The sequence below is a fragment of the Lactuca virosa genome, chromosome 4 (assembly GCF_052849685.1).
Source record: "Lactuca virosa cultivar CGN04683 chromosome 4, Lactuca_virosa_CGN04683_v6, whole genome shotgun sequence".
Taxonomy (NCBI): Eukaryota; Viridiplantae; Streptophyta; class Magnoliopsida; order Asterales; family Asteraceae; genus Lactuca; species Lactuca virosa.
In genome coordinates, this window is record NC_136429.1 from 513119315 (window position 1) to 513191403 (window position 72089).

Here is a 72089-nt window from a genome sequence, read left to right on the forward strand (position 1 = left end):
ACATTATTTTTATCCTGACTTCATTTTATGGATGTTTCACATTTTTAGCAGGTTATTCTTTGAAGAATCTTAGTGTATTATGATTCGAGAACTCGAGATGTTTTTCAGACTTTTTGAAGCCGAAGTGTTTCTTTTATTGGATCTTCTACTTGCTCAAGGTGACCTTCTTCTTCCAGTGATTATGACTGGTTTGAAGATTTGGATCTTATTTTTCTGCTTCATTTGTTGTGCTTTGAAGCCGAAGACCTTCATTGTTTAGAGATTCATGGCCAGTTTTAGACTTCACAGACACTTCATAGTTTCAAAGACATTTCATCATTTGGATCTCATTATGTTTCATTTTATTACCACACTTGCTAGTCGGATTACTGTATTATAGCCTTGTATCACTTGTTGTATCTCTCATCATTTGTAATCATTTAGGGAGAGAATGTTGGAGCATGGAAATGCTCTACAAATAATAAGTATAGTTAGGTTGTATTTTTCCCTTTATTGTATTGTTGGTGTATTGTCTCTCCCTCATATATAAAGGGAGAGATGGTCAGTTCTTAATGCACCTTTTCTCACAATGTAATTCTAGAGAGAGAAAGTAGTGGGATTTCTCCCATCCAGGGAGAGTTTCTCTCTCCCACCAATGTTCTTCATGAAATATATTTTATCTCTCTTTCTTTCTATTCTTCTAAGAATGCTCATCATGTTCTTCATATTTTTATATTTTGATACACAATAAATCTCAAGATACTATTCTTCCGCATCCAATGTTCATATAAAATTGGGTCTCAACAGATCCTACTGCTATAATTCTTTGACTTGGTTTAACTAAATCATTTACTATGGTTGAAATCAAATTCCCACATTTGGTGCATGTCTTGAGTACTTGACGCTCTATGGAAAACTATACTACCTATTGAATTCATGGTCGCCATCTGTGGGGATAATCCTACATCCTCGAAGGCACGAACCTATACAGTTCTCTTTGCTATTTGAGTCGCACCTGAAAATTTGGCGATTTCCAAAATCCTATCAGACGTTTGGAATGAAAGAGTAACATTTCTTAGCGAATCAAGAAACTTATAACCTATAGATATTCTAGCAAAAGGATTCCTTCTTCTGTTACTCGAAAACAAAACTATATATCTTCTCCTATTCGTGTTGCTATTCTCCTGGACCTTGATGTCGAAATTGAAAGTGGAATCGCCCTTCGCATTCTCTACTTAGGGGTCGATTATCTCACACTTGGGTTTGACCCATCATCTACTGCTACTCATCATTGATCGAAGTTCAAGTTAGCTCTGCCTATGCTATTTGTAGTTTCCTTTGACTTTGAAGAAACTCATGTTTGTCATATCCAATGACCTTCGACATTCTTTGTAACACTCGAAAAATCAGGAACAAATTTAAAAATTTTAAAAACAACCATTAACCATCATTGTTTACAAAAAGAGTCATTGCGTCAAAAGTTAATTCATATCAGAGTGTCCCAAAAATCCATCTCACGAAAAAAAGAAGATGTGCATGATCAGGCCTTCGATTTCCAACGATACTCAGAAGTACCTGAAACAATAAACTAAAACTGTAAGCCAAATCTTAGTGAGTTCCCCCATTATACCATCACACAACATAACAAACAAAGCATGCAAAATCAGCCTTCAGCCTGACTGGACTGCCCCGCAATATATATATGGACCACTCTACGGGCCTTCGGCCTAACTAGACCGCCTCGTAGGGTCTACAGCCTATCCAGACCACCACGAGTATCTTGGCCCAAATCACAAAGTAGGAACACCTCAACCCATACACAATATGTCAACATATGTAACAAACAAACATAAACATAGAATCAGAAAATACAGATAATCGTACCGACCTAATAAAAAATATCATACCAGCATATCCCAATCCTACAACCAGGATACATAACCTAGTAGCCCAGCATTGGTGCCTTCGACCCACGCTTATAGTGAGGAAAAATCACCTCTCAGTCTGAACACAAGCTGAATAAATCTCTGCTCTAAAAACCGGCTCTACCCGACACTTATTATCCAAAATATTTCCCAACTTAGATTAATACCAAATTACCCAAAATACCCATTGGTCAGGAATGGTCAAACCTTACAAACCAAGCCGAGTTAACCTAGCCGGTTGGACCCAACCTCGTACACGGGGCGTACTCTGTTTAACCGAGGAGTCAGGATGAAGATCGCATACATGCAGTGTACCCTTCGATATATTTAGCGTATGCACCTGGTCAGCGATCCCTTCTTAAAAGGGATTAATACCTTAATAATTTTCGTCTGAACCAGATCCAAGTCCAAAATGTTGTCCTTGACCATAAAGTTTCCAACTTTATGGTCTTGCATGGCTAATAAGTGTTGAACACTAAAAATCCCAACATCTTAAGCTATTAAGACCACCAAAATCATGCATGGAGAAGACATAAGTGTCAAGATCATATTTTTATCACTCCAACTACCCTAAAATGTCCAAAAGGACAACTCATTGGGTCTAGGGTAGCTCATACTCAAAAGGATCAAGAATATGGGCCTAAAAATCATAAACTTTAAACGTAAGCAAGATCTAATGATAGGATCATCAAGTTCAGAACTTTATACCTCAAAATAAAGCTTGGACGTGAGGTGTTCCTGGATCTATAAAGGTCTTGGTCTTCTAAGTTGATTCTTTTCTCTTCACCTTGCTTCAAAGGCACCAAAAATACACACTTTTCAGCTCAAAGGAACACATAAAAGGGATTAGGGTTGCAATGGACGAAATGAAGGTTGGAGGTTGGTGAGGGAGTGAGCACTTGATAGTTAATAATGTTTATATAGGGTCCAAACCCTAAAAATTAGGTTTTGTGGATCAGGCACATACGCCCCATGTACACTATGTACGTCCAGCGTACGTGATCGCGTCCCAAAATTACAAAAATGCCACTATGGGCCATTTTGCAAGCTTTCTCATACACAAGGTCTAAAATGCAATAACTCTTCATACTTAGGGATAAAATTGAAAATACATCATCAAAGGAATGTTACAATTCTCCCCCACTTGAACTAGACTTCGTCCAAGAAGTCCCTTGCTGCTAGTAACTTTGGAAAATGCTCACGCATCTCTGACTCGGGTTCCCATGTCCATTCGGAACCCTTCTAATGCTACTACTGAACTTTGCCTAACGATACCACCTTGTTGTGCAAGGTCTTCTTCTTCCTGTCCAGGATTGCCACTGGTCTCTCCACATAATTCAGGCGATCATCAACCTAAATATCCCCTAAGGGAACAACTGCCTAATCATCCTCCACACACTTCCGAGGCTGCATAACATGGAATGTGTTGAGGATCTGGCTAAGCTCATCAGGAAAATCCAATCTACATGCTACCTTGCTAACCTTGGCTACCACCCAAAACAACCCAATATATCGGGGCCCCAACTTGCCCATCTTCCTGAAGAGTATTACACTATTCCAGGGTGATACCTTCAGTAGCACCGTGTCCCCGACCTGGAACTCCAACTCAGGTTGACGCTTGTCGGCATAACTCTTCTTCCGACTCTAAGTTGTCTGAAGTCTCTGCCTAATATACTAGATGAGCTTTGTCATCTGAAGGACTACCTCAGTCCTTCCCATGACCCTATGACCAAACTCTCCCCAACACATTAGGGTGCGACACTTCCTCCCATTGTGGAGCTCGAAAGGCGGTGCACCGATACTAGAGTGGTAGTTGTTGTTTTACGAAAAACTCAGCTAGAGGAAGTTAGTAGTCCCAACTCCCACCAAAATCAATAACACAAGCTCTCAACATGTCCTCAAGTTTCTGAATGGTCCGCTCACTCTGATCGCCCGTCTGCGGATGATAATCAATGCTAAGATTCAATCTAGTAACCAGTTCCTAATGGAACTTCTGCTAGAAACAATATGTGAACCTAACATCTCGATCAAATACAATGGAGACTGGAATACCATGTCGAGCAACGATCTCACGCACGTACAAGTCGGCCAGTTTATCGGCCGATGAGCTCTCGCGGATATCTAAGAAATGGGCACTCTTGGTCAACTGATCTACTATCACTCAAATTGCATCGTGCCCCTTAGCCGTCCGAACTTGGTGATGAAATCTATAGTAATATGTTCCCACTTCCACATGGGAACCTCCAGTGGCTGTAACTTGCCATGCAATCTCTGGTTTTTGGCCTTGATCATCCGATAGGTCAAGCACCTCTCAACATACCATGTTATCTCCCTCTTCATGCACGGACACTAGTAGCTAAGTTTCAAATCCTGTTACATCTTGGTGGCTCCATAGTATATTGAAAACCCGAACTTATGTTCCTCCTCCAATACAGTCTGTCTGATCCCTCCAAATTCTGGCACCCAAACACATCCATACTGGGTTAATAATCCATGAGTTTTAGTAGCAAACCTATCAATCTCACCCCTAACCCTATCCTGCTTCCAATTTTCCTCCTTGACTCCCTCTGTCTGGGCCTCCCTGATCAAATCCAATAATGACGAATCAATCGAAATCCTCATACACAAACCTCCAGTAGCAAGTGCTAGATCTTGCGTTGGTCCCGCAATGAGCAAGGGACAGTTGGCCTTAATATAGCCAACTTTCTCACAGTGATAACAGATCCCGGTGCTTGGTACAAGGACCTGCTGCCGACAATCCTTGGCATAATGCCCTTCTTTTCCACATTTGTGGCACCCAAAATTAGATCAACAAGAACCACCATGAACCTTGCTGCACTTGCCACAAGTGCGGCCCCTCATACCCCCAGATCTCACATCAGCGGCCTTGAACCGCTTTGCTGCAGCCTGTGTCTACACTGGAGCCTGCCTCCGCTCCCTCGCCAGGAGCTCCATCTCAATCTCCCGCCTCCTCGTGGCCTTCTATAGCTCCATAAGTGTACCATAACACTGAGTGGACACAAACTAGCGGATGTCCGTCTTGAGCATGCTCAAGTACCAGGTCATCTGAGCTTACTCAGAAGCAGCAAACTCAGGACAAAACAGAGCCCTCTCAGTAAACATCTTGGTGATCACAGTCATTGACTCAGTCCCCTACCTCATATCCAAATAATTATGGTCTAGCCTCTCTCTTTCTACCAATGGAACATATCTAATGTGAAACATCTCAGAGAACTGCTCCCATGTCACAACAGCCCTCTGCTCAGGAGTGTACGAGCCAATCACCAATCACCACCATCCTTCGCCCCTGACCAAAGAAAGTTCATGGCGCACATGACCTTCTAGTCAGCAAGGCATGAGCATGTAAAGAAACACCACTCAACATCGGATAACCACCTTATCGCAATGATCGGATCCTGAACTCCATTGAGCACTGGAGGCTTTGTATTATCGAAATCACAGTACTGGAAGGCTATCTGTCCATGAACCCAAGTGGCTGCAACAACCGTGGTCGCTACAGCAACAACAGGCTCAGAAAGTGCAGCATAATGATTGTCGAAAAGCTCAATCATATAGGTCTTGATAGACCCAAACAACTTCGGAATTGGTCCCCGGAAAGCAGTAACCACCTCAGCAGTAATCAACTCCCTAATCTGATCTTCAGTCAACCCTGGCCTATCTTGGTTGTAACGCCCACATATCCGGGCTAGTCAATTTAGAGACGATGAGGATCAAAAATGAGTTTTTGACGGAGGATTATTTAGAAGGATTAATCTTAGCCAAGTTGTAGTATATGTTACAAGGGTTCCGTACATATAAAGAACGCCGAAATCCGAGTTATAACGAAGAAGTTATGGTCCGTCGACGTTTTATGGAAAAACCGGCACGGCACCGGGAGACGTAAATAGTGAATTTACGGTAGAAGACTTTTTAGCCTTAGTGATCTAAAAAAAATTTGTAGTATACGTTAAACCGAGAACATACAAAAAAAGAACGCCCAAATCTGACTTCATATGAGGAAGTTATGAATTTTCTAAGATTTGGCACACCAGTGCACGGCCCGAAACTCAAATTTTCGTTCGAGCGGTTTTTGGCCTACGCGACCTAAATGAGAGTTGAATATCTCATTAATAGGAACTCAACAGTAAAAAGAAAGACGAAAACGGAGTCTGTATGTAGAAGTTATGAATTTTACGCGGACATTTAACAGTATAATCTCCTCCTACTGTTAAATTTAAGATCGATCGAGAATTAGCTGACGGAGTCTAAATGAAAGTTTTAGATCTTGTTTTTACCTATGCGTGGATATAAAGAATGTCGAGATTAGAGCTCGTATGTTAAAGATATGGACGAAACTTGGTCCCTACTCTTTGAGCGCGATAAATTCGATACAGTTTTGTAAATCTGAGATAAAATGAGAATTAGCTGACGGCGTCTAAATGAAAGTTGTAGTACTCATAAATACCAACGCGTGGATATAAAGAACGTCAAAAATGGAGTTTGTATGAACGAGTTACAAATTACAATAGCATATTTACGCATTAAAATAAAGTATAAATCATATATACGTACACATATATATACAAATGTATATATCATTACAAAGGTATCGACGATGTGGTTATTATAAGACTAGTGTTGAGTACTTTCGACATTAGTTTAGTACAAATATCGTTAAATCTATTTAAAATAGTATTATGAAGGAGTGTTTAGTCGTTTATATAACTATAAGGTCATTAAGTAATTATTGAGGGTAGTTTTTGTAAATTCAATTACTATAAATAAGAGGCTTACGCTCTCATATTTCTTGCACCATTCTCTTGATTCAAGATTCTTTCTCTTCTTATCCACTGAGAATTTCGGTCCCTCGTTATTCGACTTCTCTTTCTGTAGTATTAGTATAGTAAGGTGAGCGCTGAAGCGCTGCACGAATCTTTCTTAGAAAGATTCAGCGACGAAGTTCTGCCCCTGCAGAGCCCGACTCCTAGCTAAAACCCCCTTGTAAGTAATTTATGCTTACCTATTTTAATATAGCTTATATTTAAAATTAGTATTGTTATGATGAACTTATAATAATTATTTAAGCTATTATTATGACTTATATATGTGTCGTTATAATATCTTTTTAACTACTCGCGATACAGGGAATTTGGTTTAAAGGGCCGCATAGGGTTGTTGGATTTCAGAAGTGCTATATGCCAAAATGGTCCTGCCCTCCGGTGTTTTATGTCTGGCCCCTATCTGTACATAGTGGTTGGAAAGTATTGTTTAAACGCTTATATAATAATAATAATAATAATAATAATAATAATAATAATAATAATAATAATAATAATAATAATAATAAGACTAATAATTAGTCACGGTAAAAATTAGACTAAAATCTAGTGGTAATAATATTAGGTTTTGTCGAAGAAAATTATTTTAACGTAAACGAAGCGTTGTCCGAGTACCGAGTCACCACCTTATCAAGTGAGTGCATAGTTACTTTCATCTTACACATAGATATGAAATATTTTATATAAATTACGTGCTATGTGTGCATATTATCTGTATACTTGTTATCTATGCTGGATGAACGATTTTATACATGTTTTAAATGATTTAAACTGTATATGTAATTTATATCTACAAAATATTTTGGGTAAAACATGGGTAGATGAATGATGAGGGATGAAAGCTAATATAGAGGAACATTGGCAGTATGGACATAGTGCCCTATAGGTGAACATTGGCAGCAATGGACATAGTACCCTATAGATGAGCATTGGCAGTTGCGCCACAATCTGTAAATGTTTTTGATCTACTCTAAACATCCTAGCAGCTGCGCTCTAAGGATAGTATCGGCAGCTGCGCGTAATAGAGAGCATCATACCCCTGGCAGTTGCGCCTAAACGATATATTGGCAGCTGTGCTTAATAGATAATATTGACAGCTGTGTCATTGGCAACGATGGACTTCGTGCCTATTCCTTATGATAATCTTTAGGAATGAATGAACGAGGAATAGCTGATTCTTTGGGTAAATCCTTAAGAGTAAAAAAGATAATGGGAATGGTTAATTGGGTTAATTGTTTGATGATTAAACATAATAATTATATTATTGTGGGTTGAAAACCCTATGTACTCACCAGGTTTCCCAACCTGACCCACTCATTTTATTTGTATCACAGGTGTCGATATGAGGTTACATTACACTGAGGGATTAAGGAGATATAAATCACTAGTGATAATGAATGTAAATTCTGTTTATGCTTATGTTTCTGTATTGACGATGACATCCCAATATTTTAAAATGAATAAAAATACATTTCTTCGGAAATGTCTGTAGTCTAATCAGACCGCCCCAGGTATCTTGGCCTACAACATAAAGCATAACTGCCTCAACCCAACCACAATATGTCGACACATGTAAAAAACCAACATAAACATAAAATCAAAAAATACAGATAACCGTACATACCTACTAAATAATACCATACTAGCATGTCCCTATCCTACAACCAGGAGACATTACCTCGTAAGCCGATATTGGTGCCTTCGACCCACGATTATAGTGAGGAAAACTCACCTCTCAGTCTGAACACCAGCTGAATAAATCTCTGCTCCAAAAACCGGCTCTACCCGACACCTGTTATTCAAAATATTACCCAAACTAGATTAATACCAAATTACCCAAAATACCCTTTGGTCAATATTGGTCAAACCTACTAAACCAGCCGAGTCAACCCAACCTAGTCAACCCAGTCGAGTTGACCCAACCTCGTATGTGGGTGCACACTCTATTTAACCGAGGAGTCGAGGTAAAGACCACGTATGTCCAGCGTACGCACCTCGTCAGCAATCCCTTCTCACAAGGGCTTAATACCTTAAGACTTTTCATCCAAAACCGGATCCAAGTCCAAAATGTTGTCCTTGACCATAAAGTTTCCAACTTTATGGTCTTGCATGGCCAATAAGTGCTTAACACTGAAAATCCCAACATCTTAAGCCATTAAGACCACCAAACTCATGCATTGGGAAGAACTAAGAGCCAAGATTATATTTTTATCAATCCAACTACCCTAAAACGTCTAAAAGGACAACTCATTGGGCCTAGGGTAGCTCATACCCAAAAGGACCAAGAATATGGGGCTAAAAAGCATAAACTTTGCACGTAAGCAAGATCTAATGATAGGATCATCAAGTTCAAAACTTTATACTTCAAAATGAAGCTTGGAGGTGAGGTGTTCCTGGATCTATAAGGTCTTGGTCTTCCAAGTTGATGCTTCTCTCTTCACCTTGCTTCAAAGGCACCACAAATACACACTTTTGATCTCAAAGGAACACACACAAGGGATTATGGTTGCAATGGACGAAATGAGGGTTGGAGGTTGGTGAGGGAGTGAGCACTTGAGAGTTAATGATGTTTATATAGGGTCTAAACCCTAAAAATTTGGGTTTTTGCATCAGGCATGTACGCCCCGCGTACGCTATGTACGCCCAACGTACGTGAGCTCGTCCCAAAATTACAAAAATGCCACTATAGGCAATTTTGCATGCTTCCACATGTACAAGGCATAATATACAATAAATCTTCATACTTAGGGTTAAATTTGAAAATACCTTATCATCGTAATGTTACATTCTTATTGTAGTACTACTACTTGTATTCACGGCAAGTGGTATCTTCGCATTATATACCATATAGTTTGAAGTCTATCCAAGCATAATGTCATCAAGAAACGCATTGGCGCATATATATAACTACAGATATAGGAAGACATGACTATCCTAGGGGAAATACTAACAACAACGAAGGTTGTTGAAGCCAATACCCTCCTGTTGCTTTCCGGAACAATCGACTTGTCGTCTTCTTATTGACCCTTTTGTAATGGTCCTTCCTTCATGTTCTAATATGGTACAATTACCTTATTGTAGGTAGCATCTTTATCTGCTACTCAACCTTGATGAAGGATGTAATTTCTTCTGTCGATCCCCTTGATCATCTTAAACTAAAGTTGGGATCATCTCGGACGAGGTTCTTAGAACCTAATTTACTTACTTAAATCAGACTCGATCTTATACGGCCAATTGGGCCCAAACTTACAGTCGCTCTTCTAGACATTACCTTACAATAGGTAATCATGGAAATGAAACGAATTCATAGTGTTAGCCACATTATCTTCTTAACTACCAGTGCCTTAGCAACTTTGTCATTCTTCCTGATCCAAGTGTGACTCCTGTTTTTTGAGTAGTATAGGCTTCTACTACCTTTCATACCTATTCATAGTAGTCCCAAAAATTGTCTTGTAGTTTCCAATTTACTTCCGAAACTACCCAAAATAACCACTTAACCATATATATGTATGTATCCCATGAACACATATAACATATTTTCCTAAACTCCATTTAGAACTTTGCATCTTTACCGATTCCCTACCTTACAGATATATGCCCTATCAAGCATGTATTAAAATTTCTAGACTATCCTTCTAGGATTCCTTTCCACTTCTCTCTACTATTAGATGAGGAAGAACTTCTACCAATATTAATTAATTATCGGACGAACACGATTACATGTTGCTAAAATCAAACAGTCTGTCGACTGAAAGATCTGACACTACAACGGTTAGCCTCATACGAGGGCTACAAAATAGTGCCAAATAAACCAATCTAAAACTATTCAAATTTTGGGAGCATGAAACCTAACGTACTTTTCGAATAACTAATTAATATCAATATAAGTTCTAAGCACCAAATAACATGCAATTCTCTAAATTACATGCTAGCATGCATACCTAACATTTCACATATCAGCAAACATAACAATATGGATATTTTGGGAATCACTTTCCTGTCTAATCTTTGGCTAACTGTACACATCACATTCTTTTTGTGTTATTTTTTTATGAAAAGATTAATTAAGATATTCAGTTTCTCGGTTTGAGTCTGGAATTACACAAGTGTTCGTCTAGTTCGCTCAAACCAGGGCTCTAATACCAAACTGTAACGTCCCATTTTTCAACCCAAATTTTTATTTTTCATATATTAATATATTCAATTACATCAAAGTATAATGCGGAAACATGATTGTGAATGTGTGTGTGTATGTATAGTCGAACCCTAGCCTTCTCACGAACCAATGGAGTGCCTGAAAAACATGAGTAACTACTAGGTAAGCACAAGGCTTAGTGAGTTCCCCAAAATACCGTATATCACAATACATATACATACATATATCGAGTATCTAGGCTCACAATTGCTTAAATTGCTATTGGCATTTTCTAGACTCACAATCGCTTAATTTGCATTTGCCATCACCTCATCTTTTGAGTATCTAGGCTCACAATCGCTTAAAATGTTATTGCCCTTTTCTAAGCGCACAATCGCTTAAGTTGCTATTGTCATCAACTCACCCCTTTTACCTTCATCATAAAGCTAGTCTGCTACCTCAACTCTCCACATAACATATCAATACATATATAGCAAACAGACAAACATTCCACAAGCAGGCAACTACCTAAACTAATCTAATTACCTAATATCATACTACAAACACCTCCAACTAACTTAAGCATAATATCATTAGGCCTAAAGATACTATACTACCAGCCTATCCTAGTGGTTCTTATATCCTAACTTACATGGATATATGTGTGTATATATATATATATATATATATATATATATATATATATATATATATTGTAGTACACAGTATAGTGAGGCAACTCACCTGGACAATTACTCAGAAGATTGACAGCTATATGGGTAATTATACTAGCGACTCAACTGGCGGATAGCGCAGAACAAGTATTAACCTATAGTACTTTTTGCTATTAATTTGCATGAGGATCTGGTAATGGAAACTAGATCCATCACTGATCCCACTAAATACCAAAAGTTTTATCAAATAAGGATCAGCTAGGCCGGACAGTCGGGAGGCAAGATCATTTCGACATATAGCCTTCCTGAAATCCAACAACCAAGCCAACGTAACCATTCTAGACACCTCTCCCGTAAGTAGATCAATCAGCATTATAACTGGAATTACTGATAAATCTTATTTATATATTTATAAAAACGACTATGAATATAAATATTAGTTACACTTAAGGCATAATAAGTATAGCCCAAATTACAGAGAGTTTATAATGAAACTGGAAGATTGCACTGCCAAAACCTTGATACAAAACACTTTTATCTGCCAGGCTCACTACCTTTAAGCTTCGTTAATGCAGTCGAGAATTTATAGAGAAAAGGCCAAGAGACACGAAGGAGTTCCAAAGTGGTTCTGGAGGAAAGGGATAAAGAAAATAAATGTAAATCGTCGCCTATAGTTGATTTTAGGGTGCACCATGTGCATATAGTCGGTTGCATGTTGTTCAATTGGTTGGTGGTGCTGACGTGGCTCCATGAAGAAAGTGACACATGTCGCGACTTGGGTGGTGTGTCAGTGCACGTCGTGCATCTAGTCTGTACGCGCAACTACGCGTGAAGAATTCAAATTTCTTAAAAAAGCCATATCTTCTCCGTAGGAACTCCGTTTTCGACGGCTTTTATATCAACGCGTAGCTATCGACGAGATCTAAAATTTTCGTTTAGACTCCGTCGTCTAATTTTGACTGTATTTTTAAATCTATATTTATAGTAGGCTTAGACTATTAATGCCCGTATAAAAATTATAACTCTCTCATATGAATTCTGTTCTCAACTGTCTTTACACCGATGGAATCATATGGACGAGATCTACAACTCTCAATTAGGTTGTTTTTCCTAACAATCGACCCATCTCTATCTTGGTTTTTGTGTCATACACTGTTATACTGAATCTTCTAAAAATCATAACTTCCTCTTATCAAGTCAAATTTGGATGTTGTCTATACACACGCTCTCAGTTTTGAAATTACTACGACTTTCGTCAAGAGTACTTATCCTAAATAATCCTCTATCAAAACCATTTATTTACATGATTGGTCGATCATGTAGTAAAGAAAAAAGTGGGGTGTTACAAAAATTATTTCGAGTATGGAATTGAATAACATACCATAGCATGAGTCTAAAAACACTCTCGGAATTCCCACCTGAGCTGTGCAAGTGCCTCAACAGATCGAAACGGTTTATGCACTTCAAACAAAATCAGTATTTTAGTGGTTTGGGTTCTTATAACGGTCGTATCTTTTGCATATGAACCCCGTTTTGAACGTTCTTTATATTTTTGGACTCAGGTGAGCATGTAGTATGAGACTAGAGTGTTTGCTTCACTCACAAATGCTTAATACGAAATTTCAGTTTTTCAGACGTATTAACTAGGGTTACAGTTCGTGCTTTATGATTCATTGAGATTTTCCACAATTGGAAGTAAGATACCATATGATATATTATTGTAATTGTAATGACACTATTTATTTTTCAAAATAAGCATTAAAGCTCAATAGGTCAGGTTCCAAAATGTTTGTGGTAACTTGATTGTCTATAGTTTTAGACTTAAATTCTGAGATGTCATAGTTTCGTACAGAAACCAGATTGATCCTTCGCATTCAGATCGGATATCCAAGAGCAGATCTCTAATCCACCCTACCTCTTCTTCTACTACTACTAAGGCAATTAGCTTAGCTTACATCGTTGAATGAGCTATGCACGTCTGTTTCTTGCTCGCTCAAGAAATAACACCACCAGCTAGAGTATAAATCCAACCACTTGTGGATTTTGAATCACTAGTGTGATCTATCCAGCTAGCATTGAAATAACATTCGCGTATTCCAGGAGATGTTAAATAGGTCAACTCAATAGTACATGTCCTTTTCAGGTATCTTTGTAATCTACCAACTACCTTACAATGCTTCGTCCCTAGGTTATTAGCATATTCCCTAGGTTATTAGTATATTGACTCAGTTTGCTTACATGTCAATATTTTAAATGGATAAAAATAAAAGGTAATTGAATATTTGATTTCTCTACTTCAATTTATTTTATATTTTATCAACTACAATGATTAACTTAGAAATAATAACAATAAATTAATTGGCTAAAACATAGATAAGGTTAGTGAAGATTAATCACTATTTTTGTTAAAGTAAATGGAGTCTTGAATTTAAAGCCTTATTATTAGCCATTTGATATCATAACGTAAACGAAACTAATCATTTCATCGGTGGAATTATATTAATTTGATGCTCTATCTTTCGTTTTGAAAATGTTATACAAAATAATCTTGTCAATTATATTGACCACTATATATATAATCATAATGCTAACTTTTTTGGACAACAACGATTTCATTAGACAAAGTGGCTAACGAAGCACTAGAAATTTTAAGAGTATTCATACAATCAACTCTAGGATTACTTTTTTTTTTCGAACGGTAATCAACTCTAGGATTACTAAGATTTTAAGATCATGTATTTCCCAAACCGAAATATTTTACGGTCTTTGAGAATTATGTTTTCAAAAATATAAAATTCATATACAAGAATGTATATTTCTTTTCATAAAGCATTTAACAAATTATTGAAAACGTGCAACACAACTACACAATACGAATTTCTATTTTCTAATATATAATAACTATACAAATTTTGAGAACCTAAGTAACATTTAAGATGTTTTTTTGGCGTAATGTTTTTAACTATAGGTATTACAAAAATTTATAAAATTGAGAATATGCACATATGTCAGTTAACTAGTTATATATGTTTGGCAAAAATTATAGATATTTCGTAAGATGAAAATTGGAATTGACAACCGTAATTTTATTTTTGTATAAGTGTTCCAAATAAATAGTTATATAAAATAGCATCTGAATTTGAGATACATGATTTTTTATGGATAGCATAATAATTTTTTTATAATAGGTAAAAACTTTTCTTTAAATGATATTTAAAATAGTTTTTGAATTATGTGAATTTTGTTCTAAATAATAGCTTTAAGTTCTTATATTAAAAAAAAAAAAAAAAAAAAAAAAAAACCTTTTTTTTTTTCAAAAGGCTATGATCAACCGCTCAGTTACCCTCACAATGAGAATTTAGTGGCTGATACGAAAATTTTAACATTGGAGTCTAGTTGAAATGCTAACATGTCCATATATTTGTATTACTTCGCGATTAATGTTTCATGTGAGCCGTTCGTTTATTATTTTACAAAACCGTCTTACCAAATATGCCTTGGTATTTGTTTCAAAAATTATCATAAAAACATTTTAGATCGTATTTAGTTTCAAAGCAGAATCTTTTATTATGATGTAACTACAAATAAATTATAATTTTTTGTTCTATCTTTTGTTGTTTATCGGTCAATGATAACTTTGCTGCTATTTCTCATTACTTTATACCATAATCATGAGCACGATTGCCCCTCAAAAACAAAAAGAATCATGAGCATAATAATGTGGTCTTTTTACTCAAAACTTTGAATGATTGTACATGACCGTCTTGATAAAAGGTCCATTCATGCATTTTATGTAAATCTTTAAAAAAAAAAAATTGGTATATCCCTTATTTGATGTAACTAGTTTCATACATCAACAAAAATAACATGTGAAAACTTTAAAATATTGTTTTTTTAGAACGGTGAAATAATATATTAAAACTAGTCAGACGCTAGAAAAACAAAATCCAACAACTACATAACAATCCGTAAAGGATTTTGCAACCAACCATCCCAACTAAAAGAACACTTACACCTATTATGACACCAAGAGTACTCTTCAGTGACAATACTATCAAAAAGAATATAATTTTAGGAGGAACCTTATCAAAAAATACTTTGTCCCTAAAATTTCCAATTTGTCACCAAATAATAAAAAAGACCCCACAAAACAGTCATTTGCCACCTTGCATAAACAAATATTACTAAACCATATCTACATGCTAAAAAAAAAATAAGAGCAACTCAACCCCTACCAAACCATCACTTTTCCAATAGCGTCAAAGTTGTCAGATATGCAGATATGAGAAAAATAAGTGACCAACAGTTTACACACCATTATATCAAATCGAACAACTCAAAAGAGATAATCCAATGATAACAATCAGCTTGAGGTTTTTCTTTGCACTCCACGCTTAGATGAAAGGGATGTTCAGTCAGAGCCATTTGAAGATAAGGTGAAAAATCATTAACGATATAAAAGATATTACCTAACTATCTTAAAGATATGTATAGATTATTTTTTATTTCAAATTGTACTTATCTTATCTGTAACTTGAGTGTATAAAGTATCAATGAAATCTCTCTCCACAAATTGTGTTGAGAGTTCCAATTCTTATATGGTATCAGTCATCTAAATCGATCCCCTTTCCCGTTCTTTTAACCTCTGCCGCCATCATCTTCCTTCCTTGATCTCTATGGCCGGCGGTGATACAGAATCTTCCCTCCTCTATCTACCCTATTTCACCTTCTTACCATTAAACTTTCCTCCTCCAATTACCTATTATGGAGACATCAAATTGAGCCTCTCCTATCCTTTCAGAAGCTTTTCGGTCATGTTGACGGAACTACTTCACAACCAGCGGACACCATTACCACCACAGATACTACTACTTCCACTACTCTGTCTGCTGCAAATCATGAATTCGTTCGCTGGAAAGAGGATGATCACAAAGTTTTGCTTCTCCTTCAGTCCTCTCTCACCGAAGAGGCCATGGCGGAGGTTCTGGGATTAAAAACGGCTCGTGATGTATGGACAGCTCTTGAAAACACATACAGTCACGACTTCATAAGGCGTATGAAAACTCTACGCGATTCTCTACGTCAACTCAAGAAAGGTACTTCTTTTGTTGCTAAGTATGGACTTAAATTCAAAGCTATTTGTGACCAATTAGTTGCTATTGTATATCATGTTGATGATTATGACAAAAGTCATTGGTTCTTATGTAGCCTTGGAAACCCAATTGAGCACTTCTCTATCTCCCAACGTGCATTAAACCTCGACCCTCTTTTAAATACCTAATATCCCAAGCTGAAGGACATGAGTTATTTATCCAAACTCTAAACCACACATCGATCCCACAGGCTTCGTTCATATCCACTCAAACTCATGGAGGTTCTTCAAATGGACGAGGTCGTGGCAACTCCAATGGAGGCAGAAACCGAGGAGGTTTCAATGGAGGTTAGGGCATAGGTCGTCGATCTCCTCATTGCCAACTTTGCAGGAAAGATGGCGACTATGAAAATAAGTGTCCAGATCTCCAAACGTTTGCTACACATCCTCTCACTCATGATGCTAATATTGCATCAGCTTTTCAGTCTTCCTACGCTGACTCTTCTCTAGATTGGTATGTTGATTTAGGTGCCACTTCTCATATGACATCTTCTACCTCATCTCTTCAAGGAGCAAAACCCTACATTGGGGCTGATCACGTCGCCTTTGGTAATGGTAACACTTTGCCTATCACTCATATTGGACACTCTACTCTTCATCTAAATATTCCATTACTAGATGTCCTTGTAGTTCCACATCTCACAAAAAAATTGATTTCAATTAGTAAACTCACAAATGACCTTCCTATTGACATCTTAATTTAAAAATCATTTTTTTTCTTCAGCATCGCCTAACCAAGGACATTCTTGCTCGAGCAAGGGTTGATCAAGGTCTTTACATTCTTGAACAAGGTCAAAAGGCATTTTTTCCAAGTTGTCAAAGTCTCGCCTCCAAGCTTCTTTTGAAATTTGGCACAAACGTTTGGGTTATGTTGCCTTTAATGTCATTACTTCTTTATCTAGATTAGGTCATTTATTTGTTACTTCTTTATTACCAAAACCAAGTATTTGTCCATCCTCTCAACTCTCTAAGAGTAAACATTTACCATTTGAAGTTAATCCTAAACGCTCTTTACATGTTCTTGATATTGTTCATTATGATTTATAGGGACCTGCTCCTATTGCATCTACAAATGGATATCTTTATTACATACTCTTTGTTGATGACTATTCTCGTTTTACTTGGTTCTATCTGCTCAAATTGAAATATGATGTTTTTGATATTATTAAAGCCTTTCTAAGATTTGTTCAAACACAATTTTCAACAAAACTCAAAGTCTTTCAATGTGATGCTGGCACGAAATTTTTAAATCATCGGGTCCGAAATCTTTTTGTTGCCAATGGTACCCATCATCGTGTTTCATGTACCTATACTCCACAGCAAAATAGACGTGTTGAACGCAAACATCGCCATGTCATTGAAACCAGACTTTCCATGTTGTTTAATGCTCATACACCTGCTTCCTTTCGGGTTGATGCACTTCAATCTGCCACATAAATTATAAATCGATTACCCACCAAGGTACTCCACAAGAAAACTTCTTTTGAGCTCCTTTTTGGTTATGCACCCACTTATGATATGTTTCGGGTTTTTGGATGTCGGGTATACCCATATTTACGAGACTATGCTGGTCACAAGCTTTCTCCAAGAAGTGTTGCATGTATTTTTCTTGGATATGACTCTCAGTACAAGGAATATCGTTGCCTTGATCCGGTTACTTCCCGTACTTACACAACTAGACATGCGCAGTTTGATGAGACAAGCTTCCTTTTTTCCGGCCATGTTAAGAAGGTTGATCTTGCATCCTTATTTTTTCGAGTTATACAGATGGTCCTTTGAGAGTTGCATCATCTTTTGTTCCTCACAATTCTTCTCGGCTTATCAACACACAACAAGTTGCTTCATCTCACTTTGGCCCATCTAGCAGCCTTTCGGCCAGTTCTCATAGTCCGCTGTGTAACGACCTACCGCCACCTGTTGATGTGCTTGATCAACCAGCTGCTGAGTCTGGTCCAACCGTCTCTATCAGCTCGGTTTCCGCTGCTCCAACCCCTGTCATACATGGTTCGCCTCCGACAGTCTCTACCTAACTGATGGTTACTCGCTCTAAAAATGGGATTTTTAGGTCCATACATGTTTCTGATATTGCAACACTTCAACACAAGCCTCTACACATTGCTTTATTTGCAAACAAGGAACCTCGTGATTTCAAAACTGCCATCAAAGATCCAAATTGGTTTTCTGCTATGCGAGAAGAAATGGAGGCATTGAGCTCGAACAACACATGGGTCTTGGTCCCATGACCCATTGGGGTCAAATATTGTTGGTTCTAAGTGGGTTTTTCACACTAAATATCTTGCAGATGGTTCTCTTGATCGTTACAAGGCCTAATTGGTTGTACAAATGTTCACTCAAGTTCCCGATCTTAATTACTCTCTTACCTTTAGTCTGGTAGTTACAACATCTACTGTTTGTATTGTGCTTTCCCTGGCCATTTTGAACAAATGGTCACTACATCAATTAGATGTTAAAAATGCCTTTTTAAATGGTCATCTCACAGAAACAGTATTTATGGAGCAGCCTCCTGGTTTTCTTGATCCACATTTCCTAATCATGTATGCAGGTTACAAAAAGCTCTTTATGGCCTCAAGCAGGTTCCGTGTGCTTGGTTTCAACGACTTAGCACATTTTTAGTCACTCTTGGCTTTATTTGTAGTTGTGCTGATACATCTCTTTTGTTTATAAAAAGGGACCATCCGTTCTCTACTTGCTTGTTTATGTTGATGATCTCATCTTGACAGGAAATCAACCAACTCTTATTCAATCTTGCATTACTCGTCTACATTGAGAATTTGCTATTAAGGATCTTGGACCTTTGAGCCATTTTTTAGGTCTTGAAGTCACCTACAACAACGATGGTTTATTTCTTAGTCAGGCCAAATATGCACATGAAGTTCTCACTCGAGCCGACTTACTCAACGTAAAATCAGTTGACACGCCTCTTTCTACATGCGACTACTTAACAAGTTCGGGTGCTCCTTTTAATGATCCAACTACTTATTGTTCGCTAGTTGGTGCTTTGCAGTATCTCACCATTACTCGGCCAGATTTATCTTATGCGGTGAACCAAGTTAGTCAGTTTTTGCACGCTCCTGCTCTTGATCATTTTCAGGCCGTCAAAAGAATTTTACGATATGTTAAGGGTACTATCTCTCATGGGTTGATTTTTTGGCATTCTTCAACTCCCTCCATTCTAGGTTACTCTGATGCCGATTGGGCCCGTTGTATTGAAACTAGACGATCTACACATGGATATTCAATTTTTCTTGGAGGTAACCTTGTTTCATGGAGTGCCAAGAAACAACCCACGGTGTCACGATCTAGCTCTGAGTCAGAATATCGAGCTATGGCAAATGCTACAGCTGAGATTGTTTGGGTCACTCATTTGCTTCGAGAACTTCATGTGTTACCTCCTGATCGCCCTACACTTCTTTGTGACAATAGCAGGGCTATCTTCCTCAGTCAAAATCCAGTCTCACATAAACGAGCTAAGCATATTGATATTGATTATCATTTTGTTCGAGAAATAGTGACTTTGGGCAAACTATACACTCGCTATGTTCCTACACATTTTTAGTTAGCTGATATATTTACCAAAAGTCTTCCAAAGCCTTTGTTTGAGCAATTTCGTTCCAAGCTCTATGTTGGTCTACCACCAGTTCGCTTGAGGGGGGTATTAACGATATAAAAGATATTACCTAACTATCTTAGAGATATGTATAGATTATTGTTTATTTCAAATTGTACTTATCTTATCTATAACTTGAGTGTATAAAGTATCAATGAAATCCCTCTCCACAAATTGTGTCAAGACTTTCAATTCTTATAACAATGAAAGCATATATGATCAAGATCATCAACATAGAATAACTCATGTACAGGTTCTCTGATGAAAAGATGTTGAACGCAAACAATATCTGATGGAAGAGTATTGTTGATGTATACAGTCTCGTAGGGACGTACGAATCTTGAGTGCTTGGACTTTCTTCTAGATCTGGCAAAGAATAGAGCAACATGCATAGAGGATACATCAGGGAGAAGAACCAAACTGAGATTCCTAATTTTGTTGATCATTAAGATAATGGCAAGCTTTAATTCCTATGCATAAACACCCTTATGATTTTTTAAAAATACCTGGATTTCTAACCATTCTGACTATTTGTATTTAACAAGATGGGATACTATAATTTTGTTAGGATATTCGCATCTATCATCTGTAACATCCCAAAAATCAGAACCAAAAGTTTTTGTTTTTTATAGTAAATAAACCATCGACCAAAGACGTTTGTCAAACCATAAAATATTTAGAGTAAACCAAATAACATCCCAAAAGTTCATCAAAGTCAATAAGCGAAAAATCATGGTCCTTGCGATGCGATCATCCAGAGCTCTTCCCTTTCGATATGGAAGTACCTGAAATATAAACTGAAAGCCGTAAGCACAAATTTTAGTGAGTTCCCCAAAATACTGCAGACCATACATATAGGTCAGTTCAAGGCTGTGTCGGGTCTATTTCACCCCCGGATCTATTTCAAATCATGCACCGCCCCCAATCCGTACCAGGTCTATTTCACCCCAAGTCTATTTCAACTCATATGTCAACACAAGGCTATACCCAGTGTATTACACCCTCGGGTCTATTTCTCCCCACATATAGATAGCAAACAGACACAAAGGCATACAACAAAAGTCCCAAAGACTACAAGAACATAACATATCCTAGTGTCCTACAATACAGTGAGCAAACTCACCTCAGTCTGCTGTCAGATTGAGCTGCTGAACCGGAAAATCCCAGCGCTAACCAATCAAATAAAACCCCAATTAATAATTAGGCCATAAACAATAACCGGGAATCTAATTCATTTGTCTAACACCCAGGGTAAAAGATGATTTTACCATTTCCTCAGTTGACCCAACAACCGAGGCCCAAACTGAATGGCACTAAAAGCCTAATAATGGCCTAATTCCTAAAGGGCACCCAAAGCCCAATATGGGCCCACGTCCAAGAATTCCCAAAGCCTAACAATGGCCCAAAGTCAGACTAGTGGCCCAACAAACCCAAAACCCTAATAGTCCAAATATGGCCCAAGCCACAAAATCCCATGACCACGCCTAGTACGCTACACATACCAGAAGTACGTATGACGTACTGGGTGGCTTCCTTTATCGGGGACTCGAATGCATACACCCAGTGTACGTAAGATTAAGCACTTTTTCCGTTAAGCACTTAATGCTTACAGCCAGACGTCCAAACTTCAAATTCAAGCCTTGGGGAACGTCTTAATCCATAAAGTTACTAACTTAGAGCCTTTTCATGGCTCAAATGAATTCAAAACCTAGATTTGGCATCCTACTTTCACCAAATGGACATATACACATGCATGGTTGATCCTCAACCATCAAGATGCTAACTTTATGGACTAGGGACCTCAAAAACATCAAGAGAAGCAACTTCTAACTTCTGGAGTGGAAGAATCCCACTAGATCTCATTCATGGGGCTAAAAAGTGAACAAAACTCCATAGTAACTAGATCTAAGCATACAATCAACAAGTTCCAAGCTTTATACCTCAATGAAGTTGGAAATGATGAGTGGAATCTGGATCTACAAGCTCTCCTTTGATCAAAGCTCTTTCTTCAAGCTTCTTCGATCTCAAGGTTCACCAACACATACTAAAACACACACAAAGAGGTCAAATGTTCTCTAGATGGGTTAGGGTTTCGAAGTAAGGCTCAAAGGGTAATAGAGGCTGAGAAAGGAGGGGATCATGGGTCATAATGATGCTTAAATAGGGTCCAAACCCTAAAAATTAGGGTTTTTCCTTGGACGTTGTACTCCAGCGTACTAGAAGTACACCCTACGTACTCACCTCCCCCTTAAAGTTTCACTTTACACCCCTTAGGACCAAATTTGCAAGTTAATTAAATATCAACGGTCAAAAATGTGAAATACCTTGGAACCATGTGTTACACTTCTTCCCCACTTTAATTAGACTTCGTCCTTCAAGTCTGCTACCGCAAATAACTCTGGGTAATGCTCCTCATCTCGTCATCAGGCTCCCATGTCCATTCAGAACCCTTTCGGTGCTGCTACTGCACCTTCACCAAATCCACCACCTTGTTCTGAAGAGTATTCCTCCTCTTTTCAAGGATCGACATTGGTCTCTCTATATAATTCAAGTGACCATCCATCTGAATGTCCTCCAATGGAACCACTGCGGAATCATCAATCAAAAACTTTCGTAGCCGAGAGACGTGAAAAATGCTATGAAACTGACCGAGTTCCTCAGGAAGATCCAAATAATAGGAAACCTTGACTACCCAGGCTAAAACCCTGATAGGACTAATATACATGGGGCCCAGTTTACCACGCTTCCTAAAATGGATGCCACATTTCCAAGGTGACACCTTCAGGAGTACCATATCTCAAACCTGAAATTTAAAGTCTGACCGACGTCTGTCTGCGTAGCTCTTCTATTGACCCTATGTTGTTTGAAGTCTACCGCGGACCTGCTGAATATATTTTGTCGTCTTGAGTACCACCTCGGTACTCCCCATGACCCTCTGATTGACCTGTCCCCAACATATTGGGGTCCTACACTTTGTCCCGTAGAACATCTCAAAAGGAGGTCGATCAATATTGGCGTGATAACTATTGTTATATGAAAATTCCACCAAAGGAAGATAGATATCCCAACTACCGCCAAAATCTTGAACACATGCCCACAATATATCTTCCAAAGTCTGGATAATCCGCTCACACTGACCATCAGTCTGTGGGTGAAAAGTCTTTCTGAAATGCATACGAATGCCCAACTCCTCATAGAATCTATTCCAGAACATGGAAGTAAACCAAACATCTCTACCAGAGACCATAGAAACTGGCACCCCATGTGGTACCACCAACTCTCGAATGTATACATCGGCCAACTTCTCCGCCAAAAACTCTCCAGAATCGGAATGAAATGTGCGCTATTGGTCTATCAATCCATGATGACCCGTATTGAATTCACTTCACGCACCGTTCGTGTAACATCCGGATACCCAGGTATCTTATTTTAAGTATTTTGTTAGTAGGCGCTCAGACTCGTCGAGTGGAATCGCGCTTCTGCCAGCCTGGATTTAATGAAGGGACTCGGCGAGTCCATGCGTGGACTCGGCGAGTCCGCACTGTTTATTGAAGCCCTAATTTTCGAGGCTTGTGCCCTATTTAAAGGCCCTTATGGTCGTCATTTGAGGCCACCTTGTTCTAGAGAAACCCTAGAGAGAGTGAGGAAGGCTTGAGTGCAAGAAAGGGCTTATAATCTTCATTTTGGGGTGATTTTTGCTAGAGAAAGAAGAGAGGATCTATCTAGAACGTGAAGGGAGCTTGGATTGGAGCTAATCATCTTGAGATATTGTCTCTGGAGGTATAATCCCTTCTATTTCGTGCTGATATGATAGATTTCATGATTTTAGGGGTTTTACCTCCCTTTTTTTATAAGATCTAGTGAGTATGAGGTCCCCTTTTTGTTGATGATATCAGATCTGGACCTTGAGAGGTCCATAGAGTCACTACCTTCTAGCTTTTTGCAAGCAAATAAGCACTTGGAGACTAGGTTGCCATTTCTAGTGATATTTCTCCATTTGAGGCTTGATATGGGTTGCATGCACGTAAAGGTTGCACCTTTACGTGACTTTTGAATGTTAGAAGGATGGATCTACTGTTTGGTGAAGCAGATTTGACCTCAAGAGATCTTTTGAGAGTTTCCATGGGAGGAACTCGCCGAGTCCATAAGGGACTCGACGAGTCGAGTCGGGTTGCCCCGTGACTCGCGATCTGTAACGACCCGGGGAGTATAGGGTTGACTCAGTGAGTCAAATGAGGACCAGGGACGAGGAGGCAGGCATGTACTCGCCGAGTCACTCTAGTGCACTCGGCGAGTCTGGTCAATGTTGACTGTTGACTTCTGTTGACTTTTAGGGATTAGTCAGTGTTTGAACTTATGAGCCATTAGAGGGGCAGAATGGTCTTTTACCCTTCTTAGAGAACTTATAGAGAGGAGTTGGCCTAGCCTTTAGAAGTTGTATTAATTAGAGAATTTATTTATGTGATTAGGTGAAGGCTAGTGCAGTATTTCAGAGTTCGAGGTTTACCGAGTTACTCGAGGTGAGTCTTCTCACTATACTTTACCTAGGGTGGTAATTAGAGTTATGTGACAGAGTATTTTGTATGCTTTTGCATGATGTGATTTCTATGTGATTTATGCTATGTATGTATAGAGTTTACAGAGTTAGGACCGGAAGGTCCACAGAGTTAGGGCCAGAGGGCCCACAGAGTTATGGGACTGGAGGGTCCCACTGAGACACATTGACCAGAGGGTCAAACAGAGTTATAGCCTCGAGTGGCTAATATGTGTTGTGTGTGGTATTTTGGGGAACTCACTAAGCATTTATGCTTATAATGTTTTGTGTTATGTGTTTCAGATACTAGTGAGGATCGCGGGAAGGCGCCGGCATGATCAGTACACACTATTGGAGTTTTATACGTTATGATCTTGGGATGTGTTTTTATGGATTTGATATGTGATACATTGGAATTTGAGAATATTTATGAATGAAATTATATTTTAAAAAGTGAAAAATTGTTTTGAAATTTACGGTGTTACAAGTTGGTATCAGAGCCTTGGTTTGAGGGATTCGGGTGCATCTTCGGATGAATCTGAACTCAAACTGAGGAATTTAGAAAGTTTTCATAAAATAAACAAATTTTCTAAAAGAGTAAAAAGATTTTGAAAGGACCAGAGCAGAGCAGTGTGTACGATCAGCTAGCGCCTAAACGGTGATTTCCCAAAATACCCTTACATTATGTGTTATAAGATGTGTTATGATATGATATGCATGCTAGAGTAGGCTAGGTATTACTATTAGGACTAGAGTGGCCTGATCTGTGATGTCTTAGCCTAGGAGTTACTGCTACTATGAGATGCTTCGAGAGTAAGTAGGTAGCAGCGAGGAACTTATGAGTGGTTTACTAGAGAGTAACCTAAGTTTAGTGAGATATGGAGTACTGGTGACCTGGGATCCAAGGAGGAGGACTTAGGGTGAATACTGATGCGGTGTGGACGGTAGTATAGGGCCCGTACTACTGAAGACACCGGAGCAGTGCGCACTCTAAGAATCCTTTGGGTACTAAGAGAGCAAGTAGGGTCGAGTATCGAGTGCGAATATACTCGAGCGAGTCTCTGATTCCTTTTGTGTTGTATTTTAGAGACATCATGGTTGGGACGTGCCATCACCCAGGGGGCAGTGGCACCAGTGGTACCGGTGATGAGGAGATCTGTAGGCTGATTCACGAGGAGGTGGCCGCAGCCATCCGAGCTGAGATACAAGAGATGTTCGGGTCTATCAAGACCACGTTGATCGAAACTTTTGATGAGCGGTACGCTGCTCTCACTGAGGCTGCTGTTGCTGCGGCCACCGCAGCCGTCGCTGCTGCCAGGCCGCAGGGGGGTGACTCGTTGCTGTACCGAGAGTTCAGCAACACGAAGCCACCAGAGTTTGATGGGACGCAAGATCCGATTGCTGCGATGAGATGGGTTTCTGATATTGAGGGATGCTTTTATACGTGTTCTTGTCCGGAGCATCTGAGAGTTCGGTTCGCGCTGAACCAGCTTCGCTTGGGAGCGAAGGACTGGTGGAAGTTTGTGACAACGCACTACACACCTGCAGAGTCTGCCGCAGTGACCTGGGAGAGGTTCACCGCTATGTTTCGTGATGAGTACGTTCCCCCGGTGGAGAGGGAACGTTTGGCCCAAGAGTTTCTGACCCTCAAGCAGGGTACTGAGTCTGTTAGTGTGATCACCAGGATGTTCCATGAGAGGGCGATGTTTTGCCCTGAGCACGTGTCTACCGAGCAGGCACGTATGAGTCGGTATCTGAGTATTCTGAGAAGGGACATACGAGAGTTCGTGGCGAACTCGTCATACCGGACATTTGCTGAGCTTCAGGCAAATGCCCGGAAGAGGGAGATAGAGCTAGAGACTCAGGCTAGAGAGGAGGCGGAGTCTCAGGGGAGAGATCGGCGACCGGCACAGTCCCAGCCGGCAGCCAAGCGGGCCAAGCCTGCCGATTCGAGATCAGGGAACCAGAAGGGCCGCACTTGTGGCAAGTGCGGCAAGGGTCACGAGGGAGTTTGTAGAGCAGGGTCTTGCTACAAGTGTGGCAAGGAGGGGCACATGGCCAAGGATTTCCCCAAGGGGTTTGCAGTTTGTTTTCACTGCAACCAGACCGGACACCGGAAGGCAGAGTGTCCGCAGTTGCGAGGGTCAGCTCAGGGAGCTTCTCAGGGATCTGTCCCTGCTGCCGTGCGAACTACGGAGAGTCGGCCAGTGAAGGCCGAGGCGCCAAAGGCTCGCGGGAGAGCCTTCCAGTTGACAGCGGAGGAGGTCCGCGCAGCGCCTGATATCGTGGCTGCTATGTATTCTTTCATCTGCTTATTTTTGGATTGTGGTGTTATGCTTATATTGTGTTATGCGTAGGTACATTTCTTGTGTGTTCTGTACCTGCTTTGGTGTTATTTGACTCGGGTGCGAGTCGGTCTTTTGTGTCGTTAGCCTTTAGTCAGCACATCAGTACTCGTCGAGAGGCGTTGAGTCGACCTTTGCGAGTTTCCATAGCTGATGAGAGAGCAGTGTATGCCACTGATGTGATTCGAGGATGTGTACTCGAGATCTTCGGCGTTGAGTTTCCGATTGATTTGGTCCCGATTGCTATGGGAGATGTCTGTGTCATCGTGGGCATGGACTGGTTGAGCAGATTTGGAGCGGTTATCGACTGCGAGCGACAGCTGGTGACCATACGAGACCCTAGTGGAGGAGTTCTTACAGTTTATGGCGAGGGTACCCGTTCAGGGTCGGCATTTTGTTCAGCCGTAAGAGCGAGGCAGAGTCTACAGCAGGGCTGTAGTGGGTTTGTGGCTTATGTGGTGGATACGAGAGTAGGTGCAGAGAGACCGAGGTCGGTCGATGAGGTCCCGATAGTGCGTGAGTTCCCGGATGTTTTCCCCGAGGAGTTGCCGGGTGTGCCTCCCGAGAGGCAGGTTGAGTTCCGTATCGATTTGGTTCCGGGGGCAGCGCCTATTGCCAAGGCGCCCTATCGCCTTGCACCTCCAGAGATGCAGGAGTTATCCTCGCAGCTTCAGGAGCTGCTGGGAAAGGGGTTTATACGGCCGAGTAGCTCGCCGTGGGGAGCGCCGATCCTTTTTGTCAAGAAAAAGGATGGTTCACACCTGATGTGCATTGACTACCGGGAGTTGAACAAGTTAACGGTCAAGAACTGTTACCCATTGCCGAGGATCGATGATCTGTTCGATCAGTTGCAGGGAGCGTCTTGGTTCTCCAAGATTGATCTGAGGTCTGGATATCATCAGATGAGAGTGCGAGATGAGGATATCCAGAAGACGGCGTTCAGGACTCGTTATGGGCATTACGAGTTCGTGGTGATGCCCTTCGGGCTCACCAATGCACCAGCAGCATTCATGGATCTCATGAACAGGGTGTGTAGACCGATGTTGGATCGATCGGTGATCGTGTTCATCGATGACATATTGGTGTATTCGAGATCCAGAGAGCAGCATGAGGAGCATTTGAGGGAGATCCTCGGAGTTCTGAGATCAGAGAGGCTTTACGCCAAATTCTCCAAGTGTGATTTCTGGTTGCGAGAGGTCCAGTTCCTGGGACATCTCGTTAATCAGAATGGGATATTGGTCGATCCGGCCAAGATTGAGGCGGTAATGAGCTGGGAGGTGCCGAGGACCCCCACCGAGATCAGGAGTTTTCTGGGGTTGGCCGGCTATTATAGGAGATTTAATAAAGATTTCTCCAAGATTGACGTGCCCCTCACCAGGTTGACCCGGAAGGGCGTTACTTTTTCGTGGGGTCCTGAGCAGCAGGCCTCGTTTGAGACTCTTCGCCAGAGGTTGTGCGAAGCCCCGGTGTTATCCCTTCCAGAGGGAATGGAGGATTTTGTGGTATATTGTGATGCATCGATATCAGGGTTGGGCGCAATGCTTATGCAGAGGGGGCATGTGATAGCATACGCATCGAGGCAGCTGAAGCCTCATGAGACGAAGTATCCCAGTCATGACCTGGAGTTGGGGGCTGTGGTGTTCGCTCTCAAGATCTGGCGTCACTATCTGTATGGGGTTCGGTGTACCATATACACGGACCGCAAGAGCTTGAAGTATTTGATGGATCAGCCCAACCTGAATATGCGCCAGAGGAGATGGTTGGACGTGGTAAAGGATTACGATTGTGAGATCCTGTACCACCTGGGCAAAGCTAACGTTGTAGCTGATGCCCTGAGCCGTAGGGCGGAGAGTGCCCCGATACGAGATGTTTGCTTGAGATTGACAGTGATGACTCCGGTGCTGGACACCATTCGGGAGGCCCAGGCAGAGGCCGTGAGACTGGAGAACCGCAAGAGGGAGCGGGTGATTGGGCAGGCACCTGAGTTCGTTACCGATAGACGTGGTCTTATGACCTTTCAGGGTCGGGTTTGGGTGCCGTATACCGGCAGGACGCGCATCACTTTGATGGAGGACGCGCACAGATCAAGGTTCTCGATCCATCCCGGGGCCACTAAGATGTATTTGGACCTGAAGAAAGATTATTGGTGGCCCTGTATAAAGAGGGATGTCGCGTTGTTTGTGGAGAGGTGCTTGACCTGTCGCAAGGTTAAGGCCGAGCACCAGCGTCCGCATGGCAAGTTGCAGCCGCTTGATATTCCCCAGTGTAAGTGGGAACATATTTCCATGGATTTCATCACCAAATTGCCGAGGACCGCGAGGGGTGTCGATGCAATTTGGGTGATCGTCGATCGACTGAGGAAGAGCGTGCATTTTCTTGCCATCAGTGAGAGCTCTTCTGCTGAGAGGTTGGCAGAGTCGTATGTGCGGGAGGTGGTATCGCGTCATGGAGTACCGATCTCGATTGTGTCAGATCGAGATGTACGTTTCACTTCCAGGTTCTGGAAGAAGTTCCACGAGGAGTTGGGTACGAGATTGCATTTCAGTACCGCCTACCACCCCCTGACGGACGGACAGAGTGAGCGGACGATTTAAACGCTCGAGGACATGCTTCGAGCATGTGTGTTAGACTTCGGAGGAAGTTGGGACACGTATCTGCCGTTGGCTGAGTTTTCCTACAACAACAGCCACCATTCGAGTATTGGTATGCCTCCCTTCGAGTTGTTGTATGGGAGGAGGTGTCGGACTTCCATTTGTTGGGGAGAGGTAGGGCAGCGTGTGATGGGTAGCACTGAGATAGTGCTTCGGACGACAGAGCAGATACAACAGGTTAGACAGAGGTTATTGACGGCCCAGAGTCATCAGAAGAGTTACGCGGATAGATGACGATCCGATCTTGAGTTCCAGGTGGGAGACTTCGTACTCGTGAAGGTATCTCCTTGGAAAGGAGTGATCCGATTCAGGAAGAGGGGCAAGCTGGGGCCCCGGTACATCGGTCCGTTCAGGATGACCGCGAGGGTGGGCAGGGTAGCATATCGGTTGGAACTACCTGCGGAGTTGAGCCAGATTCATGATACCTTCCATGTGTCTCAGTTGAGGAAGTGTATAGCCGACGAGTCGGCAGTGGTGCCTCTGGAGGATATTCAGGTGGATGCGAGCCTGAATTATACGGAGAGGCTAATCGTGATTCGGGATCGGAAGATCAAGGTTCTGAGGAACAAGGAGGTGTCACTGGTGCAGGTCCAGTAGCAACATCGGAAGGGGTCCGAGCTGACCTGGGAGCTGGAGTCGGAGATGCGGGAGCAGCATCCAGAGTTGTTTGCCGAGCAGGACTTCGAGGGCGAAGTCTGATTCTAGTGGGGGAGAATTGTAACATCCGGATACCCAGGTATCTTATTTTAAGTATTTTGTTGAATTTTAGAAAGGGACTCGGCGAGTAGGCGCTCAGACTCGCCGAGTGGAATCGCACTTCTGCCAGCCTGGATTTAATGAAGGGACTCGGCGAGTCCATGCGTGGACTCGGCGAGTCAGCGCTGTTTATTGAAGGCCTAATTTTTGGGGCTTGTGCCCTATTTAAAGGCCCTTATGGCCGTCATTTGAGGCCACCTTGTTCCAGAGAAACCCTAGAGAGAGTGAGGAAGGCTTGAGTGCAAGAAAGGGCTTATAATCTTCATTTTGGGGTGATTTTTGCTAGAGAAAGAAGAGAGGATCCATCTAGAACGTGAAGGGAGCTTGGATTGGAGCTAATCATCTTGAGATATTGTCTCTGGAGGTATAATCCCTTCTATTTCGTGTTGATATGATAGATTTCATGATTTTAGGGTTTTTACCTCCCTTTTTTATAAGATCTAATGAGTATGAGGTCCCCTTTTTGTTGATGATATCAGATCTGGACCTTGAGAGGTCCATAGAGTCACTACCTTCTAGCTTTTTGCAAGCAAATAAGCAATTGGAGACTAGGTTGCCATTTCTAGTGATATTTCTCCATTTGAGGCTTGATATGGGTTGCATGCACGTAAAGGTTGCACCTTTACGTGACTTTTGAATGTTAGAAGGATGGATCTACTGTTTGGTGAAGCAGATCTGACCTCAAGAGATCTTTTGAGAGTTTCCATGGGAGGAACTCGCCGAGTCCATAAGGGACTCGACAAGTCGAGTCGGGTTGCCCCGTGACTCGCGATCTGTAACGACCCGGGGAGTATAGGGTTGACTCAGTGAGTCAAATGAGGACCAGGGACGAGGAGGCAGGCATGTACTCGCCGAGTCACTCTAGTGCACTCGGCGAGTCTGGTCAATGTTGACTGTTGACTTCTGTTGACTTTTAGGGATTAGTCAGTGTTTGGACTTATGAGCCATTAGAGGGGCAGAATGGTCTTTTACCCTTCTTAGAGAACTTATAGAGAGGAGTTGGCCTAGCCTTTAGAAGTTGTATTAATTAGAGAATTTATTTATGTGATTAGGTGAAGGCTAGTGCAGTATTTCAGAGTTCGAGGTTTACCGAGTTACTCGAGGTGAGTCTTCTCACTATACTTTACCTAGGGTGGTAATTAGAGTTATGTGACAGAGTATTTTGTATGCTTTTGCATGATGTGATTTCTATGTGATTTATGCTATGTATGTACAGATTTTACAGAGTTAGGACCGGAAGGTCCACAGAGTTAGGGCCAGAGGGCCCACAAAGTTATGGGACTGGAGGGTCCCACTGAGACACATTGACCAGAGGGTCAAACAGAGTTATAGCCTCGAGTGGCTAATATGTGTTGTGTGTGGTATTTTGGGGAACTCACTAAGCATTTATGCTTACAGTGTTTTGTGTTATGTGTTTCAGGTACCAGTGAGGATCGCGGGAAGGCGCCGGCATGATCAGTACACACTATTGGAGTTTTATACGTTATGATCTTGGGATGTGTTTTTATGGATTTGATATGTGATACATTGGAATTCGGGAATATTTATGAATGAAATTATATTTTAAAAAGTGAAAAATTGTTTTGAAATTTACGGTGTTACAGTTCGAGGAAATTTTGTGATCAAATTCATCGTAATCTCTTCCCATTTCCAAACGGGAATACCCAATGACTCCATTTTTCCGTGGGGTCACTGATGCCCAAATTTGACTTTCCTGCAAGTTAAGCACCTCTCCACATACCAGGCCACATCCCGTTTCATTCAGGGCCACCAGTAGTCAAGTTAGAGATCCCTATACATCTTTGTCACTCCGGGATGAATAGAGAACCTCGACATGTGCTCCTCCTCCATCGATACTTAACATCCACCACCCCAGTATGGAACCCACACCCTCTGATGAAGGGTTAATAATCCCTGAATATCATAATCGAAGGAGGCCACCTGACCCACTATGCACTCACTTTTCTGATGCTCCTCCTTCATGGCCTAAACCAAAGCTTCTCGAATTTGCTCCAAGAGTGGGGTAGTCATTGTCATCCTCAAACACACATCCCTGATCGGGGAAGTAACCGTCTTGCATCTGAGAGCATTGGCCACCACGTTAAACTTTCCCAGGTGATAAAGGATCTTGCAATCGTAATCCTTCACCACATCAAACCACCTACACTGCCTTATGTTCAGATTCGTCTTATCCAACAGATACCTCAGACTCTTGTGGTATGTGTAAATAATACAAAGAACCCTATAGAGGTAATGTCGCCAAATCTTGAGGATGAAAACCACAACCCCAACTCCAAATCATGCGTAGGATAATTCGCCTCATGAGGCTTTAGCTGCCTCAAAGTGTAAGCAATCACATGACCCTATTGCATCAACATTGCACCCAAATCCATGATTGATGCATCACAGTATACCATAAAGTACTCAACACCCTCCGGCAGAGTCAGAATCAGAGCTTTGAATAATATCTACCTCATAGTCTCAAAAGATGCATGTTGCTCAAGCCCCCAATGAAATGTGATGGTCTTCTTCATCAACCGGGTCAAGGGAACCGCTATCTTGGAGAAACCATGAATGAATCTCCGATAGTAACCTGCAAATAAAAGGAAACTTCAAATCTCAGATGGAGACCTAAGAACCTCCCACCTCATCATCGCCTCAACCTTGGCCAGGTCGACCAGAATAAGTTCTGGTTGACAAGGTTCCCTTGAAACTGCATCTCACGCAACTGAAACTCATACTTGGAGAACTTCGCATTCAACCTCTCCCTCCTTGACGTCTCCAATACCTCTCTCATATGCTCCTCATGTTGCTCATGGGTGTTGGAGTAGACCAGGATATCATCAATAAACACAATCACAGACCGATCCAACATAAGCTTGCATACACGATTCATGAGATCCATAAATACGGTTGGAGCATTGGTGAGCCCGAAAGGCATCACCACGAACTCATAATGACCATAACGAGTTCGAAAGGTCGTCTTCTGTGTATCCTCTTGTATGACCCTCATCTGATGATAACCCGAACGCAGATCAATCTTGGAAAACCAAGATGCACCCTGGAGTTGGTAAAATAAATCGTCAATCCTCAGGAGCGGGTAACGGTTCTTCACTATTAGCTTATTCAGCTACCGGTAGTCGATACACATCCGATGTGACCCATCCTTTTTCTTTACCAACAAGATTGGCGATCCCAGTGGTGAACTACTCAGCCGAATAAATCCCTTATCTAACAGATCCTGTAGCTGTGTAGACAACTCATGTATCTCCGTAGGTGCCAACCGATAAGTTCATAAGTTTCTTTGGCTATCGGATCCACACTAGGAACCAAGTCAATCTGAAACTCCACCTACCTCTCCAGAGGCATACCAGGAAAATCCTCAGGAAACACATTCGGGTCCTCCCAAAAGATCGATACAACATCCATAATCACCTTACCCTTCTACCTGGTATTCATCACATAGGCAAAAAAATCCAGAACAACCCTGTTGAAGGTAGCATTTGGCCCAAGCCGCTGAACAGAGAGTCGGCCCACGTTGCACACCCTCTACCTAGATCATTAATTTTCCCCCACTTGGGGTCCGAACACATACCAAATGATGCTCGCAATCAATCACTGTCCCATTGGGGCTCAACCAATCCATCCCCACAATAAACTTGGTCTCACGCAAAGGGATAGGAACCAAATCAATTGGGTGCCACTCACTAAACAACTCCAATACATAATCCTGATGAACCCTCGATACCCTCACATGACGATCATCAGCAATCTCAACCTATAATGGACAATCCAGCTCCTCCGGAGTGTCGAAAAACCTCCTGCTTTGCGCAAGAGATACAAAGGATCGAGTAGCCCCCGACTCAAACAAAACCAGAGCAGAGATATTGTTCACATGGAACGAACCTAAAAGAAAAACACAAATATAAACAGGAAAAATTAACATAAATAAAGAGATAAGGAGAAGATATATACCAATCACCACATCTGGTGCTTATCACACCCCCAAACCAGGATGGTGGAAACGTCCGGGGGTGGGTGACTTTCATGTATTGTATCATAACAACATGCATAATAGTGACCAAAGCAAACATGACCATCATATATATAATTGAAAAAGTTACATTATTGTATGTATTACATGTTTCAAAAGTCAATTACAATATGATGATAAAAGATGTGTTTGACGCCTTAGCGTCCCATCCTCAAAAGCTAGTGGTTACCTGTTTTACTGATTCCCTGAGCATACAAGTTGTTTTGAAGAAGTGTCAACAATTAAGTTGGAGGGTTCATAAGAGTTTATATGGATAATTGTAAGCCACTCCTTGTAAATTAATCGTGTTTGTTTCCAGAAAATCCGATATTTTCCGTAGAAATGAGTTGTAGTCTTAAATATTCCAAGACCGAAATGTACAAGTATTTTCCATAATTAAAATAGTAATAAATAGTTTTTATTCGTATATAAAACCGTTTGAAAAAAAATCGTGTAAAAATAAACGTATCGTCGTTTCCCCAAGTGAGCTTTCATAACTGTGCTAAAAATGAATTTACCTGCCGCGACGTTCTTCAGGCGTCAAAGTGTTTATGACATTTGTCACCCATAACATGCCGGTCTAAGTGTAGCTAACAGTTAGGGTGTAGGATCATCAGTCCCGTATAGATCTATACACAAGTATCATGCTCTCTTACGAGAGATTATGGTTATAAAACAGGACATTCGTGTATACCTCGGTAGGTACGATGAAGACAATATCTCACAAATTTATTCAACAAGAGTACGTGTTTTTGTAATGAAAAACGTTTGTATATTTAATTATCCACCTTTTTCCAGGATAAAATGAAAAATGACGTAAAACAATTATATATGTACTTTATAATATTACACCATTTGCTCAACGGGTTACAAAGGTGGTAAGGTTTCGCAAACTATATTTATATAGTTTAATGTAGTAAATAATTTGTACTCAATATCAATATATATATATATATATATATATATATATATATATATATATATATATGTATATATATATATAAGAATAGTGTAGCGTATTTTATATTCATCTTTACGTTTTTATCAAAACTTTGTATGTAAAAGTATACGAGGTTGGTAGTAAATCCATTTCACGTATTTATCACTTTTTGTAAAAATAGTAATTAAACGTATTTGAATGTTTGTGTTTTAATGTAAATTTTCTTCTGTGTTACTTGTATCCCCCCCCCTAAAACATAGAAAAAGACTTGAAAAATGTAGGTGTATGAACTCACCTTATGTGCGGTTGCGGTTTGATAACGAAGTGAGGGTGATGATCTTCAAGTTAGAATACTTTAAGGTAGTTGTATCCTAATCGTTTTTAACACGTAATAGTGTGTATAAATTAGATGTACTAACATGAAAATGTTCTATAGATACTAAATAAATTAAGGAAGCTTACAAAGATTCTTAAGAACTATCTTTCAGAACGTTTTCCTAGGATAGTTTGAATGTGAACTTGGAGAGAAGGACTTGATCTTTTGAGAGAATATGTGATGAAATTTTGTTTAACTGTGAATGAGGTTTGAAAGGGTCCCTAATTCGTGGTTATATAGTGGAATAAGAGGGTAATGAAGTGACATTTACATTGGGATTACAAGAGTCTCGTCGAACAGACACTTCTTTAGATTGGACACGTGGAAGGTGGGGTGTACGTTGCTGAGTTCCTGTGGTAGTTGGAGTCTATAAGCTACTGGGCCAATTCTAGCAAGGATCTCGAATGGCCCGGCATACATTGGATTCAGTTCTCCACGTTTTCCAAAACGTACCATTCCCTTCCAAGGTGAGACCTTTAACAGAACGCGCTCACCAACCTGGAACTCCAAGGGTTTGTGTCGTTTATATGCGTAGATCTTTTGTCGGTCCCTAGATGCTTTCAGTCGTCCGCGGATCTGAAAAATCTCCTCTGTAGTTTCTCATATGATCTCAAGGCCGATGAGAGTGCTGTCAGGAACTTGCCTCTTTGCTAGTTATGTGTTACCCACTTCAGCCCAACACAGAGGTGATATGCACTTGCGTCCGTAGAGGGCTTCGAATGGCGCGACCTTAATGCTAGTGTGATAGTTGTTATTGTATGAGAATTCAATGAGTTGTAAATGGATATCCCAAGCTTTAACAAAGTCTATCACGCAAGCTCTCAACATGTCCTCTAGCGTCTGCATGGTTCTTTCGCTTTGTCCGCAGTCTGGGGATGGTACGTTGTACTCATGTCGAGTTTGGTTCCCATGGATTTATGTAGTGACTGCCAGAACCATGAGGTGAATCTACTATCTCTGTCAGAGATGATGGATATTGGTACACTATGTAATCGTATGATCTCTTTAATGTAGGTTCTGGTTAGCTTCTCCATCTTGTCGGTTTCTTTTATTGGCAGGAAGTGTGCGGATTTGGTCAACCTGTCAACGATCACCCAAATGGTGTCGAGTCCACCTGTCGTCTTAGGTAACTTGGTGATGAAGTCCATGTTTATCCATTCCCACTTCCATTCAGGTATTTCTGGTTGTTGTTGTAAACCCGAGGGCTTTTGGTATTCTACCTTGACCTTGGTTCAAGTCAGACACTTGCCCACATAGGTAGCGATTTCGGCCTTCATGTTTGGCCACCAATAAAATTTCTTGAGGTCCAGGTACATCTTGTCTAAACCGGGATGAACGGAGTATTTCATCTTGTGGGCCTCGTTCATAACAACATCTCTGTACCCACCGAACTTTGGTGTCCAGATCTGATTCATGAGATAACGAGCTCTGTCACCCTTGACTTCCAGATTTTTATCCATTCCTCTCAAGGATTCACCTGTGACGTTTTCAGGTTTCAAGGCTTCCGGTTGAGCCTCTTTGATCTGTGTGGATAGGTGTGAATGGATGGTCATGGTTAATGATTTTACTCGGCGGACCGAGTATTATTTTCGACTGAGGGCGTCTGCTACTATGTTGGCCTTGCCTGAATGATAACGAATCTCACATTCGTAGTCGTTTAGTAGCTCTACCCATCGTCGGTGCCTCATGTTAAGATCCTTTTGGTTGAAGATGTGCTGGAGACTCTTATGGTCCGTGAAAATTGTGCACTTCATACCATAAAGATAGTGTCTCTAGATTTTCAAAGCGGAAACCACTGCTCCTAATTCGAGGCCATGCGTGGTGTAGTTAACTTCGTGAGTCTTAAGCTGTCTCGAGGCATAGGCAATGACCTTTCCTCGTTGCATGAGCACACACCCAAGACCCTGCTTTGACGCGTCGCAGTAGACCACAAAGTCTTCTGTCCCTTCTGGGAGAGACAAGATAGGGGTGTTGCATAGGGCTTGCTTTAGTGTGTGGAAGGCAGCCTCTTGTTTATCTTCCCACTTGAAGGTCACTCCTTTCTAAGTCAAGGTGGTGAGTGGCTTAGCGATCTTGGATAAGTTCTGTATGAATTTCATGTAGTAGCAAGCAAGGCCTAAGAACTGGCGGATCTATGTCGCTGTTCTTGGTGCTTTCCAGTTCTCAATTGCCTTGATTTTGGAGGGGGTCCACATGTATCCCCTCTTTGCTGACCACATGACCCAAGAAGTCCACCTCTAGGATCCAAAATTCGCATTTGGAAAATTTTGCATATATTTTTTCCGTCCTCAACGTCTCCAGGACTTGTCATAGGTGTTGACTATGTTCTACCTTATTTAGTGAATAGACCAATATGTCGTCGATTAACACTATCACAAATTTATCTAAGTAAGGTCGGCATACACGATTCATCAGGTCCATGAACACCGCGGGTGCATTTGTCAATCCGAAAGGCATCACCACGAACTCGTAATGACCGTAGCGAGTCCGAAACGCCATTTTGGGAACATCTTCCTCCTGGACTCGCAGTTGGTGGTTACCCGACCTCAGATCGATTTTTGAGAAGTAGCATGATCCATGAAGTTGGTTGAATAGGTCATCGATTCGGGGTAGAGGATATCGATTTTTGATGGTGAGTTTGTTCAACTCACGATAGTCAATGCACATGCGAAAAGATCCGTCTTTCTTCTTAACGAACAGAACTGGTGCTCCCCAAGGTGATAAACTTGGTCGGATAAATCCTTTGTTCAGCATTTCGTTTATATGACTGGATAATTCCTGCATTTTGGCCGGAGCCAATCGATATAGGGACTTGGCTATGGGGGTGGCTCCAGTAATTAATTCGATTCTGAACTCGACTTATCGCACATGAGGTATTCCCGAAAGGTCTTTTGGGAATACATCGGGAAAGTTACAGACTTCAGGAATATCCTTTGTATCCTTTACCTCGTTCTTCGTGTCAACAACGTGTGCTAGGAATGTGTGGTACTTCTTGCACAGGTAGGTCTGAGCCTTGATGCAAGAGATGATTTTCAGACTTGTGTTAGGTTTATCACCGTAGATGATGAGGGTTTCGTTATTTGGTAAGTTGAGTCAGACGACTTTTTCGTAACACAAGATATCGACGTGGTGAGGACTTAACCAATCCATACCAATGATAACGTCGAAACTCCTTATTATAACTGGCATTAAATCAATTTGAAAGGAATGATTCTTTAGAGTTAGAGTGCACCCTATGTACACGTCTTTAGTGCTTTCAGTTTTACCATTTGCCATTCCTACTGTGAATATTTTGTTGAGTGATTGTAGTTTTTGGTTGAGTGTGTGTTTAAACTTGTGGCTCACAAAACTTCTCTCCGCACCACTATCGAAGAGTATGCATCCATATGAGTTATTGAGAAGGAACGTACCCGTAACCACCGTGAGGTCCTTCAAGTCTTCCTCATTCCCTAATGTCAGAACCCTTCCTGTACCCCTAGCGTTCCTATTATTGGCTTTGGGCATTCCCTCCTGAAATGCCTCGTTTCCCCGCACCCATAGCATGTTCGTCTCACTCTGGTATGTCACACCCCCAAACCGAAACGACGGAAACGTTCGGGGGCGGAGGACGTCATGTATAGTATCACAACAATTGCATAATAGTAATCAAAGTACAACAACCATTACATTGATAAATTATAGTTTTACATTTGTGTTCAAATCAATGTATACTTGACACCAAAATGTATAGCAAAAGTTAAAAGACATTACTCAAAGAAGTTTTGTCTTCTCAAAGCCTGTGGATACATGTTTACTGATTTCCTGAGAATACAAGCAGTTTTGAAAAGAGTGTCAACAATTAAGTTGGTGAGTTCAAAAGCATGTTTGTAATTGAAATCTGTCGTTTGTTCCTTGAAAATGTAAGTACGCTTTCCCAGAAAATCCTATATTTTCTGTTGTAATGTGTTGTACTCAAAACGTGTAAATTTTATTATACTCTGAAATGATATAAAGTAGTTTTAAATTCATAAAAACCATGAAAAGTGTGTTTTCTCTGTACTGGAATAGTATTCTGTATTTGTACTTGTATGAAAACTGTGTAATTGTAAATGTCTAGATTCACCAGCTGTACTTGTAAAATAATGTATTATAGTTTAATTATCTAATAAAACTATGTGAAATTGTTTACTTATTCATACACTAATCGTATTGTTCAATACCAAATTGTGAGTTATTATAACCATACTTGATGACCTAAGATGGCCTGAACACGACGTTCTTCAGGCGTCGAAATCGGTACGACATTTGTCACCCAACCCCTGTCGGCCTAACTGTAGCGAACAGTCAAGGTGCGGTATTGTCAGCCCCGTATAGATCTATACACAAGTGTGACGCTCTCCCTCTAGGAGACTCTGGTTATAACTTTAGGACTTAGTTGGTACTTAGATAAGTACGTGAAGTGTGTCTCACAAATGCTATATTGACGGTTACGTGTAGAATAATGAAAAGTTACTTTGAAATGGACACTACTAGAAAACAACCCTTTAATGACGCGCAAACAATGACACTCGCTGATAGAGGATGCGCATTTGTGTGTGCCCTAAAAAATAATGTCAGTTTTGCAAAATTTAAAGGATTTAGGACACGCATTTTTGCGTGCCCTAAAATTAGTGTCTAAACAAAAAAAACACGGAGGGCACCTAAAATAAAATGTGTGTCGTCTAAGACTGTCGTTTTATAAATTTTAATATAACGCGCGTTCCATCCGGGAAAAAAGAAATCCCAAAAAGTTAAAAACCCCGCCTTCCTTTTTTTCCTCCTCTACTTTAGTTTCCCTCTTTGTAATAGCTAGGGCTTTTTCAAGAACTTGCATCGGCCGCTTTCCTCTACTGTTCGTTCTCTCTTCGACGTCCCTTTCTCTTCTTCTCACTTTGACAAACCCTTTCTCTTCTTCTCAGTTCTCGACGTCGACAGCTTCTCCCACCTCCGACGTTTCTCTTGGCGCTAGCGCCCCCCACCTCTGACCTCCGTCCAGCCCCGCCCCGCCGTCCAACGCTTTCCAGTGACACCCAGCCTGTGGAGCCCCTCCTCTCTGGCACTTTCCAGCGAGTCCCATCTGGTGGAGTCCCTCCTCTCCGACAGTCTTACAAGAGATCTGGCGACTCACCAAGACTTCCCAGCGGTGTCGCCAACAATTCTCCACCGCAATTAAACCCCTTGTGTTGATGCTCCGCTCTCCATCACTGGAAGCCGACGAAGCTGCCCTGCTCGCCCTTCTTAACCTCGCTGTTATGGACGAAACGTATGTTTGTTTATTTTTCTGCTTTTACTTTGATAATATGATGATGATGATAATGATGAGCTTCACTTTGTGTTCAATAATTTTCTTTTCTTATCGTTGCATATTTTTTGGATGATTCAGAAATATTTGGAAAAAGAAAAAGGAATCAAAGCTTTTTTGAAAGTGTGTTTTGTGGTCTCTGTTTTATCGTTGATCCTTTTTTCCAATTGGTTAACAGAAAAGAAAACAATTTGACTCAGTTAATTAAATTAGTGTTTGTTCTTACTTCTTATTGATAAACAAAATCCATATATTGTTTCTATAAATTAAACAATATACCCATGATTTTGATTGGAAGTGTTTAGTTTTATGAGTAGTTCTGTTCATGCTTAGACAAACAGTGTTCTCTTGTTCATAAGATTCCCTACTAGGATATTTCATTGGTGGTTTTAAAATTCTTGGAAGAAGTTAAAATGAATTAGAATTTGAAAAGTTTTTGTGGACTTTTCAGAACAGAGAACAGCAGCAGCAGCAGAGAACAGAGAACAGCAGTAGCAGAGGACTTCTGAGAGGTCGGTGATTCAAACTACTCTTCACCTTGAAGCATATCTAAATTATGGCTTGTATATTCTTGCTTTTGTATATCTAAATTACTTAATTGCCCTGTGTCAGCTTTTGATTTTGCCCCACTAGATTCTTGCTTATCTCCTTGAAGCATATCTAAATAATGTTTTGTATATAATTAGGTCATGAAGATGACATGGTGATAGAATTGGAAAATGAAGTGAGAAAAGTACTTAAATAACTGTTGATTTCCCAAGTACACTGGTTGTAAGCCAAGCCGTTGTCTAAGATTCATACAGTAACAATTTTTGTTATCTTTTCAGCTATACTTTGCTTCCCATGCTGCTTCTGTTGGAAGCTGCAGTAAACTACATATCTCCATTGGCATTAAATAACAAGTTTAAAGAAAAGCCTCCTAAAATAAGTGATGTCGTGGCAGAAGACATGCTTCAATGTTTGGAGGAGTTGCTAATCAAGTGTCATCTAGGATCTGTGGAACAGGTGTAATGAAGTTTAACCTTCTGCTTGCGTTTTCTTATTCCAATACATACCTCAAGAAATTTTGTTCAAGTATAATTGTATTGTTTTTGTAGATGGTTGTAGTATTGAAAAATTTAACGAATGTGGCGTTGCTCTCACCATATGAGGCATAAAAGGAGTTTCGTGAAGGAGTTATTAGATGTTTTAAGGAAATGATTCTTGGTTCATGTTTGTGCTCCAACAAGTCTTGCAATTGCAACCAAAGAAACCCCGAGGAATGTTTACTTGCATTCCTTCGTTCTCAGTCTACAATCGTTACTATTGGGCACTGGCTGTCACTTTTATTGAAAGTGGTTACTTATATCTATTACCAATTTATAGATTTGAAATGACATTGATGAGGATGGAAGTGCTTCTTCAGTTTTAGGTCTTGAAGTTGAACTAACACTGGCTTTGCGCTTCCATGCAGTTAGGACCCTTTTTCACCTACTGAAATCAGCAGGAACTTGTCTTCCTCATCTTCTAATAAACATGTTCCTTGATCTATGTCCACTGTTTCATCTACAATGGTATGTACCTTGAACACAGAGCAAAATGACCGCACAGCCGATCCACCAACATGCTCTCTAAGCAATTTTAAAGCAGACTAGTTATCAATACCCCAAGAATAACTAAGTGTACATTTGCGCATCATTACATTATTTAGCTAGAAAATTTTCAAGGAAGATGATAATTTAAAATCATAATTAGGTTTCAAATACTAGCTGCCAGAGCCAAGACATGGGTTCCGTGCCAGAATATAATGAATTAAGTGTTTCAGTGGAACTAATTGTACCTTGTCAACCTCACAGTTCCATCTTCACAACCTGTTGCTATGAAAGCTGATTGGAAAAGGTGAGCCTGCTTTTCATCTGAACCCAACTGTGTATGATCATCGACAATGAAACATAGTGAGTGCTTCTCTCTGCCATGGAATTGTAGATAGAGATTCTGAGGGTATGAGAGAATAGTTAGTTAGACAACATCTCGCATGAGAAAATCAATCCAATGATAAGACAATAATACTACAAGAAAGAAAGAGGGCCAATTTGTAGGTATACTCACTAATCACTTGTCACAAGAAGGTTTGATTTCAAAAGTTATATTTCTTTCTATTTTGTTTTCACCTTTATGATTCTATTAAGTAATAACACATTTGTTCCTAACTTTTCCCAAAAAGGAAAAGAGGCGTGATACTTGGTGTCCAGGGAAACTTCCAAAAAAGATGATGAATATTGTTTGTTGGGTGTGTAAGGGTAAAATGAAGGTGGTAGTCCAGATATAACTCAGGTATGTTTCTCTTCTCCAATGGCCTTTTGTAAATGTTGTCTAAAAAGCCAGCATTGATCTTTTTGTTTTTTCAATTGTTATAGTTGATGAATATTGTTTTGGTCCAGATTTAACTAACTCTTTTTGTTTTTTCAATTGTTTAGTATGATAAAGGCAGTTGAAAAGCTTGATGGTGAGTATTTGATCATTCATTTTCTTGTAATGTATTTCCTTTTATGGATTGAAATAAATGCACTTGTGGCAATCCTTTTAGGAGGAGTTGTTGATGGAAGAGAGATGATGGTTCAATTTGCCAAATATAGGCCCAATGCTGAAAAAATGTGAGTCACATTCACATATGATATAATATTTCCAAATTCCAAGAATTATAGTTGAAAAAGTATATGGTTGTTTGGCTAATGTGGTTGTTTTTATTCTTGTTTTAGTCATAAGGGAAGGATACTTGAACCAGTAGAAAAGTTGAAGGGTGGATCAAGGAGCCGAAGTCCTAGACCAAGGTATAATGAGAATGTAGTTTTCACGATTCTACCCTTGTATTGGAGTTGATGTTTACCCAATGTAGTTCCATGTAGTTCCAGGTATAGAGATGAATACAGGGGCTACAGGAGGAGAAGTCGCAGCAGAAGCAGGGACAGATATGACCGTGAAAGGAATTATTATGGAAGAGGAGACAGTCACAGAGATCGTTACAGAAGTAGGACCCGCAGTAGGAGTAGGAGCCCTGATTATCATAGAAGACACAGGAAGGGCAGATATGATGATGATTATGATTATGATGATGAGAGAAGCCCAGATATTGATAATTTTTTTACTGATTAGTTTTATGTTTTGTTTGACAGGAATGATTTACTGAAATAAGGTTTGAAAGATGGATTCTTGAACTTGTTTGATGGTTGGTGCATCGTATTGTTAAGGTTAATCTTTTTTCATCCCATGCATTTGCTCAGTATGTTTAGTACTGATTTTGGTTTCACATTATCAAGACTATTGCTTTTGTGTGCTTTTTTTTTGGATTTGGATGTTTATGGGTGTGTTAACGTTGTTTTTTTAATGGATAAGTATTGGTGTAATAAATTTGGGAACTGAATGCATTTTTTGGTGTGGAATATGTGGTTGATGTTGATGTTGCTGTGGGGAGAATGAGATGAGATTGTGTAGCAGCAGCTGTTGATTTCACTTTGTGAGAGTGGTTAGAAAAACAAAATGCTTTCTATTGCTCAAGTGAAGTAGGAAATCTGATTTTATAGACATGGATATTAATATATTATGAAATAATTACTGACTTGAGATGTTTATTATGGGTAAAAAAGAGTTTTAGTTGGTTGCTGAGAATGAGATGATCATGATTATGATACATTAGTTGATGATGATGATGATGATGTTGCTGCTGATAGCTATTAAAATGTTGTAATCCTTTGGTAGCTGTGTAGCAGAGCCTAATAATCAATCTCATTATTCTTCAAGCTTAGAAGTCCACGATTTGATATGTTATCCTTGTTGTAATAGTTTTGGTCCTTGTGGTTTTGGCCCATTTATAGTTTTTGTCCCTTTCTCTCTCTATAGCTAGTGTGGTATCATGACCTAATTGAGAATACTTTTCTGATGCAGAACTGATAACTGATACTACCCGTGTCATAGCAAAGGTGAAAGAGTTAGTTAAAGGCCACACTAAGTTTATTTTTGGGTTTAATACTTTCTTGCCCAAAGTTATGAATTAGCTTATTCTTTGCCTATTCAATAGGATTCATGTATATAACATTGGTGAATTGATTTTATGTGCTCTACCTTACCATGAAACACAGGTTTTTGTCCGGATTGTGCAACTTATTGACACAGGGTAAGAAAAGGGTATATCCCGTTCTTTTTTTTTCTATTTTCTTTTTGGAAATCTACTACAATTCGAGTGTCCACACAACTGATTCAAAGATGGCTCTGCAGGTACTTTTTTTTAATCTTTCTAAAAATTCATGTTTTATATTTTTATTCAAATTTTGACACTTTTTCGGAAAGAATATCATGTCTTACATGAATTTTTATTTTCAGATATTTTGCATTGAATACAAAATTAGCTATGTCGGGGAGCATGACTCATGATGTGTTGTGTGATTTGCTGGGCATAAAGATGGATATGACAACTTATTCGGTAAAAAACTATTATAAATTTTGTTTTTTTTATTGATTCCAATGTGTTTTCTGGAGTTTGTAGGTTGATTTTTTTTAATCTTTAATAATCAATCTCTTGGTTTAATGTGTTTGTTTTAATGGTATTCGTTGATTGAAGGCAACCAAATTAAGGAAATATATGATATTGAGGATTTTTTTGACATGATATCTAAAACAAAAAGGTGCCCTTTATAACAATGTAGTATTAGGTTATATAGTTAGGGAAAACCTCTTAATAACAATGTATAAGCAGATCGCTTTAATATCAATGTATTACAATTTTTTGACATGATGTTATCGGATGAAATTGATTGTTTTGGTATATATTTGTTTTCTATATTTTTGTATTATGCGTAAAAGAGTATCGTAAAGGCACGTCGTATATGTATATTGTAAATGGTTGCTGAAGTTTATGACACGCAAATGCGTGTCATCTTCATTTATGACAGGGGCTATAATGATACGCAATGCGTGTCCTAAATGCGCCTCATAAGGTTACGATACGCAAATGTGTGTCGTCTTCCTTTATGACAGGGCCTTCCTTGATACGCATTGCATGTCTTAAATGAGCGTCGTAAATGCGTGTTGTAACTGCGCGTCGTCTATAGACTACGCGCAAAAGCGTGTCGTCTCTCTTTATGACAGGGTCTTCCTTGACACGCATTTGCACGTCATCTGAGCATTTACGACACGCATTGCGCATCGTAAAAGGTTGTTTTCCTAGTAGTGGGATAAGCTGTAAGTATATGTTTGTTTTCCGTAATGTATTTTGAATATGTAAAGTAGTGGATATGATCCATAAACTATACCTATTATAGTTTATATGTTTCTTTTCCGTATTGTAATCTGAACTTTGAAATGCAACATGTAAATTCCATAAACTATACATATTATAGTTTATATGTTTGTATTTTACTGAAATGAAAACATTTGTATTGTTAATATTTCGGCAAGTTTAAATTGAAAAATCCGTAATACAGTTGTTCTGTGAAATTCAACATTTATGTCTCAATGGAACTAAAATAGTTTGTAAAAATTATATTTTTGTTTTACAAGTTTTAAATGGTTTTATACTTATATAAATATAATATTTATATAATTATGATTAAATAGACAGTCGAATAAATAATTCTACCTCAAGCCCACAACCAAACAAGGAACAAGAAATGGAGTCAATTTATCAATTTTAAGCCTGTTGAACCCTAATTATATAATTTATACATATATAAATATATATTTTTAATAACGGCAACGATTAATAAATATTGAAAACATTTAGATATTAACACAAATTTTCTTGTGTTACACTTGTATTCCCCCCCCCCCCCCCCTAAAACAGTGAAAAATCATGAAAACGTATGGGTATGAACTCACCTCAGGTGCGTGTTCTTGGTTGGTTACGACGTGGTTGTGATGATTCCCGGGTTAAAAGACGTTTTATCAAACGTATCCTAATAATATTATACACACGATATTGTACTTAAAATTAGTGAAATGATTAATAAAGTGTTATATTAACACTAAGTAATATATGATACTTAACAAAACTTGTAATTATTTGGTAGAAGATGATCTTTTGGAGTTTGTAAATCTTTGTTTTTTAGAGAGAAGGAGGTTCGAAATTGTGTAACGACGAAATTTTTAAAACAATTTTTCATTTTTCAAACATAATAAAGCTCATATAATATTCTCAAAATCTCATATGTATCAACTGTCATCACAATAAAACATATCCCAGAATCTCAAAAACATCATCCTCTGCCAGTGTGTACAAATCATGTCGGCGCCTTCCCGCGATCCTCGCTGGTACCTGAAACACATATCACATAACGCGGTAAGCATAAATGCTTAGTGAGTTCCCCAAAATACCACATACAACACATAAGCCACTCGAGGCTATAACTCGGTATGACCCTCCGATCAATGTGTCTCAGCGGGACCCTCCAGTCCCGTAGCTCGTTGGACCCTCCGGTCCGGTCTAGCTCGTTGGACCTTCCGGTCCGGTCTAAATCGTTGGACCCTCCGGTCCGGTCTGATCGAGGACCCTCTGGCTTCATGAGTCGTTGGACCCTCTGGTCCGGTCTATATAACACATAGCATACATATAACCCAATGCACATAAATCTTAAACATACACATACACATAAGACCCTCTGGTCTGTACATAGATACCACTCTAGGTAATGTATAGTGAGAAGACTCACCTCGGGTAACTCGGATAATCTCGAACTCGAAATACTGATCTAGCCTCCGCCTAATCACATAAAATAATTATCTCTAATTAATACGGCTCTCAAAGGCTAGACTAGTCCCTCCCTATATTTTCTCAGAAGAGTAAAAGACCATTTTACCCCTCCAATGGCCCAAAGGTCCAAATGTTGACTAAACCCTAAAAGTCAACGAAAGTCAACCCTCCGGAGTACGCGGCGCGTACCAGCTCCGTACGCTGGGCGTACTCGAAGGCTTCACAGAATCGGGGAGCTCGACCCCTTACGTTGCGCGTACTGGGATTACGCCCAGCGTAAGTCCCAGTTTCACACTCCTCATGATTTTGGTCTTAGACGGTTAAGACATAAGCTCATATTTCAGATCTGGCCATTCTAATACCTCTTAATCCATAAAGTCGAAACCTTTAAGCCTTTGCATGGCTGTAAAGGTCACCAATCACTCTAAACACCTTTCCTCTTTCCTAATTAATCCCATTTATCATGCATGACTTAATCTTCACGTCCAAGATTGGAGTTTTATGGATCTATGACACAATATACACTGAAATGGGGCAGATCTAGGCGTATGGAGACCATTTACTCATAAAGTCTCCACCTTTGGGACAAAAACCCTAAAAATGGTCCATAATGCACAAATCCAAAAAGGTTAAGAAAGCTTTGAGCTTTTTACCTCCAAATGATGCTCCAACCTCTGCAAAGCTCAGATCCAAGGCTTGCACTCCAACTCTAGCTTCTACAATGGCCCTTCTTCTCTTCATAATCTCACAAGAACACTTTATCAAGCTCAAACACACACACAAGCTCTAAAACGAGGGTTGGCTCTTTTAGGGTTTCACTCTCTGAAAATGGTGGTTGGGATGGAGGCCATAGCATTCCTTTTATAGTGCTCATGTCTCATTTAGGGTTTTAAGTCTGGGCCCATTACGCCCAGCGTAAGATAAGGTACGCCCAGCGTACCTGGGTAGAGTCTGCGTCAAATCACGCCCATGGGTACGCGCAGCGTACTCTTCAGTACGCCCAGCGTACCCACTTGCCACCATTTCCTATTTTGGGCTAAATTTGACAACTTGGAAAAGAAGAAGGATTAAAGAGTTATACCTGAGTTTCGGGGTGTTACAATTCTCCCCTACTAGAATCAGACTTCGCCCTCGAAGTCTCCTGCTGTAAACAACTCCGGCTCCCAAGTCAGCTCGGACCCTCTCCGATGTTGCCACTGGACCTGAACAAGAGGCACTTCCTTGTTCCTCAGAACCTTGATCTTCCGATCCAACATCGCGATCGGCCTCTCAATGTAATTCAGGCTCGCATCCACCTGAATATCCTCTAGCGGTACTATTGTCGTCTCATCGGATATACACTTCCTCAACTGGGATACGTGGAAGGTATCATGAATCTGGCTCAACTCCGCAGGTAGCTCTAAACGGTATGCTACCCTGCCCACTCTAGCGGTCACCCTGAAAGGACCAATGTATTGGGGCGCCAGCTTTCCCCTCTTCCTGAATCGGATCACTCCTTTCCAAGGAGATACTTTTAGGAGTCCAAAGTCTCCAACCTGGAACTCGAGCTCGGATCGTCGCCTATCCGCGTAACTCTTCTGGCGACTCTGGGCTGTCAGTAATCTCTGTCTGGCCTGTTGAATCTGCTCAGTCGTCTTAAGCACTATCTCAGTGCTACCCATCACTCACTGTCCTACCTCTCCCCAACAGATGGGAGTCCGACACCTCCTCCCATACAAAAGCTCAAAAGGAGGCATACCAATACTCGAATGATGGCTGTTGTTGTAAGAAAACTCAGCCAAAGGTAGGTATGTGTCCCAACTTCCCCCGAAGTCCATAACACATGCTCGAAGCATGTCCTTGAGCGTCTGAATCGTTCGCTCACTCTGGCCATCCGTCTGTGGGTGATAAGCAGTACAGAAGTGCAATCTCGTACCCAACCCCTTATGGAACTTCTTCCAAAACCTGGAAGTGAAACGTACATATCGGTCTGACACAATCGAGATTGGTACTCCATGCCGCGACACCATCTCTCTCACATATGTCTCTGCCAGCCTCTCCGCAGAAGAGCTCTCACTGATAGCAAGGAAGTGAGCGCTCTTCGTCATCCGATCAACAATCACCCAAATTGCATCAACAGCCCTCGCGGTCCTTGGCAATTTGGTGATAAAATCCATAGAAATATGTTCCCACTTCCACTGGGGAACCTCTAATGGCTGCAACTTGCCATGCGGACGCTGGTGCTCGACCTTAACCCGGTGACAGGTCAAGCACCTCTCTACTACCCATGCAACATCCCTCTTCATACAGGGCCACCAATAGTCTCTCTTCAGGTCCAAATACATCTTAGTGGCCCCAGGATGGATCGAAAATCCCGATCTATGCGCCTCCTCCAACAGGGTGCTACGTGCCCCGCCCGTATACGGCACCCAAATCCGTCCACGAAAAGTCATAAGCCCCCGGCTATCCGTTACAAACTCGGACACCTGTCCAATCACCCGCTCCCTCTTGCGGTTCTCTAGTCTCACAGCCTCTGCGTGGGCCTCTCGAATGGTATCCAATACCGGAGTCATCACCGTCATCCTCATATATATATATATATATATATCTCGAATCGAGGCACTCTCCGCCCTGCGGCTCAGAGCATCGGCTACCACGTTAGCCTTGCCCGGGTGGTACAGGATCTCATAGTAGTAATCCTTTACCACATCCAACCATCTCCTCTGGCGCATATTCAGGTTGGGCTGATCCATCAGATACTTCAAACTCTTGTGGTCCGTGTATATGGTGCACCGAACCCCATACAAATAATGACGCCATATCTTGAGGGCAAACACCATTGCCCCCAACTCCAAATCGTGGGTGGGATACCTCGTCTCATGAGGCTTCAGCTGCCTCGATGCGTATGCTATCACGTGCCCTCTCCGCATAAGCACCGCACCCAACCGTGATATAGACGCATCACAATACACCACGAAATCCTCCATTCCATCCGGAAGGGCTAACACCGGGGCTTCGCATAATCTCTGGCGAAGAGTCTTGAACGAGGTCTGCTGCTCGGGACCCAAAATAAAAGCAACACCCTTCCGGGTCAATCTGGTGAGGGGAACAGCAATCCTGGATAAGTCCCTGATAAATCTATGATAGTAGCCGGCCAATCCCAGAAAACTCCTGATCTCGGTGGGGGATCTCGACACCTCCCAACTCATAACAGCCTCAATCTTGGCCGGATCGACCAGTATCCCATTCTGATTAACGAGGTGCCCCAAGAACTGGACCTCTCGTAACCAGAACTCACACTTGGAGAATTTGGCATAAAGCCTCTCCGATCTCAAAACTCCAAGGACCTCCCTCAGATGCTCCTCATGCTGCTCTCTGGATCTCGAATACACTAGAATGTCATCGATGAACACAATCACCGATCGATCCAACACCGGCCTGCATACTCGGTTCATGAGATCCATGAACGCCGCTGGTGCATTGGTGAGCCCAAAAGGCATCACCACGAACTCGTAATGCCCATAACGAGTCCTGAACGCCGTCTTCTGGATATCCTCATCACGCACCCTCATCTGGTGATATCCAGACCTCAAGTCTATCTTGGAAAACCAAGACACTCCCTGCAACTGATCGAACCGATCGTCGATCCTCGGTAGTGGATAACGGTTCTTGACCGTCAACTTGTTCAACTCCCGGTAATCGATGCACATCTGGTGTGAACCATCCTTTTTCTTGAAAAAAAGGATCGGCGCTCCCCACGGCGAGCTACTCTGTCGGATGAATTTCTTCCCCAATAGCTCCTGAATCTGTGAGGATAACTCCTGCATCTCCGGCGGCACAAGGCGATAGGGTGCCTTGGCAATAGGCGCTGCCCCCGGAACCAAATCGATGCGGAACTCCACCTGCCTCTCGGGAGGCACACCCGGCAACTCCTCGGGGAAAACATCCGGAAACTCTCGCACTATCGGTACCTCACAGACAGAACTCGGCCTCTCTGCGGCATCTCGTGTATCCATCACATAGGCTACAAACCCCCCACATCCCTATTGTAGACTCTGTCTCGCTCTGGCAGTCGAACAAAATGCTGACCCAGATCGGGTACCCTCGCCATACACTGTAAGTACTCCCCCACTAGGGTCTCGTATGGTCACCAACTGTCGCGCGCAGTCTATAACAGCTCCAAATCGGCTCAACCAATCCATGCCCACGATGACACAGACATCCCCCATCGCAATTGGTACCAGATCTATCGGAAACTCAACACCAAAAATCTCGAGTACACATCCTCGAATCACATCAGTAGCATACACCGCTCGCTCGTCGTCTATAGAAACTCGTAGAGGTCGACTCAACGCCTCTCGTCGGATACTGATGTGCTGACTAAATGCTAATGACACGAAAGATCGACTCGCACCCGAGTCAAATAACACCAAAGCAGGTACAGAACTCATAAGAAAAGTAACTATACATACCATAATATTGATGGGTTTTGAGCATTCTAACACTCTTATGGTGTACATGCAACCCTAGAAACCTTGGATCTATGTTTGACTAAGATACATGCAAATAATTATTTTTCCAAGGTTCTTATCCTAACTAGCATGGCATGGGATACTTGAATCAAATAAAACTAGTAGAATTACTTACCTTGTAGTAGTAGTTGATTGCTTGGAGTTTGAGAGCCTAGCACCAATAATGTGGATGCCTCAAATGGAAGTCACAAATCACCACAAACTTGGAAACTTAAGAGAATAGTCACAAACTTCTTGAAATCGACCCTCTTGGTTTACACACATCAACTAGTGCAATTTCAAGAACCAAAGCCTCCTTTATATAGTGTGGTGGATTAGGGTTACATTCATGTAAACCCTAATACCCATGTTTTTTCTTTTCCATGAGATCCATGGGTTAAAGCTCCATGGAGTATCCATGGACTTTCCATGCAAGCCTAGCCCATTCCAAATAAGCATTAGCCCACACTATATAAATACAAGAGCCCATATTTAATTAGTCATACTTTTGATCTCTAAATTAATTCTAGATTAATTATAGATCAATACTAATTAAATAATATGATTTTATATTAATATATTAGGACTTATAATATATTAATAAATCATAACTTATACTATTCTCAAACAATTATCCATAAATTGTTCGGGTGAAGTGCAACCCAAATGGACCATGCCGGGTCGGGTCAAGTACATACCAAATATAGTTATGGACTTAGACACTATATCCAACAGTCTCCCACTTGGATAAGTCTAATAACTATAGTTGCAAGTATGACTTCAGGAACCGATCAGCAATCGTAGCTCTTTAAACTCTGTTGAACTATGAAGCGCCATTTTAGATAAGAGATCATATAATCCTCTGTTCTAGATATCAGCCAGACAAATACATGGAACATGGTCTTGCTTATTGTCCAGCATTTGTTTCCTGATTTCCGATTTGTTTGACATAGAACTTAACTGAACACATCAATTTAGTTCTGACCGGGCCCGGACATAGGTCAAAACAAAATCATCGAGGGGCCCAGATATCACTTCTAATCCTAGAACGAACAGATAAACTTCGACTCATATGTTTGCTCTACTACTTGTTGAATTACACACAAAAGCACGGTTTATAACATCGAGTTACCAATGCGTTTTCGTGCAATCAATGCATAACCAACTCATAGGCAACAAATCATATCTCTAGGTTTGAAGACTTATATGATATTACCGTCTCACGATCACTCGAGATAAATTCCATGAAGTGATACAAGTGAGCGTGGGTTGAATCCAATACTCAGAACTTATGAGCACTCATGAGTGCTGTAGCCCCGCTTTGTCTAACATCTTAGACCTCTACAAGCCAACCCATGACAGTCTTGTTTCATATCTACTTCCAACATATGACCGACTGTGGAGAGTTTGAATAATATGATATAAACCATAACATAATTATTCTAGAAGTCAAAACATGCAAAAAAAAATAATAGTAAACGATTGACAAGAGATAGCAACACTTTACTCATAAATAACAGCTTTTATTTATCATCAAATGTCAATTACATTTTACAAATTTCAAGATTATCTAACTACTAAAACTAATATCATCCTTCAGCCCTATGCTCCGAGCATGCTGGAGATGCTTAGCCCGAGTCAGTCCCTTCGTGAGGGGATCTGCTGGGTTCTCATCCGATGATACCCTCTTTGCCACGAGGATTCCTTCTTCTATTCGATGTCTGATGAAGTGATATTTTCTGTCAATGTGTCTGGATCTCCCATGATCTCTTGGTTTCTTGGCTAAGGCAACCGCACTATTGTTGTCACAGAAAATCTTCATTGGCTCCTTTATAGCTGGTACAACTCCAAGGTCTCCGATGAAGTTCTTTAGCCATATAGCCTCCTTTGATGCCTCGCTTGTTGCTATATACTCTGATTCACAAGTGGAATCAGCCACTGTCTCCTGCTTGGAACTTTTCCAAGTAATTGTCTCTCCGTTTAGAGTAAAGACCCAGCCCGACTGAGAGCGGAAATTATCCCTGTCAGTCTGAAATCTAGCATCACTGTACCCTACAACTCTCAAGTCCTCACTGCCACCGAGGGTAAGGACCCAGTCCTTAGTCCTCCGTAGGTACTTGAGGATATTCTTTACCGCAGTCCAGTGTGCCTTGCCAGGGTTCCCCTGATACCTGCTAACCTTGCTCAAAGCAAAGGCTACATCAGGTTGAGTACACGTCATAGCATACATGATCGATCCTACAGCTGAAGCATAAGGTATTCGACTCATTTCTGCTATCTCAGCCTCAGTAATAGGGCTTTGTGTCTTACTCAATCTGGCGTTACTCTGGATGGGTAACTCTCCTTTCTTGGAGTTATGCATGTTGAACCTTTTCAACACTTTGTACACATAGGTGCTTTGACTAAGTCCAATTAGTCTTTTACTCCTGTTTCTCAAAATCCTTATCCCTAGGATATAGGCAGCTTCTCCAAGGTCCTTCATAGCGAAACACTTCCCAAGCCAGGACTTTACTTCCTGCAGGGTTGGGATGTCATTTCCTATGAGTAGTATGTCATCCACATACAGTACCAAAAAGCTGACTATACTCCCACTAGCCTTGATATAGACACAAGATTCATCTTCACTCCTTGAAAAGCCAAATTCTTTGATTTTCTCATCAAAGCAAAGATTCCATCTGCGAGGTGCCTGTTTTAATCCATAAATGGATTTCTCGAGCTTACACACTCTATTGGGGTACTCTGTACTGACAAAACCCTCAGGCTGAACCATGTAAACATCTTCAGCCAACTTTCCATTAAGGAAAGCGGTTTTGACATCCATTTGCCATATTTCATAATCATGAAATGCAACAATGGCTAACAGAACCCTAATAGACTTAATCTTGGACACTGGTGAAAAGGTCTCATCATAATCAACTCCCGGAGTTTGAGAATAACCCTTTGCAACCAGTCGTGCCTTATAAGTGTGTACATTACCATCCATGTCGGTCTTCTTCTTGAAGATCCATTTGCACCCAACTATCTTACGATCAGGTACATTGTCAACCAAGTTCCAAACTTGATTGTCATACATGGACTGTATCTCGCTATCAATAGCCTCTTTCCATTTAGCAGCCTCAGGGCCTGCCATGGCTTCCGTGTAGCTGTTAGGCTCATCCAGATTTACCAGTGTGTATCACTGTTAAGTGTCTCACCTTCTGCACTAATATGAAAACCATAATAATGCTCAGGTGCATTCCTAACTCTGGTGGAACGCCTCAGAGGTATAGATTCTTCAGTCGGCTCAACAGGAGTTTCCTCCTCAGGTTGAGGACTAGGGTTTGAGGTTCCTTCACCACTTGACTCTTGAATTTCCTCAAGGTCAATTTGCCTCCCACTGTCTCATTGGCTCATTAATTCTCTCTCTCGAAAGAATCCTCTTCTTGCTACAAAGACCACATTATCACTGGGTCTGTAGAAGATGTAACCAAATGATTTATGTGGGTAGCCGAAGAAAATACACCTTTCGCTTCGGGGTTCGAGCTTATCGTGAGTCTCGCGTCTCACGAAAGCCTCGCAACCCCAAATCTTGATGTGGTCTAGATTGGGAACTTTTCCAGTCCACACCTCGTGAGGTGTTTTGGCAACCTTCTTTGTAAGGACTAGATTAAGGATATGGGCGGCAGTCTCTAAGGCATACCCCCAAAATGAGATTGGTAGCGAAGCTCGACTCATCATGGAACGAACCATATCCAACAAGGTCCGATTGCGCCTCTCAGCTACACCATTCAACTGTGGTGTCCTAGGAGGTGTCAATTGTGAGACAATCCCACATTCCTTAAGATAGTCAAGGAACTCAGTACTAAGATACTCACCACCACGATCGGATCAAAGCATCTTAATGTTCCTGCCCAACTGATTCTCCACTTCTTGCTTAAACTCTTTTAATTTCTCAAAGGTTTCTGACTTATGCTTGATTAGGTAGACATATCCATATCTACTAAAATCATCAGTAAAAGTCACATAGAACCGATTAGCATCTCTTGTGGCGGTTCTGAAGGGTCCACACACATCTGTGTGTATGAGGTCCAACAAACCTTCACCCCTAGCACAAGTGCCAGTAAAAGGTGACTTTGTCATTTTACCAAGCAAACAAGATTCACAACTATCATCTGACTTTAGGTCAAATGACTCCAAGACTCCATTCTTTTGGAGTTGGCCTATGCGTTTCTTGCTTACATGTCCAAGACGACAATGCCATAAGGATGCTTTATCTAAGCTAGTGGAAGAGTTAATACACAATACATTATTTCCTAGATTATCTACAACAGATACAGTTTCATACACGCCATCACAAGGTAATGCTTTAAAATAAAGAACATTATTAAAGAAAGCATCAATACTACCATTATTATTATCAAAATAAAAGGTAAAACCTTGTTTATACAATGCATGAAAGGAAATAACATTTCTTGCCATTTCTGGCGAATAATAACATTTATTCAAATCTAATGTAAACCCACTATTTAGCACTAAGGAATAAACTCCTATCTTGGTGACAGGTGAAGCTTTCCTGTTTCCCATGATCAAGTTTATCTTTCCCTGCTCCACATTCTCACTTCTTTTTAGTCCCTGCAAATCACAACATATGTGAATACCACAACCTGTATCAAGGACCCAAGACTTAGAATGAGGTGAGTTATTAGACAATATAGTGTATATACCTGCATGGTTGGGTTTTACTTTCCCATCCTTCAAATCTTGCTGGTACTTTGGGCAGTTTCGCTTCCAGTGCGACTTTTCATGGCAATAGAAGCATTCAGCCTCATTAGGGTTAGCAGAATGAGTGACAAAACCTTTCTTGGTTTTGCTTGAAGAGGAGCCTTCAAGGGTCTTACCCTTGGTACCCTTAGAAGGGTTCTTTCTCTTCTTCCCTTTGCCATGCCCGATTGCCAAGACATTGGCCGCAGTTGGAGTAGGAGTAGGAGTAGTAACAACCGACTTACCCTTTAGACCACTTTCGGCGGTCTTCAAGAGTCCTTGAAGTTTGCTTAGGGTGACTTCTTCCTTGTTCATGTGATATGTCATGCGGAATTGATCATAACACGATGGCAAGGAGTGCAAAATGATGTCTATTGCTAACTCCTCAGGGAAGTTCACATTCAGCTTCAGTAAACGGTCCACATACCTTTGCATTTTCTGCATGTGGCCGGTGATGGGTTCACCATCCTTCATTCGGGTTGTTATCATGGAGGAGATTATTTCATATCGCTCTTGACGAGCACTTTGATGGTAGCGGTCCATCAAGTCCTGGTGCATCTCAAAAGGATAATAGTCCTCATAGGACTTTTGGAGCTCGGGTGTCATGGTGGCCATCATGATGCATGCCACTTTTGTAGCATCTCTTTCATGTACCTCATATTCAGCAAGCTCTTCAGGAGTAGCAGTTGGCTCGGGTACCTTCAACTCCTTGTCGAGAACATATTCTTTGTTCTCATACCGAGTGACCATCCTGATGTTTCTGATCCAATCTGTAAAGTTGGACCCATCAAAGATGACTCTCCCACAAAGATTCATGAGAGAGAAGGAGCTAGTAGGGTTTGAGCCAGAAGCATTGTTATTGGAAGACATCTGAAAAGAAGAGGGAATAGATTAGATTAGATATAGAGATAGTCCTTAACAAAACACCCAAATGTAATATTAAGGCTATGACCCAACACAATATTTTATAACTTAGAAGAGGGATGCCGTAATCTAAGCTATAAGATATTTGAAGGTAGGTGAATGACGATTCACCAATTTCCACCATGAAAAACGAAATATTTAATTAGGTTTTAATTGGTTTAGAAACTCCTAGATTCTTTGAGATTCATTGAACTTTTTTCAATGGCATGTTTCAATCTCGAGTGTGCCCTTCAAGTTTTGTGACTGGGATGCCGAGGATCACAAAACAAGGTGTGAAGTAACCATGCAAATTACTTGGTACCCTTAATGTATTACCCCTCAATCGATGTGCCGGTTAACCACACACGCTCTATCGATACTATGATAAACATTAAGTCACCCTTTACCTGCCTTGTTAAGTTCAAGTTAGTGTGCCGGTTAACCACACACGCTCCACTAACGACTTAAACAAAATGTAAAGTGTAATTTCATGGATTAGCACCTTATTCACAATTTCCTAAAATAACTAGGATTGGGAATTCAATAAAGTTTAGTTACTTTAGTATTATCATTATACTTTTAATGAGAATTTATAAGTCCTTGTCCTACCCGTTCGGCTAACGACCCTCCACCGATCAAGGAAGCGGTGGGTGAGAATGGACACCCATTAAGTTGCCATTTTATAGGCAACAACCTTATACCCCCCTTATAGACCGGCTTCGTGAATGAGGCGTACTAGCGGTAAGACAACTTGATCTTATACATATATAAATATTATTAAACTTATAATATTATAAAGTATAAGGGTTGAATTTTAACTTTTAAAATTCTAGGGGTTAGAACTAAAGTTTCTAATATGACTTTACATGTTCCAAAACTTGAGGGCAAGTTTTGTAAACTTTCAAAACTTTTCATTTCTTATAACTTATGAGTTAATGGTTATTAAAAATGAAGACTCTTTATTTTTTGTAACCTATGTGTTCTTTTAATGGTTATTTATAAATGTGACTTTTGGTTATCCATAACTTAAGAACTAGTTATGGACTCCATTAAAACACATAAAGATCAAGAATTAATCTAATCAATTATTAGCACATAATTTCTATGATCTTCTAAACTCATATGTTTATGAATGTTCATATCAAAAATTTCAAGAATCGTAAGTACATATACAAAACTTGAAATTTCGATACGAGCTTTTGAACAAAACTTCGATTTTCAAGTTGTTTTTTTTTTTTTGCATCAAGTATCAAATAAACAAACCAGTCTCTGATACCACTGATGGGTTTTTAGCATTCTAACACTCCTATGGTGTACATGCAACCCTAGAAACCTTGGATCTATGTTTGACTAAGATACATGCAAATAATTATTTTTCCAAGGTTCTTATCCTAACTAGCATGGCATAGGATACTTGAATCAAATAAAACTAGTAGAATTACTTACCTTGTAGTAGTAGTTGATTGCTTGGAGTTTGAGAGCCTAGCACCAATAATGTGGATGCCTCAAATGGAAGTCACAAATCACCACAAACTTGGAAACTTTAGAGAATAGTCACAAACTTCTTGAAATCAGCCCTCTTGGTTTACACACATCAACTAGTGCAATTTCAAGAACCAAAGCCTCCTTTATATAGTGTGGTGGATTAGGGTTACATTCATGTAAACCCTAATACCCATGTTTTTTCTTTTCCATGAGATCCATGGGTTAAAGCTCCATGGAGTATCCATGGACTTTCCATGCAAGCCTAGCCCATTCCAAATAAGCATTAGCCCACACTATATAAATACAGGAGCCCATATTTAATTAGTCATACTTTTGATCTCTAAATTAATTCTAGATTAATTATAGATCAATACAAATTAAATAATATGATTTTATATTAATATATTAGGACTTATAATATATTAATAAATCATAACTTATACTATTCTCAAACGATTATCCATAAATTGTTCGGGTGAAGTGCAACCCAAATGGACCATGCCGGGTCGAGTCAAGTACATACCAAATATAGTTATGGACTTAGACACTATATCCAACAAATATAAGCACGAACTCTCAAACTCAGAATAAGCAAATAAAAGAATACATACCAGCCACAACATCGGGCGCTGCGCGAGCCTCCTGCGCTGTCAACTGAAAGGCTCTCCCGCGAGCCTTTGGTGCCTCGGCCTTCGCTGACCGGACCTCGGTAGCTCTAGCAGCAGGTGTAGATCCCTGCGCGGATCAATGAAGTAGTTGTGGGCACTCGGCCTTCCGATGGCCAGTCTGGTTGCAGTGAAAGCAAACTGCAAACCTCTTGGGGTAATCCCTCGCGAAATGCCCCTCCTTGCCACACTTGTAGCACACACCCGCTCTGCACACCCCCTCATGGCTCTTGCCGCACTTCCCGCAAATGCGGCCCTTCGGACCTCCAGATCTCGAATCAGCGGGCTTTGCCTGCTTGGCTGCCGGCTGAGACTGCACCGGCCGCTTATCCCTCCTCTGAGACTCGGCCTCCTCCCTGGCCTGAGACTCCAGCTCAATCTCCCTCTTCCAGGCATCCGCCTGGAGCTCGGCAAATGTCCGGTATGTCGAGTTCACCACAAACTCACGAATGTCCCTCCTCAGTATGCTCAGATATCGGCTCATATGTGCCTGCTCGGTAGACACGTGCTCAGGACAAAACAACTCCCTCTCATGAAACATCCGTGTAATCACAGTCATGGACTCCGTCCCCTGCTTGAGGGACAATAACTCCTGCGCCAACCGTTCCCTCTCCACCGGGGGAACATACTCATCTCGGAACATGGTGGTGAACCTCTCCCAGGTCACCGATGTAATCTCTGCAGGAGTGAAGTCTGCCGTCACAAACTTCCACCAATCCTTTGCTCCCAAGCGAAGCTGGTTCAGCGTGAACCGTACCCTCAGATGCTCAGGACAAGAACATGTGTAGAAGCATCCCTCAATGTCAGTGATCCATCTCATCGCGGCTATCGGATCTTGAGTCCCATCAAACTCTGGTGGCTTCGTGTTGCTGAACTCTCGGTACAACAACGAGTCACCCCCCTGTGGCCTAGTAGCGGCAACGGCTGCGGTGGCCGCAGCAACTGCAGCATCGGTAAGAGCAGCATACCGCTCATCAAACGTCTCAATCAGCGTGGTCTTGATAGACCCGAATATCTCTAGTATCTCAGCTCGAATGGCTGTCGCCACCTCATCATGAATCATCCTACGAATCTCATCATCTCTAACACCGCTGCTCTCTAGAGTGTGGCGCGTACCCACCATAATGTCTCTAAAACACAACACAAAAGAATCAGAGACTCGCTCGAGTATACTCGCACTCGATAACTCAACCCTACTCGTTCCTTAGTACCCTAAGGATTCTTACTTGGACTGCTCACTGATCTGGTGTTTCTAGTAGTATGGGCCCTATACTACCTTCCACACCGCATTAGTATTCACCCCAAGTCCTCCTCCTAGGATCCTAGATCACAAGTACTCTATATCTCGCTGAACACAGGCTACCCTCCAGTAGACCACTCATAAGCTCCTCACTGCTACCTACTCACTCTCGAAGTATCTCATAGCAGCAGTAACTCCTAGGCTAAGGCATCACAAATCAGGCTCACTCTAGTCCTAAATATAAATACCTAGCCTACTCTAGCATGCATAGCATATCACATAATATCCCATAACACATAATGTAAGGGTATTTTGGGAAATCACCGTTCGGGCGCTGGCTGATCGTACACACTGCTCCGTTCTGCATTTCTCAAAATCATTTACTCTTTTTAGAAAAATTGTTTCTTTTATGAAAAATTTCCTCAAATCTTCAGTTTGAGTTCAGATACGCCCGAAGGTGCATCCGAATCCCTCAAACCAAGGCTCTGATACCAACTTGTAACGACGAAATTTTTAAAGCAGTTTTTCATTTTTCAAACATAATAAAGCTCATATAATATTCTCAAAATCTCATATGTATCAACTGTCATCACAATAAAACATATCCCAGAATCTCAAAAACATCATCCTCTGCCAGTGTGTACAAAGCATGTCGGCGCCTTCCCGCGATCCTCGCTGGTACCTGAAACACATATCACATAACACGGTAAGCATAAATGCTTAGTGAGTTCCCCAAAATACCACATACAACACATACGCCACTTGAGGCTATAACTCGGTATGACCCTCCGGTCAATGTCTCTCAACGGGACCCTCCAGTCCCGTAGCTCGTTGGACCCTCCGGTCCGGTCTAGCTCGTTGGACCTTCCGGTCCGGTCTAAATCGTTGGACCCTTCGGTCCGGTCTGATCGAGGACCCTCTGGCCTCATGAGTCGTTGGACCCTCTGGTCCGGTCTATATAACACATAGCATACATATAACCCAATGCACATAAATCTCAAACATACACATACACATAAGACCCTTCGGTCTGCATATAGATACCACTCTAGGTAATGTATAGTGAGAAGACTCACCTCAGGTAACTCGGATAATCTCGAACTCGAAATACTGATCTAGCCTCCGCCTAATCACATAAAATAATTATCTCTAATTAATACGGCTCTCAAAGGCTAGACTAGTCCCTCCTTATATTTTCTCAGAAGGGTAAAAGACCATTTTACCCCTCCAATGGCCCAAATGTCCAAATGTTGACTAAACCCTAAAAGTCAACGAAAGTCAACCCTCCGGAGTACGCGACGCGTACCAGCTCTGTATGCTGGGCGTACTCGAAGGCTTCACAGAATCGGGGAGCTCGACCCCTTACGATGTGCGTACTGGGATTACGCCCAGCATAAGTCCTAGTTTCACACTCCTCATGATTTTGGTCTTAAACGGTTAAAACATAAGCTCATATTTCAGATATGGCCATTCTAATACCTCTTAATCCATAAAGTCGAAACCTTTAAGCCTTTGCATGGCTGTAAAGGTCACCAATCACTCTAAACACTTTTCCTCTTTCCTCATTAAGCCCTTATCTCATGCATGACTTAATCTTCACGTCCAAGATTGGATTTTTATGGATCTATGACACAATATACACTGAAATGGGGCAGGTCTAGGCTTATGGAGACCATTTACTCATAAAGTCTCCACCTTTGGGACAAAAACCCTAAAAATGGTCCATAATGCACAAATCCAAAAAGGTTAAGAAAGCTTTGAGCTTTTTACCTCCAAATGATGCTCCAACCTCTGCAAAGCTCAGATCCAAGGCTTGCACTCCAACTCTAGCTTCTACAATGGCCCTTCTTCTCTTCACAATCTCACAAGAACACTTTATCAAGCTCAAACACACACACAAGCTCTAAAACGAGGGTTGGCTCTTTTAGGGTTTCACTCTCTGAAAATGGTGGTTGGGATGGAGGCCATAGCATTCCTTTTATAGTGCTCATGTCTCATTTAGGGTTTTAAGTCTGGGCCCATTACGCCCAGCGTAAGATAAGGTACGCCCAGCGTACCTGGGTAGAGTCCGCGTCAAAATCATGCCCATGGGTACGCACAGCGTACTCTTCAGTACGCCCAGCGTACCCACTTGCCACCATTTCCTATTTTGGGCTAATTTCGACAATTTGGAAAAGAAGAAGGATTAAAGAGTTATACCTGAGTTTCGGGGTGTTACAAATTGAGAGAGGATGGAGAGAAATTTTCGTAAATGATGGTGTAAGAATGAAAGTGATTCATATTATGTATCTTAAGTATGAAGGAAAGATAGGTGGTTTGCGAGATTTCAGCTGAGAATGGAGATTTCGGCCTGGAACTCTACCCGAGGAAAAGAGTATTCGGTCCAAGCTGTTTGCGGTCTAACAAGGTTCTCGATGCAAGTTGATTTTGGTCAGGTGTGTTTGCGGTCCGAAGAGTTTGCTGTCCAAAGGGGTTTTCGGTGGTGATTTCGGTCCGAGGGGGGTAGGGTCCTTCGAAGGTTTTCGGTTGGTATGTTCTCGGTTCTCGCATTTGGTTTATATCTTAGGATTAAATTCTAAATTTTTGCAACACTTCAATAAAAAGAAATTTCCATATATTAATTTTTTAATTTAGCTTTAATAAATTGCAAATCAACAAATTTAACTTTTATTTAGCAACTTTGACTTTTGTTGACCTTGGTTGACTTTTGTTGACTTTGGTTGACTTTTACAGATTTGAAAATAACGGGTTATCACACGGTATTTGTGGTTGGGACAGCCAGTTGGGTTGGCTCCTTATAGAAATGGACAGTGTGTCCTTTCTTGTTGGAATTTGTGAAATGCATTTCCCGACAAGCTCCAACATGGTGGAAGTTGCACTTGTTACATTTGGGTAGGGTTCCGACATATTGTTTTGTTGGGGCTGCGGAGACCGGGACAGTGACAGTGTGGGCTGCCGCTATTTGTTGTTTCTTGGCGGGCTCTTGCGTTGGTTTGCCATTTCTCTTGTTCCAGGGTCTTCTTTTGTTGTCAATCCCTTTTGCTTGTTCGGGAATGACCGTCATAAAGCCCTGGCGGACTCCATGATCCACAAGCGTTCGTGCCAAGCATTTGGCACTATCAAAGGTGGAGGGGTTTGAAGATACCATGTTTCCTTGAATCTGGGGGGATAGTCCCCAGAGGTAACGCTCCACCTTTTTGCTTTCCGGGGTGACCATCCCGGGACAAAGCACCGCCAAGTCACTGAAGCTGGTAGTATATGTTGTTATATCGGAACCCTCCATTGTGAGGTTCCACAGTTCTTGCTCCAGTTTTTGTACTTCGCCCCTTGGGTAATACTCTGCTAGCATCCTAATTTTTAGGTCCTCCCAGCTGAAAGCGTTGGCCACAGGGAGTGTTAATGATTTGACATGGCCGTTCCACCTGGAGAGGGCCCCCTCGGTGAAAGTGCAGGCCACGAATTTGACCTTACTCTCTTTCGGACAGGCACATATTTCAAACACTGACTAAGTCTTCTCGAACCACCTTGTCAGGGCGATGACGCCTCCGTCACCATAGAATGCTTTGGGTTTGCAGTTCGAGAAGTCCTTATAGGAGCATCATCTTGATCGACCATGCCTGTCGCCTTGGTTAGAACTATTAGTAACAATTCCAGCCCATTGGTACCGTTGGAGCTAATCTGGGCTATGAAGCGGTTACAATGGCTGTTACAGCAACTTGAAAGACAGCAGTATCCATCGGTGGGGCTGGTGGCGGTGTTGGTGGAGTTGGTGTTGTTGTGACGCCTGTTAGATTTGTGCGGTGGCATTTTTCTGCCATAAAGTTTAAATATGAAACGATGGTGAGTTTTCAATTGCGGTTACAAGTCGGGTGCTAACGGACTAGATTATTTTAGTTCTATGTGTTTTATGTTTCGATTTTAGTGTATTTTGTAAGTGATTCATGATGGAAGTCTACCATAGTTAATCAAACGATTTCAATCAATTTTTGAATTTAATAGTGACACTCCAATGAAATAAAATGCATGCCAATTTCATTGATATATTTTAGTACATAGTATTGGGAAAATTTGACCTTTTAAGCAGGCCTACAATACATCAATGTAAGGGAAAATTTTGACAGCATATCGACTCCCTTGAATAGTGTAATCACTTATCCGTAGGGTTGAACCTACACACAGGAAAGAGTAGCACTGACGCTTACTCGAAAACACCTAATCTATAACAAGCCATGAGTAGTATAGGAACTACTCATGGTGTATGGTATCCTGTGACCCCTGGAATGAAGTCATGAAGGTCTGCATCTCCTTCACTCGGTGCTCAACCTCAATAGCTCGCCTCTCCATTAAGGCCTGACGTTCCTGAGGTTCTCTCATCTCAGCTCGAGTCTCGGTAACTTCCTTCTGAAGGGCCTCAGTATTATCCCGTGTTCGATCATGATCTTCGTCCAGACGACGAAGACGAACTGCAATAACTTCGGTGGTAGCACCAACCTCCATGATCTGGTTGCCGGATGCCCTTGCTTGTTTGCCATGGCGAGTGATGCGACGGACCATGACAGGGAGAGACCTGTCTGCTGAACCCCCTCTATCGAGGTTGTAGAAACCTTGTTCCATACGATAGGGTGGGCGTTGGCCCTGCTCTTGGCACCATCTCTTCAAATCTACTGCCCATCGGGGCGTCGGGCCCTGGAAGTTCCGTCTAGGGTTTTAGGCGGCGTGTGGTGGATAGTAATGTTCGGGTTCTGAGTCGGTGTCTTCCTCGACTTCATCTTCGTCCTCTTCTTCTTTTGAATTCTCTTCAGGATCCTCCTCTATGCTGTCGTCGTTTCCCTGATTAGGGAAGTAGGGATCTCCAAGTAGCTGGATTCCTGCCATAGATTCTATTCGAGAATAGGGGTAAGAGGTACATAAATAATCCAAGTGTGTGGTTTTATAGTATCATAAAATACTCCTATAGTATTTTACTGAGATTCTTTGTATGGTTTGTTGGTAAGTTTTAGACTCGTCGTTCACCACGACCATTCATCAGCATACGTTAGTCACATCCTAGATAAATATAGTTAATCAGGCTATATTCATCCCAGATCTGATTACATACCCCGAGGCTTACTCGTAGTGTTCAACTTATCTTAATACTTTTTGTTTTGTTACTCTTATGACACTGAACTAGTATGTATGAATGTACTTATACTTTTATAAATATAATCATAATATTTTAAAGTATACTTGTACGAAAATGTTACGTTAGAGAGTTTTAGTCCCATTGTATTTATATTTTGTATATCTTATGTGGTTTGATATACTTAATTCACTATAAACAATGCTCTGATACCAATCTGTTACACCCCCAAACCAGGATGGCAGAAACATTCGGGGGTGGATGACTTTCATGTATTGTATCATAACAACATGCATAATAGTGACCAAAGCAAACATGATCATCATATATATAATTGAAAAAATTACATCATTGTAAGTGTTACACGTTTCAAAATACAATTACAATACGATGACAAAAAATTTGTTTGACGCCTTAGCGTCCCATCCTCAAAAGCTGGTGGTTACCTGTTTTACTGATTCCCTAAGAATACAAGTTGTTTTAAAAAAGTGTCAACAATTAAGTTGGTGAGTTCATAAGAGTTTATATGAATAATTGTAAGCCACTCCTTGTAAAGTAATCGTCTTTGTTTCCAGAAAATCTGATATTTTCCATAGAAATGAGTTGTAATCTTAAGTATTCCAAGACCGAAATGTACAAGTATTTTCCATTCTTAAAATAGTAATAAGTAGTTTTTATTCGTATATAAAACTGTTTGACGAAATGTGTTTTCATGAAAAAATAAACGTATCATCGTTTCCCCATGTGAGTTTTCATAATCGTGCTAAAAATGAAGTTGCCTGCCGCGACGTTCTTCAGGCGTCGAAGTCTTTATGACATTTGTCACCCATAACCTACCGGTCTAACTGTAGCTAACAGTTAGGGTGTGGGATCATCAGTCGCGTATAGATCTATACACAAGTATCACGCTCTCTTACGGGAGATTCTGGTTATAAAATAGGACTTTCGTGTATACCTCGGTAGGTACGATGAAGACAATGTCTCACAAATTTATTCAACGAGAGTACGTGTTTTTGTAATGAAAAACGTTTGTATATGTAATTATCCACCTTTTTCCAGGATAATATAGAAAATGACATAAAACAACTATATATGTACTTTATATGATTACACCCTTTGCTCAACGGGTCACAAAGGTAATAAGATTTCGCAAACTATATTTATATAGTGTAATGTAGTAAATAATTTGTACTCAATATATATATATATATATAAGAATAATGTAGTGTATTTTGTATTCGTTTTTCATATCTTTATGTTTTTATCAAAACTTTGTATGTAAAAGTATACGAGGTTGGTAGTAAAGCCATTTCACGTATTTATCACTTTTCGTAAAAATAGTAATTAAACGAATTTGAATGCTTGCGTTTTAATGTAAATTTTTTGTGTGATACTTGTATTCCCCCCCCCCCCTAAAACATAGAAAAAGTCTTGAAAAATATATCGGTATGAACTCACCTTATGTGCGGTTGTGGTTTGATAACGAAGTGAGGGTGATGATCTTCAAGTTAGAATACTTGAAGGTGGTTATATCCTAATCGTTTTTAACACGTAATAGTGTGTATAAATTAGATGTACTAACATGAAAATGTTGTATAGATACTAAATAAATTATGGAAGCTTACAAAGATTCTTAAGAACTATCTTGTAGAACGTTTTCCTGGGATAGTTTGAAGGTGAATTTGGAGAGAAGGACTTGATCTTTTGATAGAATATGTGATGAAATTTTGTTTAACTGTGAATGAGATTTGAAAGGGTCCCTAATTCGTGGTTATATAGTGGAATAATAGGGTAATGAAGTTACATTTACATTGGTATGTGTAATTATGACATTGGGAAGATAATTCTACCAATCAAGCGGCACCATTTGACCACCTTTTTGGTGATTTCGGCCAAGGTATGACGAAAATCACCTTGATTTCGGTTTGTTATCACCCAAAAAAGGGTGATTTCGGTCCTAGTGGTCCCTTAACATGTATTTTCGGTCTTGATGTTACTCTTTGAAGGGTGATTTCGGTCCTAGGCAACCAAAATCACTAGATTTGTGGGGTCCTAGGCCGAAAACCTTAAAGCAAGTTTTTAATTTGTGAATTTTGTTTCTAAATTGTTGATTTACCAAGGTTTTCAAAGTGTGTGTGTGTGTGTATATATATATATATATATATATATATATTAATTTATATAAACATGCCCTTTTGGTTTTCAAAGTTCTATTGCATCAAAGTTACGTTGTGAATTCACTTGTACATGGTTAAAATTTAGACCTTGCCTATTCTAAAATTTTTCCAGTTGTCACAGTGTTGCACGAGCCTCCTCGAATGTCAGCTGAAATTCCTGGCTCCTCACAACAGGCGTCTCCGGCTTGCCTTGACGGCCATCTGTAATCCGCAAGGTCGTTGGAGCATGTACTGCAACTGGTCCCGCCACTGCTAAACTCGGACAATCGGCATTTTTGTGGCCCCTCTGATTGCAATGAAAGCAAATCCGACTCGATCCCTGGGTGATGTCTGTGCAATCCCGACTAAAGTGTCTAGTTTTGCCGCACTTGTAGCAACCAGAATCACCTCCCCTGCAAGCTCCACTGTGCGTCTTGTCGCACTTGCCACAATGCCCCTCGGTCTACAATCAAAAACCTTGGTCCTCTTCCCTGAACCCTAAGAACCCTGAACCTGATTCGTCTTCCTCTTCTTCTCCATCTCCAAGTCAATCTCCTGCTCTCTTGCTCGCGCCACCTTATTATCCAATGTCTAGCAACTGGATCTGCTCAAAAACTGCTTGATATCTCTCGTCAACATCACGTGGAATCTCGCCTTCTTCATCTCCTCGTCCGCCACATACTACGGAACCAACAACTCCCTCTCACGGAACATAGCAGAGATCTCTACCACCGTCTTAGTATTCCAGTGAAGGTCCTGAAACTCCTTCGCCAACTGTTGGACCTCAATCACAAGTGCAAACTCAACCTGAAACCTCATCATGAAATCCTCCCAATTCATCGACTCAACCATCTCACTTCCTAAGGGAAGTCCAACCTCCTCCTACCAATCTCGAACTTTGTCTTTTAGAAGATAGGATGCAAGTATGACCTTTGCCCCCTCGGTTCAACAGCTGGGATGGAAGGCATTCGTGACATCCACTATCAACGCCTACTCGCAATCGGGTCTTTCTCCCCGAAGAACTCTGGAGCCCCACATGCCCGGAACTCATGGAAAGTCAAATTGCGAGCTCCCATCCCCATCTCAGAATGAAATTTTCCCAAGAACTCATCCAGAATCTCCATGATACCCTCCTTGATCGTACCAAATATCACAGGATTCTGCTCAAGAATACTATGGGTAATATCTGATGAAATGAACTCTCGCATCTGATCATCCATATATTCGGCCCCCTATCCTGAACTCAAACCATCACAGGCACCAGATCCACTACCATAACCTCCTTGAGTGACCACCATACTAAAAATAAACCATACAAACCATCATAATATACTCGAAGTATCCCACATTCTACAAGCTACCTGGTATCATCGTGACTTTCCTTAACTCGAGTACGGATCCTCTGCTTCTAGTAGTATGGACCTATACAACCTTCCACATTTATCCGTACATTCCTCAAGGATCGCCCTGGATCCCCCAAGTTACTTCCTTATCAATCCAAACGACCTCTAGCATAGTAAGCTCTCGACACCGAATCACTTCCTACTTTTTCCTAGGGCTACCACCACACTACTCTCTGTCATTAGTTGTAGAAGGAACTCCCCCTAACACCCTCTAACTAGCTTATGAATACAATTACATACCACCGACACCAGATAATTCTTCGAATGAACGGTATCACACTACGACCGTTGGACTCAAACAATAGATGTGCAATAGGGTTAAACCTAAACTTCTAAAATTATCTAATCTCAGTAATATTTAATTTAGCGTATTCTCTTACTGGTTAGATGATGTTAATAGAAACTCCTAAAAGCACAAAGCAACCAGTATTCGAGCATCGAGTAATCAGAACCAAAACATAACCTAAATAGGCCATCCTATCACTGGTTAATCAATACTAGCATGTAAGTCTACAAACTCATACAGTAGGCATATAAAGACAACTCTCCTGGCATTCTATCATGCAATCCTGAGCAGATCCTTAGCCCTAATCTAGCATGCGATTCACAGATTCTCAATTCAAAGCATAACACAAAACATGTATGGGTATTTCGGGAAAACATACTTGAGCTCGATCGATTGCATGCACTGCACCCCTTTCTTTTATTAAAAAAACTCCTTTTATAAAACATTTCTTTTTATGAAAAATCTACAAAACCCTCAGTTTGAGTTCAAACATACCCGAGAGTATGCTCGAATCCCTGAAACCAGGGCTCTAATACCAACTTTTAACGTCCCAAAACTCATAGCCAAAAGTTTTTGTTTTTTATAGTAAATAAACCATCGACCAAACATGTTTGTCAAGCCATAAAATAATCAGAGTAAACAAAATAACATACCAAAAGTACATCAGATTCAATAAGCACAAAATCATGGTGTGTGCGATGCGATCTTCCTGAGCTCTTATCTTTCGATCTGGAAGTACCTGAAACATAAAATGCAAACCATAAGCACAAATCCTAGTGAGGTCTCCAAAATACCGCATACCATACATATATGCCAGCTCAAGGCTGTGTCGGGTCTATTTCACCCCCAAGTCTATTTCAATTCATGTGTTTTCGCCAAGATATACCGGGTCTATTTCACCCCAGGTCTATTTCACCCTTGAGTCTATTTCAACTCATATATCAGCACAAGGTTGTATCAGGTCTATTTCACCCCACATACATATAGTAAACAGGCACATAGTCATACAACACATACAGCAGAAGACAGAAAAACTACAAGCACATAACATATCCTAGTGTCCTACAGTATAGTGAGCAAACTCACCTCAGTCTATTGTCAATCAAACAGATGATCGGGTTGCTAAATCGAAGAATCCCTGTGTCAACCAATCAATTAAAACCCCAATTAATAATTGGGCCATAAACCATAACCGGGAATCTAGTTTATTTGTCCAACACCCAGGGTAAAACACCATTTACGCTTTCCTCACTTGGCCCAATAACTGAGGCCCAAACTGAATGACACTAAAAGCCCAATTCCTAACGGACACCCAAAATCCCAATATGGGCCTAAATCCAAGAAGGCCCAAAGCCTGGAAATGACCCAAAGTCAGAAAGGCTAGTGTCCCAACAAAGCCCAAAACCCTAATAGTCCAAATATGGCCAAAACCACAAAAGCCCGTGACTAGGCCTAGTACGCTACACATAGCAGAAGTCATCCTGACGTACTGGGTGGCTTGCCTGATCGGGGAGTCGAACACATACACGTAACGTACGCCCAACATATGCACCCATTAAGCACTTTTTCCATTAAGCACTTAATGCTTACAACCA

The 72089-nt window shown here is 41.0% G+C and overlaps 1 protein-coding gene across 11 annotated transcripts; it reads left to right on the top strand.

Annotated features, from left to right (window-relative positions):
* The first annotated feature begins 40807 nt into the window (after positions 1–40807).
* On the top strand, positions 40808–45857 carry LOC145109401 (uncharacterized). 11 transcript variants are annotated; one of them, XR_013709000.1, is made up of 11 exons: positions 40808–41247; positions 41738–41798; positions 42114–42291; positions 42384–43599; positions 43743–43771; positions 43853–43919; positions 44025–44096; positions 44172–44513; positions 45208–45242; positions 45402–45537; positions 45643–45857. XR_013709000.1 is itself a non-coding variant. In XM_079046540.1 (9 exons), exons 6-9 carry the CDS (start codon positions 43744–43746, stop codon positions 44416–44418), a joined length of 414 nt encoding a protein of 137 aa, XP_078902666.1. In that variant the 5' UTR covers positions 40808–41247; positions 41738–41798; positions 41973–42019; positions 42114–42291; positions 42384–43599; position 43743; the 3' UTR covers positions 44419–44705. The 11 variants fall into 11 exon arrangements, 9 of the variants coding, with proteins under 9 accessions (XP_078902666.1, XP_078902665.1, XP_078902667.1 ...); XR_013708999.1 differs by having other exon boundaries at positions 45208–45537; XM_079046540.1 differs by lacking the exons at positions 45208–45242; positions 45402–45537; positions 45643–45857 and adding an exon at positions 41973–42019 and having other exon boundaries at positions 44172–44705.
* The last annotated feature ends 26232 nt before the right edge of the window (positions 45858–72089 follow it).

Excerpts from the sequence above, each read along its gene's own strand:
- LOC145109401 (XM_079046540.1), top strand. The coding sequence starts at position 43,744 with ATGATAAAGGCAGTTGAAAAGCTTGATG. Across the intron at positions 43,772-43,852 it reads GGCAGTTGAAAAGCTTGATG|GAGGAGTTGTTGATGGAAGA; the intron begins GTGAGTATTTGA and ends CAATCCTTTTAG. Across the intron at positions 44,097-44,171 it reads AGCCGAAGTCCTAGACCAAG|TTCCAGGTATAGAGATGAAT; the intron begins GTATAATGAGAA and ends AGTTCCATGTAG.